The 70,176-nt window shown below is 54.7% G+C and overlaps 3 protein-coding genes across 3 annotated transcripts in view; all 3 read right to left on the reverse strand.

The window, feature by feature from the left end:
• Positions 1-19,261: 19,261 nt before the first annotated feature.
• Positions 19,262-20,197, reverse strand: LOC135325832 (olfactory receptor 14J1-like). Its single transcript, XM_064503810.1, has one exon. The coding sequence runs from the start codon at positions 20,195-20,197 to the stop codon at positions 19,262-19,264; it is 936 nt and encodes a 311-aa protein (XP_064359880.1).
• A 4,771-nt stretch (positions 20,198-24,968) lies between these two features.
• Positions 24,969-51,070, reverse strand: LOC135325833 (olfactory receptor 14A16-like; the record flags this gene model as incomplete). The annotated part of the gene is made up of 2 exons (XM_064503811.1): positions 24,969-25,355; positions 50,609-51,070. Coding segments are annotated over 2 exons (849 nt in total), but the record flags the coding sequence as incomplete, so codon positions are not given.
• A 17,351-nt stretch (positions 51,071-68,421) lies between these two features.
• LOC112993762 (mucin-19-like) overlaps positions 68,422-70,176 on the reverse strand; it is an 11,657-nt gene continuing 9,902 nt past the window's right edge. Inside the window, exon 3 of the mRNA XM_064503787.1 lies at positions 68,422-70,176. This exon is cut by the window's right edge and continues 3,962 nt beyond it. The gene's annotated coding sequence lies outside the window, so the exon portion shown is untranslated.

The following is a 70,176-nucleotide window of genomic DNA, read 5'->3' on the forward strand; positions in this document are numbered from 1 at the left end:
GGGAGACTTCTGCTGGTGACCAGCTAATGCTCCAGAAAGGTTCCCGTAGCTCCTGGATCACACTCCCCAGCACTGCCTGCGAACACAGCATTTCCAGAACTTCAAATATTATTTGTCAATTCTTTTGAATTTTTCCTTTCCTTTTTATTGGAAGCACCATGTCCATGCACTACAGTAACTACTTCCTCTCTTTGAGTATATACATGCACATATACAGCTATTCGTCATGCCATATTTGCTACCAACACTCTCAATGGGGAAATTTTCTGCCGAGGAACAACTATAGTTAAACTGACATACTTCTGTCTTTCAGTTTGCAGATCTCAACAGTTTGCTACAGGTAGAACATGGACAACTGTGTCAAAGGCCTTGCCAAAATGAAGGCACACAAAGTCCCCTGCTTTCCCCTTGTGCCCACAGTCTTATGGTAGAAGGCAATCAGGTTGGTCAGGCACAGTTTCCATTCCCCTTTGGTCAGCCCATGCTGGCTCTGCCAATCCTTGCCCTCCAGATGCTTGGAGATGGTTTCCAGCAGCATTTGCTGCATCACCTTCCCAGGGACTCGCATGAAGCTGACCTGCATTATTCCTCTTGCCCTTCTCTGGAAATGGGTGTGATGTCTGCCTTTTCCCAGATAGCAGGAACCTTCCTGCTTGCACGGACATTTCAAAGACAATCAAGAGCAATGTCACACGGGCACTAAGAGCCTTGGGGACCAGGGGGGCCTGGGGGCAGGTCTTACCAGTAGCATGGAAGGTAGAAAAGACAAGGAGATATCCAGCTTTTTTGTCATTATGTCCCCTGCCCCCTGAGCAGTGAGAGCACTTTTTCCTTAGTTGCCTTCCTTGTGCTGCCAGCAGGCTTACAAAAGCCCTGCTGGTTGCCCTCCCCACCCCTTGCGAGCTCCAGCTCCAACTCCAGCTCCAGCTGAGCTTTGGCTTTCCTAGCTCCATCGCTGCACCCACAGGCAAGGTTTCTGTCTGCCTCCTGGGCAGCCTCTTCCCTCTTCCACCCTCCGGGAACTTCCTTCCTGTGGCTGAACTCCTAAGTCAGGGTGCCCCTGGTCATCCATGCGGTTCTCCTGCCAGGCCCTGCTTGACTCCCATCACATCACACTGGCTTGTTCCTGGGCTTTGAGGACGTTGTCCCTGAAGATCCACGAGGGATCCATGGCCTCTCTGCCCTCCAGGACAGTCTCCTGTGCCAATTAACCTGGTTCTGGCCTAACAGCAGCACCGGCACAGGTGACTTCCAGGAACCTACACCAACCAATCAGGTACTGAGGCAGAAGTGACCTCACAATCAGCACCGAAGCCCTTTGCCGGGTTCTGAGGTAGCAGTGACCTTACAGCCCCATATGTGAGCCCTGTGCCTGCTGCTGGCCTATCAGGTCCTGGGGCAGAAGTGACCTCACAAGCACAAACCCCAGCCATGTGCCTGCTCCTGGCCTGTCATGTTCTCTCACAGAAGTGACCCTCTCCTTGACTCCCAGCAAGGTGGGGAAGGTTGTTCTCTGGGGTTTGCTTGCTTCTGCAAGAGCTTCTCAGGAGCTAGGAGAGGGCCTCGGAGGTGGCAGTGCCCTGGCCACAGGCACACAGCAGCACCTTCACTCTGCCAGCCATGGGACCTCTCTTTCCTCCCCCCAGGTCTCTGCTCTCCAAGCTGCTCTCCAACAGGGTGACAAGTGCCTGAGGTCCCCTTGTCCACCCACAGGGCATGGTCCTGATGGATTTCCATGAGCACTGCCAGATGGTTGTCCCCAAGCACCTGACCCAGGAAGCGTTTGCAGGAGGGAGACAATCAGTTATCACAGCCACAGGCAATGCAGTGCCATGAGGATCCCTCCAGGCCTGTTCTTCCAGCACTTCCTTGAATGACATGCTCAGGAGCAGCAGGAAGGGCCAGGTCCCATCTGTGCCCATCCAGCCGGCTGCAGGGAGTCCCTGGGGTCCTGGTTTAGCTCAACAGAATGAAATTCTCAGTGTAGCCGCAGGACTGCCACTCACTGCTGCCTTCCACACTGGTCCCAGAGCTTTGAGGTCCCCGACTGAAACCTTTGTTTGAGTGCCCAGCAACTGCCCCTTGGCTGGAAGGGGTGTCTCCAACCCTGATGCCCTCTATGCCACAGGGGGTGTCAGCAAAGGCCCTTCTTCCCCCAGGTACTGCTGCCCATGGAAGAAACAGCTCTGCCAGAGAGGGGGTAAAATCCACCCGTATTTGGAGATGTTTACCCGTGGGACTGCTGCCTTCATTCCCCCTCTTTGGAGTTGTTTCTACTTTCTTCCTCCACCTCTCCCACAGAAACTTCTTGGACTCTGTGGTGGGTGTCCTGAGCTCCTGTCATGAGCAATCGGAGGAGGCTGTACCCAGCCCTGTGGCTCAGGGACTGGGATCCTTGGCACCTGGGGAGGGTCCCTGCTCCTTGGCTTGCCCAGGCCTTTGCTGTGAGCTCTCATGCACACACTTACTCTTGCAGTGGGCTCCCCACGATGCCCAGATTATCGGCATGGCGTGTCCCTGGACTCAGCTCTTTCTCCAGAGGGATGATCCATGATGCAGGGGAGAAAATAGAGTGCAGTATAGACTGAGGAGTGACGAAGACAATGAGACACTGAAGAGTATAGAAAGCATCAGGTAGTTTATAGTCACCTGCCTGACATTCAGTCCTAATCCTTTCTCTTTCAAACCAAATGTAGGCTTCATCCCACAGCCACTGAAGCCAATGGGAAGTGTTTTTTCCTTCTTCTTCTTTTTTTTTTTTTTTTTTGCTTGCCCTTCCCCCATTTGGTGTGAGTATGAGTCCTAATGCTTTAATTAAAAAGCTAGACTTGCAAAAAACATGTTCTCTCACTAGAACATTATAATCCTAGCCATGCGCTTGGTGGTTGAGTAAAGAAATCGTCTCTCTGGACCTCTCACCTTGAGCAAGCCTGGGTACCTCTGGCTCCAGCCACTTGGCAACTGGCAGAAAGGCCTTTCTTGTTTTGATTGCTTTAAAATGTTGGCAGTCCCTGGGCACTCTGTTGATCATACCGCTCTCCCCAGTATTGGTAGTCTGTCAGTTCTGCCCTTTATTTTGCTTCTTTTTGGTGGAGACTGCAGGGTATTTCATCTGTCCCACTGCACTTGCCCTGCACTTGTCTGTACTCTTGCTGATCCAACCCACGATAACGGGGGCTGTCTTTGCTACAAGAGAACCCTGTTGCCTTCTTGTCAACTTGTTGAACACCAGCACACCCAGCTCCTTTCCTGCAAAGCTGCTCTTCAACCAGTCCACCCCAGCTTACCCTGCTGCACAGGGTTATTTCCTCCCAGGGACAGGACATGGCTGAACTCCCTAGGCCCCTTTCAGCCCGCATCACCAGGCTGTCGCTGCCCCTCTGCTGAGCAGCCCTGCCCTCCAGCATGTCAACCACTCATCTCCAGTTGGGGATCGTTCATGAACTGGCTGAGAGTGCACTCCGTCCCACCATCAAAATCATTCCTAAAGACAGAAGGCATTGGCTCCAGTATTGACTCTGAAGAACGTCACTGGTAACCATTAGTCGCTTGGACTTTGTACCACTGTTCTCCACCCTTCGAGCCAGGCAGCCTCCAGCTAGTTTCCCCCACACTCCATTGCTTACTCCTCCGTCCTCACTCTCCCCAGTCTGGCTACAAAGGTGCTAGGGAAGACCATGTCAAAGGCCTTCCTAAATGCAAGGCATGCAACAGGCACTGCACTCCCCTGGTCTGCACAGCCAGTCATCCCATCACAGAATGCAAAGAGGTTGGTCAACAATTTGACTTGATGGCTTCATGCTGGCTGTTCCCAGTCCCTTCAGGTGACTGGAACTAGCTTCCAGGAAGATGTGTTGATCCCTGGTGTGATGCTGACCAGCCCATCATTCCCCAGATCCTCTTTCTTGTCCTTCTTGAAGATGGATGCAATGTTTCAGGGGGAGTTGGGGAGGGCAGGGGCCAGGCAGCAGCTGTGAGGCTGTTCCAGCTCCTGCTGCACTGCCGATCCCAGTGGTATGGGGAGAGGGGAGAGGAGATGGGGCAGTGAGGGGTGGGGCAAGTAAGCAGGGATGGGGGCAGGAGGGCAGTGGGGGCTGCAGTGAGGGGTGGTGGCCCGTGTTTCTGCAGCGCAGTGGCTGTTGTGTTCACCTTCCATGCAACAGTCCCACTCTGACCCCAGGCAGAAACAGGCCATTTCCCTGGTGCCCCTGCCACCCTCGCAGGATGGTGGGGACATAGGAGGAGGGTGCTCTGCCTGTCCTGGTGCTCAGGGCAGCTCCCCGAGGCTGGCACAGCTTTGCCTGAGGGCCCTCTTGGTCCTCGGCCTCTGCTCTGGCATGGCTGGAGCAGGGACAAGAGCTGGTGGAGCAGGGCTGGGAGAGCTCGGGGAGCTTCTCTTTTGCAGTGGAGCAGTGAGGAGCATCGTGGCTCCCATCTGTGCCCTGTCCCTGCGCCTGCACATGGCCCCACTTCTGCTGTGCAAGCAGCGCACAGGGCAGGGTGCCTTCAGGGGTGGGGAAACACCCCCCAGCACAATATCCACAACAGCCCTTGGTGCCCCGTCCCCCACAGCCCTCCTGCTTTGACAGCCTCCCTCAGCGCCTGGGCCCTGCACAGCTCTGGCCATGTCCCGCGTGGGGTTGAGCACACAGCCATCCATCGGGATCTGCTGGGGTCTGGGCTGGGAGAGAGGCCGGGCAGGGCTGGCTGTTCCCCTCGACACAGGCCCTGAGCCCAGCAGGACGGAGCTGGCCACCCAGGGAAATGCACCCATAAACCTGGGGTGTGCGGCCAGGGCTGGAAACAGCCCATGTGAGAGGCTGGTCTGGGACGAATGCCTGGGGGCACCTTCCCCATCAGTCCGTGCAACCACGGGCACAGAGCGGCCTCCTCTCTTCTGTGCTAACATGTCTCGGCTCCCCTGCATGAGACCTGGCTCTGCACCACAAACCCCCCAGTGTGTGTCCTCACCCTGCCCAGTCACACATCTCAGCTAACATTGGTGTTTGCCTCTCTTGGGCCCTTTCCAGCCCAGCTCAGCCCCTCCCTGGCTCTCCCCACCTCCCCTGCCCTCTCCCCAGCCCACCCAGCAGAGCAGACCAGGCTGGTGGTGGCTCCACAGCAGAGAGCTACAGAGCTCTGGGCACTCACACCACATCCCCTGCCTCCCGGCAGGCACAGCAGGTCTGGGGGGCAGGGATGTACATGTCAGCTGCCCCATCAGCCTCCAAGCTGGAACAGGCCCCCGTGGCACAAGGAGGCAGAGCACAGTGACACTCTGCATCTCCCTTGTTCTTGTGCACAGGAGATTCCCTAACCCCAGACTGCCTGCAGCCCCCCGTGCCAGCCCCTCTCTCCAGCACAGCACAAGGCTCCCTGCCCTGGGGCTCCTCAGGCAGCTCCTGCTGCCCCAGGGACACAGCAGCCTGCCCTTACTTGACCTCCACAGGAACAGATTTCTCCTTCTCGTTTATTCCTCCTTGCCAGCACACAATTGCTCCTTTGCTCTTCCAGGGATGTCCCTGCTCCCGGGAGAGTCTTTCCCCAGGGCAGTGCATGGGTTCTGCCCACCTGGCTGTTCCTGGACCCAACCCTGTGCTCCTCATGGGGCTCTGAGCTGGCAGTGCTGCTCAGCAGAGCAAGTGGGATGTGGTGGCCTGGGGCCACAGTGTGACTCTGCACCGGTGATTGCCTTGGGGGTGGGAAGCAGACCCAGCTGGATGGGCATCATTGCATCTGACAACCGCCTACCGAGACATCTGTTGCCCTGTGGCCATGGACGATGCTCTGAGCAATTACAGGGCATTTCAAATGGCTCAGGCTGTGTTCAGGCGTGTCGCTAGATCCAGCCCATGGCTTCTCATTGAAGGTGACATGGACCACTCTGCAGGATCCCTTCCCTGGGTGTCCTTGGACCCCACTGCCTCTCGTGGGATTGCAGAGCTCTCACTAGCCTGCACATTCACTGCTTTACCGCTTTCCCTCTGGATGACTCCACTGCATTTTGAGAAGCTCTATTCACTGCCCACCCCTAAGCACGTGGTGCCCTTGGGGATGCCCTGTGCTCTCCTGATGGATCCATATTCCCTTTGAGAAGGACGGGCATCGGTGTCCAGCCGTGTCCTATGGGAGATACCACTTGACCATTCACCATCTCCAGGAGCACTGGGCACCCACAAGCGAGAGCTGAATCCAGCCCTCATTCCCTAACACATCACCTCTAAGCTCATTGCCTTGAGCCCAGGGAGAGCCCCGGAAAAGCAACAGGCCCTTTCAGGGGGAAAGTCCCTGAGCACATTCTTGGCTCCAGCTCTTAAAGGAGAGCCCAACCTTCAAGCACTGCGCTGGGGAAATCCCCTTTTATTACAGAGAGGCCAACTCTGACGCAGTGAGAGACATTTACATAATACCTCTGGGTCAGGCAGACTGGGTTCATGGCTGTGAGGAAGTGGGATGAATTCCAACACTTCTGCACAAACATGATGATCACAGCAAGAATGCCCAAAGCACAAGACTTGTCTGAGGTACTTAGAAACCACTTGTGAAGAGGGATGGGCAGCTCATTGCTGCTGCACTAAAAGCAGGTGAATCAGTTTCTTCAGGGCATCCCTGAGCTCCCTGTTCCTCATGCTGTAGATGAGGGGGTTCACTGCTGGAGGCACCACCGAGTACAAAACAGCCACCACCAGATCCAGAGCTGGGGAGGAGAGGGAGGGGGGCTTCAGGTGGGCAAATATGATGGTGCTGACAAACAGGGAGACCACGGCCAGGTGAGGGAGGCACATGGAGAAGGCTTTGTGCTGTCCCTGCTCAGAGGGGATCCTCAGCACAGCAGTGAAGATCTGCACATAGGACACCACAATGAAGATGAAACACCCAAAGCCTAAACAGGCACTAAGCACAATAACCCCAAGTTCCCTGAGGTAGGAGTCTGAGCAGGAGAGCTTGAGGATCGGGGGAACTTGACAGAAGAACTGACCCAGGGCATTGCCATGGCAGAATGTTACTCCAAATGTGGTCCCAGTGTGCAGCACTGCACTGAGAAAGCCACTGGCCCAGGCAGCTGCTGCCATTTTGACACATGCTCTGATGCCCATGATGGTCCCATAGTGCAGGGGTTTACATATGGCAACATAGCGATCGTAGGCCATGACTGTGAGAAGAGAACACTCAGACAGAATGAAAGAGGCAAGAAAAAAGAGTTGGGCAGCACATCCCGAGTAGGAAATGGCCCTGGTGTCCCACAGGGAATTGGCCATGGATTTGGGGACAGTGGTGGAGATGGTGCCAAGGTCAAGGAGGGAGAGGTTGAGGAGGAAGAAGTACATGGGGGTGTGGAGGCGGTGGTCGCAGGCTACTGTTGTGATGATGAGGATGTTGCCCAGGAGGGCAGCCAGGTAGATGCCCAGGAAGAGGGAGAAGTGCAAGAGCTGCAACCCTCGGGTATCCGCAAATGCCAGGAGGAGGAACTCATCTGGGAAACTGCTGTTGGGCATTTGCTTCTTCTGAGCTTTCAGAACTGTCCAAGGAGGAAAGGCATTGATAAGTTAAATAGTTTTCTCTGAGCCCAAACCAGAATAGTCTTATTAGAACCCTCCACATTCCCTTTCTTCTCTCGCTTTGTTCAGATCCCCTTTCTCATCTCTGGTTTATGCTGGCTGAGTGTGCCATGCACAGCAGGGGCCTCTGGGTGTGGGCTCCAGGGGAGTCAGTCTTGCTCTGCTGGGGCTGTAAATGGAGGTGTCAAACTGCCCCCAGGATTTCGGGGGGGATTCCTGGAGATGGGTGCCATGAGCTGAGTGCAGAGGATTCAGTCCAGTGACCTAGTGCAAATATCCTCTTTTAATCCTTGTGAGAGATGAATACAGCACTCATGGCAGCTGTCTCTGAAAGAGAAGACCCTTGCGAGGGATTCCTCTCCCCCAGCCTTGCCCTCCTGAACACAGGTGTCTGTGTCACAATCAGCCCCACCAGCTCCCACTCCAGCAAGCCACAGAAACACTGGAGTGAAGGCAGGGGCTGACCCGACCCCTTCTAGACATCTCTGTTCGAGTGGGATGGACCCTCTCCTCACATCAGTTTACCCTCTGCACTCTTTCCCCAGGCACTGCAATGGGAGTGGGACGTGACTAGCTCTGATGTACACACTCTGCAGCAGATTACAGCCACCCATTTTGTGGAAAGCTCCTTCAACAGTTTATTCAGAAAATGGGCTGCAGTGGAGGGATCTGATTCTATGTTTCCTGAGTTTTTAGATGCCTCCGTCACACCGTGGGAGCATTCTTTGATGCAGTAGAAATCTTTGGCATTTCAGTTTCTCTCAGCATTAGAACTTAAGTGTCCCAGCAGGAAAAGGGCTCACGGTGTCTATATACTACAGACAGAGTCAGGGGATCTGGACTGTGCAGGAGTCTTGCTGCCCGCTGCCCTGTGCTAGCCCCTCTCCCAGCTAAATGAAATGCATTGCCTAGAAGGTTAGAAGGGCCTTGGGCACATCACTGCCATGAGGACAGCTCCACGCAGGACCCACAGGGTCAGTGCCTTAACTGCAGCTGAACCCCTCTCCTTCACCCCAGAGAGCAGGACAGCAAGAAGCAGAGCAGCACAGAGAGGAGAGGAAACAAGCAGCAGTACCATGACCCTGCCAGCAAAGGGAAAGCCAGGAGGGAGAGCCAGACGGGCAGTTAGGAAAGCCTTCCCCTCGCCCAGCTCTGCACACCACCTCCCAGGCAGCGGCATCGCAGCACAGTCACTCTCAGCCCCTTTGCCGTGCAGTGGGAAATGGGCACGTCACAGCAGAGATGCCCCTCTGCTCTGCTGCAGCTCAGGCTGCTGAGGAGGGGGCTCCTGCCCTGCAGCCCATGGCCTTGAGGGCAGAGGCTGTGCTGGGTGGGAGAGGAGACACGGGGGGCTTGCTGAGAGGAAGATGTCTGCATTGCAGGGACTGACTGGGAGTTTTCCAAATTCCCCCTCCCACAGCATTTATGGCTTTACTTTCCCCCCACTCGCTGATCCTGTCTCCACTGCCTGTAGCTTTTCCTCCTGGCAGCTGTTTCTCTGCCCCATCTCTTTTCCCTGCCAGCGCTCACAGACCCCATCCCACCCTCTGGGCACTCAGTCCTGCCCTGCAGAAACCTCCCAGCAGCAGGGCACTGCCCAGGGGCATCTCTGGCTTTGCAGGTGCTAAGGAGCAGGTGAGACAAACGCAGGTGAGGCCAGGCAAGGTGATGGTGGTGCTTTCTGTAGGCAGAGCACTGGGTGAAAGGATGCAATGAGGTCCCTCACTGAACTACTGATCTCTCACTGCAATGGTCTGGGAGCATCAGCCTCTTGTCCAAACCTCACAGCTCCTGTCCTCTCCTCTTGCCCACCCCCACCTCTCAGCTCCTGCAAACAGTGGGAAACTGGAAACAGAGACTCAGGAAAGGTCCTTATCTTTCAGGGAACCCCGGCCATGGCTGTCTGCTTGAAAAGGTCCCCTGCAAATATCCTGGGGGTGAGCGAGAGCTGAGAGCAGCCCTGACCCCCGCAGCACCCTCTCAACAGGAGGATGAACCCACCCTTCTCGGGGTCGCTCCTTCCACCCAGAGCTTCTCCCTGCAGCGCCCTGGGCAGCTCCCTGGGCAGGCTGAGTGCTGACCCTCGCAGGCGGCAGAGTCCCTGCCCCGGGCACACAGCACCCTGGGTCGCAGGGACACTGCTCTCAATTACAGCCCGCGCACACCTGGGGGCACTCCCTGGCTTCACACCCCAGCACCGTCCCTGGCAGAAGGTAGCCGTGATGGCCTGTCCCTCTGACGGTGTGGCTGGGAAGCCCTGCTCTAAAGCACCACCTGCTCCAAACAGGAGGAGCTGGCAGAGCCGCCCTGACAGACCCTCTCAGCTGTGGAAGGTGCCAGCTTCAGAGGAACCCTCCGGCAGCCACAGCAGCAATGGTGCCCTGCAGCCAGACTTACTGTGTTAGGGGCTGGGAAGATTTCTCCCGGCAGGCAGCTCTCAGCCATCCTCTGATTCCCCACTCTCTTCAACTTTGGAGATGTCCATCTCGTTCTGGCCCCTGCAGGCCGTGTCCTGAGTCCTGCTTCTCCAGGAAAAGGAGCTGCACTTGGACAGAGCTGGCTCTCTGCAGCACCTGCCAGGTTGCTATGGGCTCCGGCAGCCCCAGGAGCCAAGCCCAGCTCAGGAGCAGAGGCCCAGCTGATGACGTGACTTTCTCTGTCCCCTGGGCACCCTCGGGACCTTCCTGGGCTTCCAGGGCTGACAGTTCCTGGAAGGCAGCAGGGTCACCCCTGGGAAATAGCCACTGAAGTAGATGAAAATAATCACCAAGGGTCCCTCTCGAAACAGTGGAGAGACTGACTCTAGCACTGCAGTTGGTCTCACCAGAGCATGGCTGTCTAAGAGAGGTGGAAACGTCCCACTCTGGAAAGCCCTGCTCCCATCTCATAAGAGCACAGGCACAAGAAGGGAGTTGGTTTGCTCCTGCTTCAGGGATGATTTAGAGGAGTTAATCAATACATCTAGTACTCATTGAGAAGCCTCGGGGTGGAACAGGATAGAGTTCCCTCCCGTGCTCTCCACAAACTCACAGGAGGTGGGATTCCCCTTGCCCAAGTTTAGCATGCACAAAATGCCTGTCTGCATGGCAGCTCCTTGTTTAAGCTCCCACTGGAATCAAGGGAGATGGAGGGAGGCACTCAGCTGTACACGCACACACACACACCCCCTTGGACATCTGAAGGGCCAGAGGTGATCCAAGACACGTACCACTTTCTCCTTGCTCTGATGGAACAATTATGAGACCCATATCCTTCCAGGACTTCAGCTGGTGCAGAATCTCCTTGGCCATCTGAAATGACACTTGATGCCTACTACTGCAAGAGGTCCGCTCACTATGAATCTGAGACATATGTGGATCCCGACATTGCAAGCAGTTCATGCAGTTCAGGGCATACACTTGATTTAGTATCATGACAAGAGGCCTGCAGGGCCATGTCAGATGCATGGGGTGTCCAGCACAACCACCAGGTTTCTAGCAGGTACAGCACAGGACCTCCAGGAAAAGTCCTTGCCCTTTTGGAGTGGTTGCTGGGCAAACACCCCAGGGCATCTCGCATTTCCTGCCTGTTCCCAAACAAGGGATTCCCACCACTGCCTTTAGGAAAAGACCATCCCATCTACACCCGAGCATGCTGCAAAGATGGAAGGCACATCACACCAAGGTCTCCACACACAGACCTACACTTTCAAACCCCACTAGTTCTTTTCTCCCTAAACCTTCTCTCAGCCCTCATGCTATGAACAGGGACGGTGCTAATGATGCAGCCACAGTGTGCCTGGCTTGCAGGCTGTTCAGGCCCAGGGACTTTCTCAGTGGCACCTTGTCTTTCCCGGAGATCTGGCCACCTCCATCATGCGTGCCAAGGTGCTGCAGAGTCATCTCAGGGACCAAGCACCTCTCCTGCCACAGCTGCATGGCCAGCTCTCTTTTTTTCTGGCTTGGCAACAGGTATCATCATGACAAGTCTGTGCTCTGCCCTGGTGCCACAGCTGAGGTTCTGCAGCCCAGATGTACACAAATGCACAAAGCCTGGGGCACAAAGAAGAGGAAGTGGAGATGCACAAGCTGTTGCAGAACTGCAAAGGCTTAGAGCAGCCTGAGGAAGTCTGTAGATCACAGACCCCGGTTCTTATGGGGGGACTTGAATCTCCCAGACATTCAGTGGGAGGGCAATGCAGCAGGCTGCAAAGAGTCCCGGAGGATTCTGGAAGGTGTGGAGGACAGCTTCTTAGCACTGCTAAGCCGGATAGATCACCAAGGGTGACACTTTCCTGGACCTGGAACCTGCCAACAAGGAACTGATGAGGGCTGTGATAACCAGTATCAGCCTTGCCTGCAGTGGCCATGAGACAGTGGAGTTCCAGATCCTGAGCGACATGAGGAGGAAGAGTAGCAGAGTCGACACTCTGGATGTCAGAGGAACAGACTTGGACCTACTGGTAGAGGGATCCCATGGTAGGCAGCTCTGAAGGGCAGAGGAACTCAAGAAAGGTGGCAGGTCTTTCAGGACAGCATCCTCTAAGCTCAAGAATGGCCCATACTGATGTGCAGGAGAGCAAGCAGAGATCTCAGGAGACAGAGCGGCTGAAGAGGGAACTCACAACTGAACAACAGTACAAAAAGGCAGCACACAGGAACAGAAAGCAGGGAGAGGCCGCAAAGGAGGAATTGAGAAATGTTGCCAGGGAAGTAGGGAAGGTGTTAGGAAAGCCAAAGCTCCTTTAGGATTGATGCTTGCAAGGGATGTCAAGGGCAAAAAAGATGATCTGCTATTGCTTCAGTAAGAGTAAAAGCATGAACAAGGAAAATGTGGGCCCATGGCTGAGGACTGGGGCAGGCAATCTGGTAACAGCAGAGGTAGATAGGTCTGGGGAACTCAGTCCCTTGGCTTCAGCCCCCACCAGCAAGGTGTCCTGTGTCTGTCTGATTCACGGACTCCGATGTGCTGGATCAGAATCAACTTTATTCAAGCAAGCAAGCCCTTTATATATGCTCTATATGCTCGGGTCGGTACTTCCCACAGTGATCTATGGTACTTTCCACTCCCCTTGTAAGCACCACGTTGTACTTTCCTGAAGGTCATGTTCCCATCATCACTCCTTCTCATTCCCTGCAGCTACTTCCTTATCCACATACTGCTATTTATTCCTCCCAAGCCTTTCGGCTCCTTAACTCTATCTTGTCCAATCCCTCGCTGTCTGCCCATACATCTTTTTCATTTTTTAAACCAAATATTGCCAGTGTCGTGTGTATTTGCACAGCAAGTACTTGATGCAAAGTCCTTCGAGTCATTCTCTGCATAAGGCTTATTAAGCAGCGGAGATAGATGGCAAGGGCTAGAAATCTTAGCAAGATTACCAATCCACACACCAGTACCTTCCTGAACCCACATCCAGTCCTATCCCTCAAAAGGGTTCCACTCTGATTCTATCTACAACTTATTTGTAAGGTCGTGTAGTCGCCATAAGCTTTTATGAATCAATATTGACCCTGCACGAGGCAGGCAGATATTGCCAGAAAATGTCCCGACATGGGCTCATCTTAACTGGCTCTCAGTCCTCGTTTGGTGTTTCGGGGGATGCGTCAACAAGTCGAATCAGCCGTGCAGGCATCCAACGAGGCCCGTTACCTGTGGAGACACAAGCATAACCTTTCCCCCATATTTTTAAGTCTGCTGGTTCACTCCATTGACCCATTTCCAGGTTCCTGTGGTGAACCCAAGGCTGTTCTCACCACGTAGGGCATGAGAAATGCTTATTAACTGCACTTTGGTCCGTATAACGGTTTAAGAGGTTGAGAGCATATAAGCCTAGAGTGTCCAGCATACCACACGTTTCTAGCAGGTACCACATGGGACCTACAGGAAAAACAGGCCCTTTTGCAGTGGTTGCTGGGCAAGTGTTGCGGGGCACCTCAGATTTCCTGCCTGTGACCAAACACCTGAATCCCACTGCTGCCTGCAGGCCAAGGCCATCCTGTCCACATTCAAGCAAGCTGCATTAATGGAGGCCCATCATACCAAGGTCTCCGCTCATGTCCCTGCACTCTTGCAAACTTGTAACTCTCCTTGCTCTGAATCTTTTCTTGCCCCCAGATGATATCAACGAGGACTGTGCTAATGATGTCCACAGGGTGGCTGGATGCCAGGCCGTCCAGCCCGAGGGACTTTTTCAGTGGCACCTTGTCCCTCCTGGAGATCAGGTCACCTCTGTCACAGGCCCCACCGTGCTGCAGAGGTAGCTTGGACAACAAACCCCTCTCCCACCATTCGTGTACTGTCCAGCTCTGTTTCCCCCTCACCTTGGGCACTGCAGGGTTTGCTCTCTCAGTGGGAACCTCTTTCACCATTGCCTGGCCACCTGCTCTCTATGACAGCACGTCCCTGCTCTGAAGTGGGGCCACTGCATACACGGTGTCCTTGGCTCTTGGTATCAGGCATCACCATTATAAATGTGCACTCTGTGCCATAGCTGAGGCTCTGCAGCCCAAATATATGTGAATGTCTTCAGCCTGGGGCACAGACAGGAGCAGATGGAGATGCACAAGCTTTCACAGTGCTGCCACATGGCTGCAATCACTGAAATGAGGCAGAATCACCCACACGACTGGAGGGCTGTGATGGCAGGGTACAAGCTCTTCAGGAGAGATTGTTGGGGAAGATGAGGAGGGAGGATGCCCTTTGTGTGAAGGGGCAGCTCAGATGTATGGAGCTCTTTTCTCTGGGATGGACAAGGGCCTGCGTGAGAGCTTGTGGGTGCGCATGAGTTTCAGACCACCTGATGAGGGAGAGGAGGTGGCTGCATCTCCTTTAATCAACCTGAGGAAGCCTGTGGATCACAGGGCCTGGTTCTTGTGCAGGGAATTGCATCACCCTGTCACAGCAGAGTGCAAGCACTCCGGGAGGTTTCTGGAGGGTGTCAGGACTTTGAGAGGGCTGACCACTCTCACAACCAGGCTCATCTTGGAAAGGTTGTGGAGATCGGGGCAGGTCCCAATGGCCAGAAAAAGGAATATGTTGTGTCCATTTTCAACAAAGGCCACAAGAACAACCTGGGGAGCTGCAGGCCATTCCACCTCACTTGAGTGAGGAGTATGTCATGGAGCGATTCATCTTACATCACCTTTCTGGGCACATGAAGGAGAAGAAGGCGACTTGGAAGAGTCCGCATAGATTAACTGAAGGGGAATTGTTCCTGACCAATCTGATTGCCTTCTGTGAAAACAAGACCTGTACTGTGGAGGAGCAGAGAGTAGTGGAGGTCACTTTCCCTGACTTTAAGCAAGGTATTTGATGCTGTCTTCCACCACGTTCTTGTATACAAGAAAGACATTACAGTAGGCTGAGTAGACAACCAGATGGGTGGAAAGCTGGTTGGATGATGGAGCTCAGAGGATTTTTTTGAATGGGTCATTCTTTCCCTGGAAGTTGCTGACAAGTGGAGTGTGCAGAGGTCTATACTGCCACCTGACCTGTCTAACAGATTCATTTGCGGCCTGGAGGAGGCAATTCTCATCACATTTAAGATGACACCTAATGGGGCAGAATGGTCACATGCTTGAGGGCTGTCATTCAGAGGGACCTCAACAGGGAGAAGGAATGGGCTGTCAGGATCTTTGTGAAATTCAAGAAGGACAAATGCCCCTCGGATAGACCAACACCCTGCAGTGGTACAGAGTGAGGAGTCCCTGGCTGGGCAGAAGCTCTGAGGAGAAGGACCTGGGAGTCTCTGTGGGCAGCGAGCTGAACGTGAGCCAGCAGCATTCCTTGGCAGCAATGGAAGCCACAGCATCCTGGCCTGCATGAACCAGAACAAAGCCAGGAGAGCAAGGGAAAAGACTATCCCCCTCTACTGTACTACTAGCACATCCAGATCCTGCATCCAGCTGGGGCCCCGTGCAGAAGAATGCTGTTGCTCACTCTGATGATTTCAGGGACAGGCCCCCAAGGTGCTTGGAGACTGGAGCATTTGGCCTGGGAGGAGAGGCTGCAGTGACGTTTGTTCAGCCTGGAGAAGGGAAGGCTTTTGGGGTGACTCTTAGCAGCTTCCCAACTCAAGGTGGCCACCCATAGCGAACCAGGCTTTTACAGGGATTCATCACAGAAGAATGAGAGGAAATGGTTACAAACTAAGATGGGATAGCAGGGAGAAAAAAATCCATGAGGATAATGAAGCATCTGAAGAGCTTATGGACCACCTGTTCTTGGAGGACCCTGTTGGAAAAAGCCCAGAGGAACCTGATGTGACTTTAGTGCTGATCCTGATGGGAGCAGGAGGTTGGACTAGAGACCTCCCAAGGTCGCTTCCAACTGACATGGATGGGTGATTCTGGCATCTCTGGTGATAGCTACTGTGATTCTTGAACTCCTGAATTCCTTTTCTGCATGTGTTTTAGCACCACGCATGGCATCCCCAGAGCCAGGCCTCCCTCGTGGTGCGAGGTTACCTCTTTTTAATTGTGAATGACTGCTTGTCCTCCTCACCATCTACAGCACCTGCACACTACAACATGATGCCAAATGAGTGTGAGAAAGCCATATGCAGAAAGTCATGGCATGAGGGTGGTTGCACTCTAACAGCCCTAAGGTCCTCTGCAGATCCTGTAAAATCCAGAAGGATTGGAAGAACCATGAAACAACCTAGGCACACATTTGTAAACTTGACTTTGTCAGTGTGGGAGGCTGAGGGAGCTGTCTTTGTTCAGCCTGGAGAAGAGGAGGCTTTGGGCAGACCTAATAACAGCCTGCCCATACCTACCAGGAGGTCATCAGGAAGATGGAGCCAGCCTCTTCACCATTGTGCATCATGGGAGGAGGAGGCCCAGGATGAGGCATGAGCTGAAACAAGAGAGGTTCAGGCTGGGAATTAGGGCAAACATTTTACCCATCCAAACAGTGAAGCACTGGGGCAGGTTGCCCAGAGAAATTGTGCCATCTCCATCCTCAGAGGTTTTCAAGTCCTAAATGACTAAAGCCCTCAGCAACCTGCTTGGAGCTGACAGCTGAGCCTGCTGTGAGAAGCACGTTGGGCTAGAGACAACCGGAGGTCCCTTCCAGCCTGAATGATTTGGCATTTCCTTCCACCCTGGGTCTTCCCTTGTTGACCTTAGGGAAAACATTCAGCTTCCCCATGGCCATGGAAGTACATCAGACAAAAGTATGAGCACATCAACTGCATGTGTCTTGTCCTGCTCTGGTCAGAGCAGTTCACATTCAGAGCTCCTTGGCCAGTGTCCCCAGGTGGCCCTAATATTTCATTGGTTTCACCTTTTATTGCATTTTCCCCTCTTTTCACCTTACAAGCCCTTTTCTTTTACCACCCTAATCTCCTCCCATGCAACCAGCATACCTCTGTTTACCCCTTGACCCTGGTCTTGCTTGCTTTGTACCTTCCTTTGGCTTCTCTGAGATGGCTGCCATGCTCATTTCAACTGTTTCTGGCAGTTCCTTTAGAACAGCATGGCCTTTATTATCTATGGTGTCCTGCAGTTGGTCATGCTGTTATCCTGTCAGAGGCATGGCGAGATAGGATGAGGCACCTGCACGCACACATTCACAGCTGACACAAAGGAGCTTGAGCTGAGAGGGACCTTGAGAAGGTTGGAGATTAGGCCAAGAGAAACCTCCTGAAGATGTGCAAGGAGAAGCGGCAGGTTGGGCCTTGGTGGGGTGACCCTGAGGAGAAGGGCCTGGACATCATGAGGGATGCCATATGAGCCCGTGGTGCATGCTCACTGCAGATCAGACCAGCTGCATGTTGGGCTGCATTAGGAAGCGTGTGTCCCCCCAGACAAGGACAGTTATTATCGCCCTCCACTCAGCACAAGAGTGGCCACATCTGGAATCGTGCGTCCACGTGTGGTATACCCAGTGCTGGAGGAATGGGGAGGACCTGGAGAGTGTGCAGAGGAGGTCTGCCAAGATGGGGCTTGTTGCCTGCAGCACATGAGCTGTACAGGGAGGACGAGGGACCTGGGCTCCATTATCCTCATGAAGCAGAGGGTAAGGGCAGTAGAGTAGTAGCTTGTGAATGCTTGAAGCGTGCTTTCAGAGATGGTGGCCCTATTCTTGGTGGTGGGAAACAGCATGAGAAGGGGAAACAGCCATAATCTTCAGCTTGAGAGGTTCAGAATGGATGTTAGAGAAAGAAATTTCCCTTGACGGGTAGTGCTGTGGTACAAGAGGTCAGGCAGAGGGAGTCTGTGCCCCCAGCTTTGTGTTTCAAGGAAAAACAAGGGAGGGTAGAGACACATCAGTAAAGGTGGGCAGATCCCTGGGCGAGAGCAAGGTGGGGAAGCAGGCTGGGTGTCTACAGGCTGCAGTGTAACTGGCTCAAGCATGGGACAGTGTAGGACAGGCTCTGGTGGAGAAGGCCAGGGCACTGCCAAGGCTGAAAGCTTCTGACAGCTTCTGTTTGTGCTCTTGTGTATGGCTCCTGTATCTGCCATCGAGGCCTGCCAGAAGACACCATTTCTTTGCAGCACTGGGGCCTTGTTTCCTCTTCCTGCTGGGGGGGCCTGGGACGTGCCATCTCATTGCACCTAACTCAGCGTGGCACACCCCCACCCTCACACTGCCCCCACAAAGAGCCCTGAGCAAAGCGTCAGAGAAAGCATCACCCTACTCAGGGGCTGGGTGTCAGTGCTTGGCCATGTGGTACGATAAAACTTATCCAAGCTTTCTAGGCATCAGAGCTACCTGCACATTTTCTTTACCTACCTGTAACAACTGCCTCTGCTCTAATCAGCCCTTGGAGAGGCTTTGTGAGTAATGGCCCTCAGGGGGACTCATTAACACTCCAAGAAAATTTGTGATTTCCTGCTGAATTCAACTTCTTGAGTGGTTGCTTCACTCTCCTCTCAGAATCTGACATTCATAGACTCAGCACCAAGTACCCCGAGGGGTCATTACAGTGCAAAAAGCCCTAACGAGTTCTCCTTAGAGAACCAGCTGCAAATACACACAGAAGGGTTTTTCTTAATTGGCGTCAAACAAAAATTAAACATGATGGAGTTTATTGAAAAGGAAAATTAACTCCTGAACTGTGTTTCAAGTCCAGGCTGCCTCCAGTGAGGTCCACTTTCCACAAGGGATAGCCTTAGTAGAAATGTTTCAGACAGATTGATAGGATAGAGAGAAAACACAACTAAGATGTTGGCTAAAGAGGCAATTAGACTCCTGAAAGATGAGGCAATTTTTGCACTTCCTGAAGCTCAGAGCAGCACCAAGAGAGAGGAGAGATATCTGAATGAATGAAGAGAAAGGAGAGAAGAAAAAGTGGAAAACAAGGGAAAGTGCCTATGCCCAGATAGTCTGCTGCAAAGATGACTTTAGAAATGATCGATTTAATGAGGACATGGGGAAATATGTGAAAGACTGCTGAGATGATATCCATAGCATAACAGACAAAGCAGTGGTACACCAGCTTAAGGGGTAGATGAATATTTCTTCAGGGATTCACAACCTTCCTGAAAATTTTCCATTATTGCATCATGGGAAAACAGGGACATTTGTATTAAAACGAGGCAGTCTCCAAATCCAATCCTCATTGACTAATCAATTTGACAGACAGGGTTTGTGCCTCTGGAGAAGTGGGATGAATTCAAATGTTTGTGTGCAAATGACTGTCACAGACAGAATGCACAAAGCGCAAGAGTTGCCTGAGATAAACTGGAAATCACTTGCGTGGAGAGATGGGCAGCTTATTGCTGCTGAAGTAGCAGCAGTTGAATCAGCTTCTTCAGGGCATCCTTGAGCTCCCTGTTCCTCATGCTGTAGATGAGAGGGTTCACTGCTGGAGACACTACTGAGTACAGAAAAGACACCACCAGATCCAGAAGTGGGGAGGAGATGGAGGGGGGCTTCAGGTGGGCAAATATGACAGTGCTGACAAAGAGGGAGACCACGGCCAGGTGAGGGAGGCACATGGAAAAGGCTTTGTGCTGTCCCTGCTCAGAGGGGATCCTCAGCACAGCAGTGAAGATCTGCACGTAGGACAGCACAATGAAGACGAAACACCCGAAGCCTGAACAAAGAGTAACCACAAGAGCCCCAGTTTCCCTGAGGTAGGAGTCTGAGCAGGAGAGCTTGAGGATCTGGGGAATTTCACAGAAGAACTGCTCCAGGACATTGCCATGGCAGAGTGGTATTGAAAATGTGTTGGCAGTGTGCAGGAGAGCATTGAGAAACCCACTGGCCCAGGCAGCTGCTGCCATTTTGACACACGCTCTGCTGCCCATGATGGTCCCATAGTGCAGGGGCTTGCAGATGGCAACATAGCGATCATAGGCCATGACAGTGAGAACAGAATACTCAGTCGACAAGAGAAAAGTAAAATGAAAGACCTGGGCAGCACATCCTGAGTAGGAAATGGCCCTGGTGTCCCACAGGGAATTGGCCATGGATTTGGGGACAGTGGTGGAGATGGTGCCAAGGTCGAGGAGGGAGAGGTTGAGGAGGAAGAAGTACATGGGGGTGTGGAGGCGGTGGTCGCAGGCTATGGCTGTGATGATGAGGATGTTGCCCAGGAGGGCAGCCAGGTAGATGCCCAGGAAGAGGGAGAAGTGCAAGAGCTGCAGCTGCCGTGTGTCCGCAAATGCCAGGAGGAGGAACTCAGTGAAGGAGCTGCCGTTGGACATTTGCTGACCCTGGGCATGGGGATCTATCCAAGGAGGAAAAGACAGTGACAAATTAGAGCAGTCTTCTGTGAGCCAAATCTTTTGCCTTTCTCATAGAACCTCCCACTTTTCCTCTCTTCTTCACCTTCATTCAGCTCCCTGTCTGGAGCTCTGGTTTGAGCTGGCTGAGTGTGCCGTGCAGACCAGGGGCCTCTGCTAATCATTTCCAGAGGAGTCAGTCCTGCTTTGCTGGGGGGTGTAAATGGAGGACGGTGACAAACATTTCCAGTTATTTGGTGGGGATAGGAGGGGGTTGGGTGCCATGAGCTGAGCTAAGGTGACTCAGTCTAGTGGCCTGGTGAGAACATTCTCTGTTTACCATGATGAGAGATGAATATAGCACTTTGACCAACCAATATACCCCTGCCATGGAAGAAGGCTCCGGGGAGATGGGCAAGGGTGATGTGCCCATGAAGCTCAGGGCATGAGGTAGGGTGTGACTGACCACAGCGGTTGCACAGAAAGCCAGCTTTATCTCACGGCAAAGGGGACCAGGACTGGAGAGTAAGCTTTGTTTTAGAGAAACAGCTATGTCAGTTGAGCAGATCAGCTGACTACACCCCAGCTGAGTGGATCAGCTGGTGTAAATGTTTCCCCCTGAATTCATCAAAAGAGTGTGAATGTCTCCCTGAGTTAGCCAGACCAGCATGGGAGGGGGAGTGTATACATGGCTCAGCCCAACACAAAGTATAAAAACTGAACAACTAGCAAAAGAACTTGGAAAAGAGCAACGTGATTGAGCTGGTTTCAGCCCACGTATTCCTTCCCCGCGATCGGGGATGCTCAGCGTTGTGATGGTGAGCATATAGAGACCAGTAACGGGGATCACACTGGTATTGTGATTGAACTGTATACTGCAGTTGCTGTATTTCGCTAAGTGTAACTGACACTTGTATTGTGATTTCAGTATATTGCTGTATCACTCTGCTGAATCAAAACTCCCATGTAACGTCAAATATCTGCAAAGAAGTAAATTTTGATATTAAACATTACACCCTCCATGTGTGGAATATCTAAAAGAACCTGGTCAGAGAGTATAGGACGCTGGCAAGCTCTCATGTCAGCTGTCTCGGAAAGGGAAAATCCTTGTGAGGGATGAACAGAGGCGTTTGTATCTGAAGCAGCCACACCAGCTCCTTCTAGCAAGGGAGGGAAACTCTCACGTGAAGGCAGGGGGTACCTGACCCTTTCTGGATGTCTCCACTCCAACGAGATAGACCCTCTGCTCACGCCAATTTACCATCTGCTCTCTTTCTCTGCAGTGGGAGTGGGAAGTGGCTAGCTCTGATGTGCACATCCTGCAGCAGATTATATCTACCCCTTACGTGGAAAGGCTGCTCAACATTTCAACACCATTTTCTCTGAAATAGAGTCTTCAGTGGGAAAGTCTGATCAGATAATGATTTAGCTTTTAGATACCTCCCTCTCACCATGGGAGCATTCTTTGACAGGGTAGAAATCTGCGGCAGTTCAGTTGCTCTGAGGATGAGCATTTGTGCATCCCAAGAGGAAAAAAAGGGCTCACCATGACTTTGTGCAAAGTCACGGGATCTGGTCTGTCAATGAGTCTTGCCCCTCTTGGCCTTGCGCTAGCACCTCTCAGCTAAAGGACACTCACAGTCACAAGTTTCTCTCAGAAAGAAACTGGACTGAGCTGAGAGTGGGGGAATTCAGATTTTAAGGGAAGATTTCCAAATTCCTCTCTCTCAGGCCAGCTATGGAGAAAGTGATGAAGAGCATGACAAGGTCAGCTAATTTGCCCATCCCACAGATCGCATTTTCTGTTGCCCCAAAGGTTTCAGGGGGGCTGGGAACAGCTTACTCCTACGCAGACCCCTCTGTTGCACAACTTGCAGGGCAGGTGTCTGAACTGCAGCTGAAGCACCCCAACCCCAGAAAGCCCAAGAGAAGACCAGGAGCAGCAAGCACAGGAGGGGAAACAAGGAGCAATACAGTGATCCTGCTGCCAAGGGAGGCAGGGAGAGAGAGACAGATGGGCATTCGGGAAAGCTTTCATCTTACCCAGCTGGACATGCCATGTGGCAGACAGGGACCTCGCAGGGTGGTCGCTCTCAGCCCCTTTGTCAGGCAGCATGAAATGGGCCCATGGCAGGAGAGATGCCCCTCTCCTCTGCTGCAGGTCTGGCTGCAGAGGAGGCGGCTCATGCTCTGGACTCCATGGCTGTCAGGGCAGAGGCTCTGCTGGGTGGGAGCAGAGACACAGGAGAGTGGCTCAGAGGAAGGTGTCTGCATCAGAGGGACTGACCATGACTTGCCCAAATGCATCCTCCCGTGGTGATTCTGTTCGCAGTTCCCTCTCATTCCCTGCCCATCTCTGCTGCCTGCAGCTGTCCCTGCTGGCAGCTCTTTCTCTGTCCCACTGTCTTTTCCCTGCCAGTGCTCACAGACCCCATCCCATCCTCTGCGTGCTCAGCTCTGCCCTGCAGAGACTGCCTGGGACAGGGCACTGGGCAGAGGCATTGCTGTGCTCAAAGGTGCTGTAGGGCAGGTCAGGAAAACCCTGACAAGGCCATAAAGGTGGTGCTGGTGCTGTCTGTAGGCTGAGGTGGGGCTGAAGGTGTTTGCTTAGCTTTCTGACAGACCTATTGCTCTCAGAGAGTGAAGGTTTAGGAGTCTCAGATTTTTCCCAAACCAGAAAACTCCTTTTTTTACCCCTGGCAAAATTAGGGAATTGAAAGCACACACCCTAGAAGGAAAACACCTTCCTTTCCCTCTCCTTCCACCCTGAGCTTCTCCCCGCAGTGCTGTGGGGAGTTCCCTGGGCAGGCTGAGTGCTGACCCTCGCAGGCAGCAGAGTCCCTGCCCCGGGCACGCAGCACCCTGGAGTGCTCTGAATTACAGCTCTGGGCAGAGCTGTGGCACACTCCGGCATCACACCCCTGCAGCTGTCCCTGGGAGAAGGTAGCAGGACACCCTGTCCCTGTGATGGTGCGTCAGGGAATGCCCTCCTCCACTTTGGAGAAGCCAGGAGAGCAATCCTTAAGAAAACTATCAGTCATGGGCTGGGTTTAGAAGACCCCTCCAGGAACCTCAGTAGTTTTGCCCTGCAGCCAGAGGCTTACCACGCAAACGGCTGCCAAGATTTCTCCCACAATGAGCTCTCCTCTGTCCTCCCACTCCACACTCCCTTTCACTTCTCTTTGCCTTGTCTGATGTGTGTCAGCAATAGGAAGCGGTGCCCAGAGCCCTGCTGACCTTTGCAGAGCAGCTGCTCCTGCACAGAGCTGTCTCTCAGCAGTGCTGTCAGGTTGCCATGCGTTCCCTCAGTCCCAGGAGCCTGGTACTGCTGAGCAGCAGTGGTCCAGCTCAAGGCCTGATTTTCTCTGTCCCTTGTGCTTCCTCCCCCTGGGAGATGTTCACTAAAGTAGACTAAAATAATCACCTATGGTCCTTTACTAAGGAGTGGCGAGAGACCCATTGCAGCATTGCAATTTGTCTCATCAGAGGATGGCCATCTATGACAGATGGAATCGTCCCACTCTGGAAGACCCGATTCCCATCTCTTTATTAGGCAGGACACCTAGAAAAGGGGCAAGAAGGGATTTCAATTATCCATGGTTCACGTATTGATTGAGACAAGTCAATCAGGGCTTCTCACGCTGGTTTAGAAGCCCCTGGGATGGGGTGTGATTCAGATCCTTCCTGTGCACTCCACAAACACACAGGAGGTAGGATTCCCCTTGCCCACGCTGAAGCGTGCACAACAAAGATGCCCGCACGTGAGCTCCTTGCCTGAGCTCCCATTATACTCCCTGGAGATGGAGGGTGGGAGTTGGTTGCTCACACACAAACACGTGGTGACATTTGAAGAGACAGAGGTGGCCCAAGGCATATGTCAGTGTCTGCTGGCTCTGATGGAGAAACTGTGAGACCCGCATCCTTCTAAAGCATCAGGTAGTGGCCTGGTGAAGAATCTCCTTGGCCATCTGAAATGACACTAGCTGCCTAATACTGCTAGAACTCCACACATTGCTCCAGAAAGGTTCCCATAGGTCCAGGATCACATTCCCCAGCACAGCCTCGGAACACAGTGACCCCAGGGCACCTCCAGCAGCAACAGCCTCTCTAGGTGCCCCAATTAATAAAGGCCTGAATGTAAACTTTTAGTCAAAAATTCACCAATTCAAAGAATAACTCTATGCAATAACTGAGAAAAGCCAAGAATCATTTCCTCTATTTCAGTATATACATATATGCTTACAGCTATTCGTCATGCCGTATTTGCTACCAGCACTCTGAATGGGAAAATTTTCTGCTGAGGAACAACTCTATTTAAATTGACGTACTTCCTCTCTCTTCTGCCTCTCTGCCCTGTCTGCTTCGTCTGCCTAGTCTGTCTTTACAGAGCTCTCCCTAGAAACGTGAACTGTGACTGAATCACTGCACTTAGGGTGGACGAGACCTCTGGAGGTCATGTAGTCGAACCTGCCTCCTCAGTGCAGAGGGAACAAAATGAGCTTGCTCCTGGCCTTGCTCCAATTGCACATAGTTCACAAAGGCTCTGAAAGTGCACTTCACCCCATGTCCCAGACCATTAATGAAGAAGTTCCACAGTGTTGCCCCCTGTGTTGATCACGGAGGGATGCCACCAGTAACCAGCCACCAGTTTGGCCTCCTCGTACTACTAATGACAGCCTTTCGGCCTGATGGACCAGCCAGTCTTCCACTTGCTTTATGGTTCATTTATCGAGTGCAGATATCAACAGTTTGGCTACAGGTAGAACAGGGATGACTGTGTGAAAGGCCTTGCCGATATGAGGGCACACCAAGTCCCCTGCTTTCCCCTTGTGCCCACAGTCTTCTGGTAGAAGGCAATCAGGTTGGTCAGGCAGAGTTTCCATTTCCCTTTGGTCAGCCCATGCTGGCTCTTCCACTCCCTGCCCTCCAGATGCTTGGAGATGGTTTCCAGGAGCATTTGCTCCATCACCTTCCCAGGGACTTGCATGAAGCTGACCAGCCTGACGTTCCCAGGATTCTTCCTCTTGTGCTTCTCTGAAAATGGGTGTGATGTCTGCCTTTTCCCAGATAGCAGGAACCTTCCTGCTTGCACGGACATTTCAAAGACAATCAAGAGCAATGTCATGTGGGCACTAACAGCCTTAGGGACCACGGGGGACTGGGGGCAGCTCTTAGCGGTAGTGTGTAAGTTAGAAAAGACAAGGAGAGACTCAGCTTTTTCCCGGTCCTTGTCACTATGTCCCCTGCCCCACTGAGCAGTGAGAGCACATTCTCCTTAGCTGCCTTCCTTGTGCTGCCAGCAGGCTTACAAAAGCCCTCCTGGTTGCCCTCCCCACCCCTTGTGAGCTCCAGCTCCAACTCCAGCTCCAGCTGAGCTTTGGCTTTCCTAACTCCATCGCTGCACCCACAGGCAAGGTTTCTGTCTGCCTCCTGGGCAGCCTCTTCCCTCTTCCACCCTCCGGGAACTTCCTTCCTGTGGCTGAACTCCTAAGTCAGGGTGCCCCTGGTCATCCATGCGGTTCTCCTGCCAGGCCCTGCTTGACTCCCATCACATCACACTGGCTTGTTCCTGGGCTTTGAGGACGTTGTCCCTGAAGATCCAGGAGGGATCCATGGCCTCTCTGCCCTCCAGGACAGTCTCCTGTGCCAATTAACCTGGTTCTGGCCTAACAGCAGCACCGGCACAGGTGACTTCCAGGAACCTACACCAACCAATCAGGTACTGAGGCAGAAGTGACCTCACAATCAGCCCTGAAGCCCTTTGCCGGGTTCTGAGGTAGCAGTGACCTTACAGCCCCATATGTGAGCCCTGTGCCTGCTGCTGGCCTATCAGGTCCTGGGGCAGAAGTGACCTCACAAGCACAAACCCCAGCCATGTGCCTGCTCCTGGCCTGTCATGTTCTCTCACAGAAGTGACCCTCTCCTTGACTCCCAGCAATGTGGGGAAGGTTGTTCTCCGGGGTTTGCTTGCTTCTGCAAGAGCTTCTCAGGAGCTAGGAGAGGGCCTCGGAGGTGGCAGTGCCCTGGCCCCAGGCACACAGCAGCACCTTCACTCTGCCAGCCATGGGACCTCTCTTTCCTCCCCCCAGGTCTCTGCTCTCCAAGCTGCTCTCCAACAGGGTGACAAGTGCCTGAGGTCCCCTTGCCCACCCACAGGGCATGGTCCTGATGGATTCCCATGAGCACTGCCAGATGGTTGTCCCCAAGCGCCTGACCCGGGAAGCGTTTGCAGGAGGGAGACAATCGGTTATCACAGCCACAGGCAATGCAGTGCCATGAGGATCCCTCCAGGCCTGTTCTTCCAGCACTTCCTTGAATGACATGCTTGGGGGGAACAGGAAGGGCCAGGTCCCATCTGTGCCCATCCAGCCGGCTGCAGGGAGTCCCTGGGGTCCTGGTTTAGTTCAACAGAATGAAATTCTCAGTGTAGCGGCAGGGCTGCCACTCACTGCTGCCTTCCACACTGGTCCCGGAGCTTTGAGGTCCCCGACTGAAACCTTTGTTTGAGTGCCCAGCAACTGCCCCTTGGCTGGAAGGGGTGTCTCCAACCCTGATGCCCTCTATGCCACAAGGGCTGTCAGCAAAAGACCCTCCTTCCCCCAGGTACTGCTGCCCATGGAAGAAACAGCTCTGCCAGAGAGGGGGTAAAATCCACTCGTATTTGGAGATGTTTACCCCTGGGACTGCTGCCTTCATTCCCCCTCTTTGGAGATGTTTCCACTTTCTTCCTCCACCTTTCCCACAGAAACTTCTTGGACTCTGTGGTGGGTGTCATGAGCTGCTGTCATGAGCAATCGGAGGAGGCTGTACCCAGCCCTGTGGCTCAGGGACTGGGATCCTTGGCACCTGGGGAGGGTCCCTGCTCCTTGGCTTGCCCAGGCCTTTGCTGTGAGCTCTCATGCACACACTTACTCTTGCAGTGGGCTCCCCACGATGCCCAGATTATCGGCATGGCATGTCCCTGGACTCAGCTCTTTCTCCAGAGGGATGATCCATTATGCAAGGGAGAAAATATAACGCAGTATAGACTGAGAAGTGACGAGAAGAAATATCACTGAAGAGTATAGAAAGCATCAGGTAGTTTATAGTCACCTGCCTGACAATCATTCCTAATGAGTCTCTTTTCATTCCTAAAGTCTCTTTCAAACTAAATGCAGGCTTCATCCCACAGCCACTGAAGCCAAACGGAAGCCTTACTCCCCCCCAACAGCCCGCTGCCCCCATTTGGTGTGAGTATGAGTCCTAATGCTTTAATTAAAAAGCTAGACTGGCAAAAACATGTTGTCTCAATAGAACATTATAATCCTGGCCATGCGCTTGGTGGTTGAGTAAAGAAATAGTCTCTCTGGACCTCTCACCCTTGAGCAAGCCTGGGTACCTCTGGCACCAGCCACTTGGCAACTGGCAGAAAGGCCTTTCTTGTTCTGATTGCTTTAAAATGTTGGCAGTCCCTGGGCACTCTGTTGATCATACCGCTCTCCCCAGCATTGGTAGTCTGTCAGTTCTGCCCTTTATTTTGCTTCTTTTTGGTGGAGACTGCAGGGTATTTCATCTGTCCCACTGCACTTGCCCTGCACTTGTCTGTACTCTTGCTGCTACAACCCACGATAACGGGGGCTGTCTTTGCTACAAGAGAAACCTGTTGCCTTCTTGTCAACTTGTTGAAGACCAGCACACCCAGCTCCTTTCCTGCAAAGCTGCTCTTCAACCAGTCCACCCCAGCTTGCCCTGCTGCACAGGGTTCTTTCCTCCCAGGGACAGGACATGGCTGAACTCCCCAGGCCTCTTTCAGCCCGCATCACCAGGCTGTCGCTGCCCCTCTGCTGAGCAGCCCTGCCCTCCAGCATGTCAACCACTCACCCCAGTTGGGGATCGTTCATGAACTGGCTGAGAGTGCACTCTGTCCCACCATCAAAATCATTCCTAAAGACAAAAGGCATTGGCTCCAGTACTGACTCTGAAGAACGTCACTGGTAACCATTAGTCTCTTGGACTTTGTACCACTGTTCTCCACCCTTCGAGCCAGGCAGCCTCCACCTAGTTTCCCCCACACTCCATTGCTTACTCCTCCATCCTCACTCTCCCCAGTCTGGCTACAAAGGTGCTAGGGAAGACCATGTCAAAGGCCTTCCTAAATGCAAGGTATGCAACAGGCACTGCACTCCCCTGGTCTGCACAGCCAGTCATCCCATCCCAGTAGGCAAAGAGGTTGGTCAACAATTTGACTTGATGGCTTCATGCTGGCTGTTCCCAGTCCCTTCATGTGACTGGAACTAGCTTCCAGGAAGATCTGCTGATCCCTGGTGTGATGCTGACCAGCCCGTCATTCCCCAGATCCTCTTCCTTGTCCTTCTTGAAGATGGATGGATGCAATGTTTCAGGGGGAGTTGGGGAGGGCAGGGGCCAGGCAGCAGCTGCGAGGCTGTTCCAGCTCCTGCTGCACTGCTGATCCCAGCGGTATGGGGAGAGGGGAGAGGAGATGGGGCAGGAGGGGTGGGGCAAGTAAGCAGGGATGGGGGCAGGAGGGCAGTGGGGGCTGCAGGGAGGGGTGGTGGCCTGTGTTTCTGCAGCGCGGTGGCTGTTGTGTTCACCTCCCATGCAACAGTCCCACTCTGACCCCAGGCAGAAACAGGCCATTTCCCTGGTGCCCCTGCCACCCTCGCAGCAGGGTGGGGACATAGGAGGAGGGTGCTCTGCCTGTCCTGGTGCTCAGGGCAGCTCCCCGAGGCTGGCACAGCTTTGCCTGAGGGACCGCTTGGTCCTCGGCCTCTGCTCTGGCATGGCTGGAGCAGGGACAAGAGCTGGTGGAGCAGGGCTGGGAGAGCTCGGGGAGCTTCTCTTTTGCAGTGGAGCAGTGAGGAGCATCGTGGCTCCCATCTGTGCCCTGTGCCTGCGCCTGCACATGGCCCCACTTCTGCTGTGCAAGCAGCGCACAGGGCAGGGTGCCTTCAGGGGTGGGGAAACACCCCCCAGCACAATATCCACAACAGCCCTTGGTGCCCCGTCCCCCACAGCCCTCCTGCTTTGACAGCCTCCCTCAGCGCCTGGGCCCTGCCCAGCTCCAGCCATGTCCCACGTGGGGTTGAGCACACAGCCATCCATCGGGGTCTGCTGGGGTCTGGGCTGGGAGAGAGGCCGGGCAGGGCTGGCTGTTTCCCTTGATACAGGCCCTGAGCCCAGCAGGACGGAGCTGGCCACCCAGGGAAATGCACCCATAAACCTGGGGTGTGCGGCCAGGGCTGGAAACAGCCCATGTGAGAGGCTGGTCTGGGACGAATGCCTGGGGGCACCTTCCCCATCAGTCCGTGCAACCACGGGCACAGAGCGGCCTCCTCTCTTCTGTGCTAACATGTCTCGGCTCCCCTGCATGAGACCTGGCTCTGCACCACAGACCCCCCAGTGTGTGTCCTCACCCTGCCCGATCACACAGCTGAGCTAACATTGGTGTTTCCCTCTCTTGGGCCCTTTCCAGCCCAGCTCAGCCCCTCCCCAGCTCTCCCCACCTCCCCTGCCCTCTCCCCAGCCCACCCAGCAGAGCAGACCAGGCTGGTGGTGGCTCCACAGCAGAGAGCTACAGAGCTCTGGGCACTCACACCACATCCCCTGACCCCCGGCAGGCACAGCAGCTCTGGGGGGCAGGGATGTGTGTGCCAGCTGCCCCATCAGCCTCCAAGCTGGAACAGGCCCCCGTGGCACAAGGAGGCAGAGCACAGTGACACTCTGCATCTCCCTTGTTCTTGTGCACAGGAGATTCCCTACCCCCAGACTGCCTGCAGCCCCCCGTGCCAGCCCCTCTCTCCAGCACAGCACAAGGCTCCCTGCCCTGGGGCTCCTCCGGCAGCTCCTGCTGCCCCAGGGACACAGCAGCCTGCCCTGTCTTGACCTCCACAGAAACAGATTTCTCCTTCTCGTTTATTCCTCCTTGCCAGCACACAATTGCTCCTTTGCTCTTCCAGGGATGTCCCTGCTCCCAGGAGAGTCTTTCCCCAGGGAAGTGCATCGGTGCTGCCTGCCCAGCCATTCCTGGACCCGACCCTGTGCTCCTCATGGGGCTCTGAGCTGGCAGTGCTGCTCAGCAGAGCAAGTGGGCTGTGGTGCCCTGGGGCCACAGGGTGACTCTGCAAGGGTGATTGCGTTGGGGGTGGGAAGCAGACCCAGCTGGATGGGCATCATTGCATCTGACAACGCCCTACCGAGACATCTGTTGCCCTGTGGCCATGGACGATGCTCTGAGCAATTACAGGGCATTTCAAATGGCTCAGGCTGTGTTCAGGCGTGTCGCTAGATCCAGCCCATGGCTTCTCATTGAAGGTGACATGGACCACTCTGCAGGATCCCTTCCCTGGGTGTCCTTGGACCCCACTGCCTCTCGTGGGATTGCAGAGCTCTCACTAGCCTGGACATTCACTGCTTTACCGCTTTCCCTCTGGATGACTCCACTGCATTTTGAGAAGCTCTATTCACTGCCCACCGCTAAGCACACGGTGCCCTTGGGGATGCCCTGTGCTCTCCTGATGGATCCATATTCCCTTTGAGAAGGACGGGCATCAGTGTCCAGCCGTGTCCTATGGGAGATACCACTTGACCATTCACCATCTCCAGCAGCACTGGGCACCCACAAGCGAGAGCTGAATCCAGCCCTCATTCCCTAACACAGCACCATAAGCTCCCTGCCTTGAGGCCAGGGAGAGCCCCGGAAAAGCAAGAGGTCCTTTCAGGGGGAAAGTCCCTGAGCACATTCTTGGCTCCAGCTCTTAAAGGAGAGCCCAACCTTCAAGCACTGCGCTGGGGAAATCCCCTTTTATTACAGAGAGGCCAACTCTGACACAGTGAGAGACACATTTACAGAAGACCTCTGGGTCAGAGAGACTAGGCTGTAAGGAAGTGGGATGAATTCCAACACTTCTGCACAAACATGATGATCACAGCAAGAATGCCCAAAGCACAAGACTTGTCTGAGGTACTTAGAAACCACCTGTGAAGAGGGATGGGCAGCTCATTGCTGCTGCACTAAAAGCAGGTGAATCAGTTTCTTCAGGGCATCCCTGAGCTCCCTGTTCCTCATGCTGTAGATGAGGGGGTTCACTGCTGGAGGCACCACCGAGTACAAAACAGCCACCACCAGATCCAGAGCTGGGGAGGAGAGGGAGGGGGGCTTCAGGTGGGCAAATATGATGGTGCTGACAAACAGGGAGACCACGGCCAGGTGAGGGAGGCACATGGAGAAGGCTTTGTGCTGGCCCTGCTCAGAGGGGATCCTCAGCACAGCAGTGAAGATCTGCACATAGGACACCACAATGAAGATGAAACACCCAAAGCCTAAACAGGCACTAAGCACAATAACCCCAAGTTCCCTGAGGTAGGAGTCTGAGCAGGAGAGCTTGAGGATCGGGGGAACTTGACAGAAGAACTGACCCAGGGCATTGCCATGGCAGAATGTTACTCCAAATGTGGTCCCAGTGTGCAGCACTGCACTGAGAAAGCCACTGGCCCAGGCAGCTGCTGCCATTTTGACACATGCTCTGATGCCCATGATGGTCCCATAGTGCAGGGGTTTACATATGGCAACATAGCGATCGTAGGCCATGACTGTGAGAAGAGAACACTCAGACAGAATGAAAGAGGCAAGAAAAAAGAGTTGGGCAGCACATCCCGAGTAGGAAATGGCCCTGGTGTCCCACAGGGAATTGGCCATGGATTTGGGGACAGTGGTGGAGATGGTGCCAAGGTCAAGGAGGGAGAGGTTGAGGAGGAAGAAGTACATGGGGGTGTGGAGGCGGTGGTCGCAGGCTACGGCTGTGATGATGAGGATGTTGCCCAGGAGGGCAGCCAGGTAGATGCCCAGGAAGAGGGAGAAGTGCAAGAGCTGCAACCCTCGGGTATCCGCAAATGCCAGGAGGAGGAACTCATCTGGGAAACTGCTGTTGGGCATTTGCTTCTTCTGAGCTTTCAGAACTGTCCAAGGAGGAAAGGCATTGATAAGTTAAATAGTTTTCTCTGAGCCCAAACCAGAATAGTCTTATTAGAACCCTCCACATTCCCTTTCTTCTCTCGCTTTGTTCAGATCCCCTTTCTCATCTCTGGTTTATGCTGGCTGAGTGTGCCATGCACAGCAGGGGCCTCTGGGTGTGGGCTCCAGGGGAGTCAGTCTTGCTCTGCTGGGGCTGTAAATGGAGGTGTCAAACTGCCCCCAGGATTTCGGGGGGGATTCCTGGAGATGGGTGCCATGAGCTGAGTGCAGAGGATTCAGTCCAGTGACCTAGTGCAAATATCCTCTTTTAATCCTTGTGAGAGATGAATACAGCACTCATGGCAGCTGTCTCTGAAAGAGAAGACCCTTGCGAGGGATTCCTCTCCCCCAGCCTTGCCCTCCTGAACACAGGTGTCTGTGTCACAATCAGCCCCACCAGCTCCCACTCCAGCAAGCCACAGAAACACTGGAGTGAAGGCAGGGGCTGACCCGACCCCTTCTAGACATCTCTGTTCGAGTGGGATGGACCCTCTCCTCACATCAGTTTACCCTCTGCACTCTTTCCCCAGGCACTGCAATGGGAGTGGGACGTGACTAGCTCTGATGTACACACTCTGCAGCAGATTACAGCCACCCATTTTGTGGAAAGCTCCTTCAACAGTTTATTCAGAAAATGGGCTGCAGTGGAGGGATCTGATTCTATGTTTCCTGAGTTTTTAGATGCCTCCGTCACACCGTGGGAGCATTCTTTGATGCAGTAGAAATCTTTGGCATTTCAGTTTCTCTCAGCATTAGAACTTAAGTGTCCCAGCAGGAAAAGGGCTCACGGTGTCTATATACTACAGACAGAGTCAGGGGATCTGGACTGTGCAGGAGTCTTGCTGCCCGCTGCCCTGTGCTAGCCCCTCTCCCAGCTAAAGGACAATCCCACTCCCAAGTTACTCTAAGAAAGGACCTGGGCTGAGGTGAGAGTGGAGGAATGTAGCTCCAGAGGGAAGATTTCCCCATTCTTCTCTCTCAGAGCAGACATGGGGAGTGTGCTCTGGAGAGCTCGTCAGAGCAGGTGAGGAGGTTTCTGACTTGCATGACCAGCACAAAGACTCTCTGCTATCACAGACATGCTATGGCAGAGCTGAGGTCTTGTGGAGGGCAGCTTGCAGCCTGGCAGGACACCCCAGAGAGACAGTCAAGAGATCTAAAGAAGGGTGAGGGGGGGCAGCCTTAAAGCAGAGTCAGATCATTCCCCAATCAGATGAAATGCATTGCCTAGAAGGTTAGAAGGGGCCTTGGGCACATCACTGCCATGAAGACAGCTCCATGCAGGACCCACAGGGTCAGTGCCTTAACTGCAGCTGAACCCCTCTCCTTCACCCCAGAGAGCAGGACAGCAAGAAGCAGAGCAGCACAGAGAGGAGAGGAAACAAGCAGCAGTACCATGACCCTGCCAGCAAAGGGAAAGCCAGGAGGGAGAGCCAGACGGGCAGTTAGGAAAGCCTTCCCCTCGCCCAGCTCTGCACACCACCTCCCAGGCAGCGGCATCGCAGCACAGTCACTCTCAGCCCCTTTGCCGTGCAGTGGGAAATGGGCACGTCACAGCAGAGATGCCCCTCTGCTCTGCTGCAGCTCAGGCTGCTGAGGAGGGGGCTCCTGCCCTGCAGCCCATGGCCTTGAGGGCAGAGGCTGTGCTGGGTGGGAGAGGAGACACGGGGGGCTTGCTGAGAGGAAGATGTCTGCATTGCAGGGACTGACTGGGAGTTTTCCTAATTCCCCCTCCCACAGCATCAATGTTTCTACTTTCACTCGCTGATCATATCTCCCCTGCCTGGAGCTTTTCCTCCTGGCAGCTGTTTCTCTGCCCCATCTCTTTTCCCTGCCAGTGCTCACAGACCCCATCCCACCCTCTGGGCACTCAGTCCCGCCCTGCAGAAACCTCCCAGCAGCAGGGCACTGCCCAGGGGCATCTCTGGCTTTGCAGGTGCTAAGGAGCAGCTCAGACAAACGCTGGTGAGGCCAGGCAAGGTGATGGTGGTGCTTTCTGTAGGCAGAGCACTGGGTGAAAGGATGCAATGAGGTCCCTCACAGAACTACTGATCTCTCACTGCAATGGTCTGGGAGCATCAGCCTCTTGTCCAAACCTCACAGCTCCTTTCCTACTCCCTTGCCCCGCCATCTCCCACCTCCTGCAAACAGTGGGAAACTGGAAGCAGAGACTCAGGAAAGGTCCTTATCTTTCAGGGAACCCCGGCCATGGCTGTCTGCTTGACAAGGTCCCCTGCAAATATCCTGGGGGTGAGCGAGAGCTGAGAGCAGCCCTGACCCCCGCAGCACCCTCTCAACAGGAGGATGAACCCACCCTTCTCGGGGTCGCTCCTTCCACCCAGAGCTTCTCCCTGCAGCGCCCTGGGCAGCTCCCTGGGCAGGCTGAGTGCTGACCCTCGCAGGCGGCAGAGTCCCTGCCCCGGGCACACAGCACCCTGGGTCGCAGGGACACTGCTCTCAATTACAGCCCGCGCACACCTGGGGGCACTCCCTGGCTTCACACCCCAGCACCGTCCCTGGCAGAAGGTAGCCGTGATGGCCTGTCCCTCTGACGGTGTGGCTGGGAAGCCCTGCTCTAAAGCACCACCTGCTCCAAACAGGAGGAGCTGGCAGAGCCGCCCTGACAGACCCTCTCAGCTGTGGAAGGTGCCAGCTTCAGAGGAAGCCTCCGGCAGCCACAGCAGCAATGTTGCCCTGCAGCCAGAGACTTACTGTGTTAGGGGCTGGGAAGATCTCTCGCTGCAGGGACCTCTCAGCCAACCTCTGATTCCCCACTATCTTCAACTTCGGAGACGTCCATCTCATTCTGGCCCCTGCAGGCAGTGCCCGGAGTCCTGCTTCTCCAGGAAAAGGAGCTGCACTTGGACAGAGCTGGCTCTCTGCAGCGCCTGCCAGCTTGCCATGGGCTCCGGCAGCCCCAGGAGCCAAGCCCAGCTCAGGAGCAGAGGCCCAGCTGATGACGTGACTTTCTCTGTCCCCTGGGCACCCTCGGGACCTTCCTGCAACTCCAGGGCTGACAGTTCCTGGAAGGCAGCAGGGTCCCCCCTGGGAAATAGCCATGGAAGTAGATGAAAATAATCAGCGAGGATCCCTCTCGAAACAGTGCAGAGACTGACTCTAGCATTGCAGTTGTTCTCACCAGAGCATGGCTGTCTAAGAGAGGTGGAAACGTCCCACTCTGGAAAGCCCTGCTCCCATCTCATAAGAGCACAGGCACAAGAAGGGAGTTCCTTTGCTCATGCTTCAGGGATGATTTAGAGGAGTTAATCAATACATCTAGTGCTCACTGAGAAGCCCCAGGGTGGAATAGGATACAGTTCCCTCCCGTGCTCTCCACAAACTCACAGGAGGTGGGATTCCCCTTGCCCAAGCTTAGTGTGCACAAAATGCCTGTCTGCATGGCAGCTCCTTGTTTAAGCTCCCACTGGAATCAAGGGAGATGGAGGGAGGCACTCAGCTGTCCACGCACACACACACACCCCCTTGGACATCTGAAGGGCCAGAGGTGGACCAAGACATGTACCACTTTCTCCTTGCTCTGATGGAACAATTATGAGACCCATATGCTTCCAGGACATCAGCTGGTTGCCAGGTGCAGAATCTCCTTGGCCATCTGAAATGACACTTGATGCCGACTACTGCAAGAGGTCCGCTCACTATGAATCTGAGACATATGCAGATCCCGAGATTGCAAACAGCTCATGCAGGGCCATGTCAGATGCACGGGGTGTCCAGCACAACCACCAGGTTTCTAGCAGGTGCAGCACAGGACCTACAGCAAAAGTCCTTGCCCTTTTGGAGTGGTGGCTGGGCAAACACCCCAGGGCATCTCGCATTTCCTAACTGTTCTCAAACAAGGGATTCCCACCACCGCCTTTAGGCAAAGTCCATCCCATCTACATCCGAGCATGCTGCAAAGATGCAAGGCACATCACACCAAGGTCTCCACGCATGCTGACCCTCTCAAACCCCACTAGTTCTTCTCTCCCTAAACCTTTTCTCAGCCCTCACGCTATGAAGGAGGACTGTGCTAATGCTGCAGCCACAGTGTGCCTGGCTTGCAGGCTGTTGAGGCCCAGGGACTTTCTCAGTGGCACCTTGTCTTTCCTGGAGATTTGGTCACCTCCATCACAGGTGCCAAAGTGCTGCAGAGTCATCTCAGGGACCAAGCACCTCTCCTGCCACAGCTGCATGGCCAGCTCTCTTTTTTTTCTGGCTTGTGAAAAGGTATCACCATGACAAGTCTGTGCTCTGCCCTGGTGCCCCAGCTGAGGTTCTGCAGCCCAGATGTACACAAATGCACAAAGCCTGGGGCACAAAGAAGAGGAAGTGGAGATGCACAAGCTGTCGCAGAACTGCAAAGGCTTAGAGCAGCCTGAGGAAGTCTGTGGATCACAGACGCCGGCTCTTATGGGGAGACTTGAATCTCCCAGACATTCAGTGGGAGGGCAATGCAGCAGGCTGCAAAGAGTCCAGGAGGATTCTGGAAGGTGTGGAGGAGAACTTCTTAGCACAGCGAAGCCTGATAGATCACCAAGGGTGACACTTTCCTGGACCTGGAACCTGCCAACAAGGAACAACTGATGAGGGCTGTGATAACCAGTATCAGCCTTGCCTGCAGTGGCCATGAGACAGAGGCGTTCCAGATCCTGAGCGACATGAGAAGGAAGAGTAGCAGAGTCGACACTCTGGATGTCAGAGGAACAGACTTGGACCTACTGGTAGAGGGATCCCGTGGTAGGCAGCTCTGAAGGGCAGAGGAACTCAAGAAAGGTGGCAGGTCTTTCAGGACAGCATCCTCTAAGCTCAAGAATGGCCCATACTGATGTGCAGGAGAGCAAGCAGAGATCTCAGGAGACAGAGCGGCTGAACAGGGAACTCACAACTGAACAACAGTACAAAAAGGCAGCACACAGGAACAGAAAGCAGGGAGAGGCGGCAAAGGAGGAATTGAGAAATATTGTCCGGGGAAGTAGGGAAGGTGTTAGGAAAGCCAAAGCGCCTTTAGGATTGGTGCTTGCAAGGGATGTCAAGGGCAAAAAAGATGATCTGCTATTGCTTCAGTAAGAGTAAAAGCATGAACAAGGGAAATGTGGGCCCATGGCTGAGGACTGGGGCAGGCAATCTGGTAACAGCAGAGGTAGATGGGTCTGGGGAACTCAGTCCCTTGGCTTCAGCCCCCACCAGCAAGGTGTCCTGTGTCTGTCTGATTCACGGACTCCGATGTGCTGGATCAGAATCAACTTTATTCAAGCAAGCAAGCCCTTTATATATGCTCTATATGCCCGGGTCGGTACTTCCCACAGTGATCTATGGTACTTTACCCTCCCCTTGTAAGCACCACGTTGTACTTTCCCGAAGGTCATGTTCCCATCATCACTCCTTCTCATTCTGTGCGGCTACTTCCTTATCCACATACTGCTATTTATTCCTCCCAAGGCTTTCGGCTCCTTAACTCTATCTTGTCCAATCCCTCGCTGTCTGCCCATACATCTTTTTCATTTTTTAAACCAAATATTGCCAGTGCAGTGTGTATTTGCACAGCAAGTACTTGATGCAAAGTCCTTCGAGTCATTCTCTGCATAAGGCTTATTAAGCAGCGGAGATAGATGGCAAGGGCTAGAAATCTTAGCAAGATTACCAATCCACACACCAGTACCTTCATGAACCCACATCCAGTCCTATCCCTCAAAAGGGTTCCACTCTGACTCTATCTACAACTTATTTGTAAGGTCGTGTAGTCGCCATAAGCTTTTATGAATCAATATTGACCCTGCACGAGGCAGGCAGATATTGCCAGAAAATGTCCCGACATGGGCTCATCTTAACTGGCTCTCAGTCCTCGTTTGGTGTTTCGGGGGATGCGTCAACAAGTCGAATCAGCCGTGCAGGCATCCAACGCGGCCCGTTACCTGTGGAGACGCAAGCATAACCTTTCCCCCATATTTTTAAGTCTGCTGGTTCACTCCATTGACCCATTTCCAGGTTCCTGTAGTGAACCCGAGGCTGTTCTCACCATGTAGGGCATGAGAAATGCTTATTAACTGCACTTTGGTCCGTATAACGGTTTAAGAGGTTGAGAGCATATAAGCCTAGAGTGTCCAGCACACCACACGTTTCTAGCAGGTACCACATGGGACCTACAGGAAAAACAGGCCCTTTTGCAATGGTTGCTGGGCAAGTGTTGCGGGACACCTCAGATTTCCTGCCTGTGACCAAACACCTGAATCCCACTGCTGCCTTCAGGCCAAGGCCATCCTGTCTACATTCAAGCAAGCTGCATTAATGACAGCACGTCCCTGCTCTGAAGTGGGGCCACTGCATACACGGTGTCCTTGGCTCTTGGTATCAGGCATTACCATTATAAATGTGGACTCTGTGCCATAGCTGAGGCTCTGCAGCCCAAATATATGTGAATGTCTTTAGCATGGGGCACAGACAGGAGCAGATGGAGATGCACAAGCTTTCACAGTGCTGCCACATGGCTGCAATCACTGAAATGAGGCGGAATCACCCACACGCCTGGAGGGCTGTGGTGGCAGGGTACAAGCCCTTCAGGAGAGATTGTTGGGGAAGATGAGGAGGGAGGATGCCCTTTGTGTGAAGGGGCAGCTCAGATGTATGGAGCTCTTTTCTCTGGGATGGACAAGGGCCTGCATGAGAGCTTGTGGGTGAGCATGAGTTTCAGACCACCCGATGAGGGAGAGGAGGTGGATGCATCTCCTTTAATTAACGTGAGGAAACCTGTGGATCACAGGGCCTGGTTGCTGTGCAGGGAACTGCATGGCCCTGTCACAGCAGAGTGCAAGCACTCCAGGAGGTTTGTGGAGGGTGTCAGGACTTTGAGAGGGCTGACCACTCTGACAACCAGGCTCATCTTGGAAAGGTTGTGGAGATCGGGGCAGGTCCCAATGGCCAGAAAAAGGAATATGTTGTGCCCATTTTCAACAAAGGCCACAAGAACAACCTGGTCAGCTGCAGGCCATTCCACCTCACTTGAGTGAGGAGTGTGTCATGGAGCGATTCATCTTAGATCACCTTTCTGGGCACATGAAGGAGAAGAAGGCGACTTGGAAGAGTCCACATAGATTAACTGAAGGGGAATTGTTCCTGACCAATCTGATTGCCTTCTGTGAAAAAAGACCTGTACTGTGGAGGAGAGGAGAGTAGTGGCGGTCACTTGACCTGACTTTAAGCAAGGTATTCGATGCTGTCTTCCACCACGTTCTTGTATACAAGAAAGACATTATAGTAGGCTGAGTAGACAACCAGATGGGTGGAAAGCTGGTTGGATGAGCGAGCTCAGAGGATTTTTGTGAATGGGTCATTCTTTCCCTGGAAGTTGCTGACAAGTGGAGGGGGCAGGCGGTCTATACTGCCACCTGACCTGTCTAACAGATTCATCTGTGGCCTGGAGGAGGCAATTCTCATCACATTTAAGATGACACCTAATGGGGCAGAACGGTCCCATGCTTGAGGGCTGCCATTCAGAGGGACCTCAGCCGGGAGGAGGAATGTGCTGTCAGGATCTTTGTGAAATTCAAGAAAGACAAATGCCCCTCGGATAGACCAACACCCTGCAGTGATACAGAGTGAGGAGTCCCTGGCTGGGCAGGAGCTCTGAGGAGAAGGACCTGGCAGTCTCTGTGGGCAGCAAGCTGAACGTGAGCCAGCAGCATTCCTTGGCAGCCATGGAGGCCACAGCATCCTGGCCTGCATGAACCAGAACAAAGCCAGGAGAGCAAAGGAAAAGACTATCCCCCTCTACTGTACTACTAGCACATCCAGATCCTGCATCCAGTTGGGGCCCCGTGCACAAGAATGCTGTTGATCATTCTGATGATTTCAGTGGCAGGCCCCCAAGGTGCTTGGAGACTGGAGCATTTGGCCTGGGAGGAGAGGCTGCGATGACAAGTTTGTTCAGCCTGGAGAAGGTAAGGCTTTTGGGGTGACTCTTAGCAGCTTCCCAACTCAAGGTGGCCACCCATAGTGAACCAGGCTTTTAAAGGGATTCATGGCAGAAGACTGAGAGGAAATGGTTAAAAACTAAGATGGGATAGCAGGGAGAAAAAAATCCATGAGGATAATGAAGCATCTGAAGAGCTTATGGACCACCTGTTCTTGGAGGACCCTGTTGGAAAAAGCCCGGAGGAACTTGATGTGACTTCAGTGCTGATCCTGATGTGAGCAGGAGGTTGGACTAGAGACCTCCCAAGATCCCTTCCAACTGACATGGATGGGTGATTCTGACATCTCTGGTGATAGCTACTGTGACTCCTGCACTCCTGAATTCCTTTTCTGCATGTGTTTTAGCACCACGCATGGCATCCCCAGAGCCTGCCCTTCCTCGTGCTGCGAGGTTACCTCTTTTTAAATATGAATGACTGCTTGCCTTACCATCTACAGCACCTGCGCACTACAACATGATGCCAAATGAGTGTGATGTATGCAGAAAGTCATGGCATGAGGGTGGTTGCACTCTAACAGCCCTAAGGTATTCTGCAGATCCTGTAAAATCCAGAAGGATTGGAAGAACCATGAAGCAACCTAGGCACACATTTGTAAGCTTGACTTTGTCACTGTGGGAGGCTGAGGGAGCTGGACTTGTTCAGCCTGGAGAAGAGGAGGCTTTGGGCAGACCTAATAACAGCCTGCCCATACCTACCAGGAGATCATCTAGAAGATGGAGCCAGCCTCTTCACCACTATGCATCATGGGAGGAGGAGGCCCAGGATGAGGCATGAGCTGAAACAAGAGAAGTTCAGGCTGGGAATTAGGGCAAACATTTTACCCATCCAATCAGTGAAGCACTGGGGCAGATTGCCCAGAGAGGTTGTGCCATCTCCATCCTCAGAGGTTTTCAAGTCCTAAATGACTAAAGCCCTCAGCAACCTGCTTGGAGCTGACAGCTGAGCCTGCTGTGAGAAGCACGCTGGGCTAGAGACAACGTGAGGTCCCTTCCAGCCTGAATGATTTGGCATTTCCTTCCACCCTGGGTCTTCCCTTGTTGACCTTAGGGAAAACATTCAGCTTCCCCATGGCCATGGAAGTACATCAGACAAAAGTATGAGTACATCAACTGCATGTGTCTTGTCCTGCTCTGGTCAGAGCAGTTCAGATTCAGGGCTGCTTGGCAGGTGCCCCCAGGTGGCCCTGATTTTTCATTGGCTTCACCTTTTCTTGCATTTTCCCCTCTTTTCCACCTTACAAGCTCTTCTCTTTTACCACCCTGATCTCCTCCCATGCAATCAGCCCTCCTCTGTTTACCCTGTCCCCATTGACCCTGGTCTTGCTTGCATTGTACCTTCCTTTGGCTTCTCTGAGATGGCTGCCATGCTCATTTCAACCATTTCCAGCAGTTCCTTTACAATAGCACTGCCTTTATTATCTGTAGTGTCCTGCAGTTGGTGATGCTGTTATCCTGTCAGAGGCATGGCAAGATAGGATGAGCCATCTGCACACACACATTCACAGCTGACACAAAGGAGCTTGAGCTGAGAGGGACCTTGAGAAGCTTGGAGATGAGGCCAACAGAAACCTCCTGCAGTTGTGCAAGGAGAAGCGACAGGTCCTGCCTTGGGGGAGTGACCCTGAGGAGAAGGGCCTGGACATCAGGAGGTTTGGGATGTCCAGAGCTGGAGGAATGGGGAGGACCTGGAGAGGAGGTCTGCCAAGGTGGGGGTTTGGGTCATGCAGCACATGACCTGTACAGGGCTGTACTGGGCTACATTATCGTGGTGAAGTGGAGGCTAAGGGCAATAGAGTAGTAGCCCATGAGTGCTTGAAGGGTGGTTTCAGAGATGGTGGCCCTTTTCTTGGTGGTGGGAAGCAGCATGAGAAGGGGAAAGAGCCACATTCTTCAGCTTGAGAGGTTCAGAATGGATGTTAGAAAAAGAAATGCCCCTTGAAGGGTAGTGCTGTGATGCAAGAGGTCAGGCAGAGGGAGCCTGTGGTGAGCCCCTGGCTTTGTGTTTGAAGGAAAAGCAAGGGAGGGTGGAGAGACCTCAGTAAAGGTGGGCAGATCCCTGGGTGAGAGCAAGGAGGGGAAGCAGGCTGGGTGTCTACAGGCTGCAGTGGAGCAGGCGCGGGTGTGGGACAGTGTAGGACAGCCTGGGGTGGAGATGGCCAGGGGCACTGCCAAGGCTGAAAGCTTCCGACAGGACTGAGGTCTCTGTCCTCTTGCCTATGGCTCCTGTACCTGCCACTGAGGCCTGCCAGAAGACACCATTTCCTTGTAGTCCGGGGCCTTGTTTCCTCCTCCTGCTGGGGGGGCGGGGGGCTGCGTGGTGCCATCTCATTGTCCCTCACTCAGTGTGGCACACCCCCACCCTCACACTGCCCCCACAAAGAGCCCTGAGCAAAGCGTGAGGGAAGGGATCACCCTACTCAGGGGCTGGGTGTCAGTGATGGCCATGTGGTATGATAAAACACATCCAGGTTTTCTAGGCATCAGAGCCACCTGCACATTTTCTTTACCTACCTGTAACAACTGCCTCTGCTCTATTCAGCCCCTGGAGAGGCTTTGTGAGGAATGGCCCTCAGGGGGACCCATTAATACTCCAAGAAACTTTGGGATTTGCTTCTGAATGCAACTTCTTGAGAGGTTGGTTCATTCTCCTCTCAGAATCTGAGGTTCATGGACTCAGCACCAAATACCCCTGCTGAGGGGTCACTGCAATGTAAAAAGCCCTAGGGAGCCACATCTATCTCCATAATTTCCCTCAGTTCTTCAGATCTGGAGTGGCTAATTGGAGAGGTTTCAGGAGTGTCTTTACAAGAGGAAGATATCAATGAGCACCTAAAAAAAGACAAAATATTCCGGCTTTCAAAGTTTTCTTTACTTTTCAACTTACAGAACAAGTGATATCTACATTCTCCAATTCATAGTGACTCAGAGGGTCTCCCAATGAATCCTGATGTGTGAGAAAAGCAGGATTTTTGACAGCAGACATGTACAAACAGCCTTCCTCCCACTTCCCCAGTCCTGCCATTTCTCTCTTCGGCCACTGGGGACCTACATCACCCTTGTAAAAATCAACCCTTTTTCCACTGGCGTCTGTAGCTGAGTGTTACAGCCTCTATGCACCAATTCCCACCTGCTTTCCTTTGAGAACTAGCTGCAAAGAGACATAGGAGGATAATTCTGAACTGTGATCAAAGCAACAAAACACGCTACATTTGAATGAAAAATAAAATACACTCCTTAACTGCATGCCAAGTCCAGGCTGCCTCCAGTGAGGTCCACTTTCCACAAGGAATAACCTTGCTAGAAAGATTTTTGACAGCTAGACAGGAAAGGAGAGAGAACACCACAATTCAGTTGTTGTCTAAAGAGACAAGGAGACTCCTGAAAGAGGAGGCAAGCTCAAGCTCAGAGCTGCAATGAGAGAGATGAGAGGTAGCTGAGTGAATAAAGAGGAAGAGGAGCAGGAGAAGTGGAAAACTGGAAAGTTCCTCTGTACAGATTTTGTACCTTGACAGAGCAGTGATAATGCAAGTTTGAGGGAGACTAATATTTCTTCTCCTGGGATTCATACCCTTCCCAAAAATTTCCAGGAGTTCCTCAAGGGAAAACATGGACAATTTATTAAAATTATTGAATTATTTCAGCTGAGGAAAAGGTGCTCATATTTTTAAAACAGTTTTAAACAGTCCCTCACCTTTTCATACAGAGCTCAGGTGTCTAATCACAAGCACCCAGTGGCACTTGGAGAGGCCCTGGTGTATGTGAGGTACTTGCCTGGGCCTGGCAGCTCTCAGAGTTGACCTGCGGGAGACGGGAGCCCCTCTGAGGTGCAGACGGAGGCTGGGCAGAGGGGACCAAGGCACCTACAAAGGCACCACATGTCCATGTCCCTGTCACTGCATCTCACCCCAGATCTGGAAATCACTTTCCTTTACAAAACACACACACACACGCACATGCAGAGTATCCCCCCCCCCCCCCCAACACCAGCAGGAGGATTATAAGAATACAGACTGTTAAAAGCTGAAAAGTGTAAAAAAGAATTCTTTGCTTTCATTTTCTTTAATGTCTTTCTCATGTCAGGTTTATTGTCACTTTCTAAACATTTCTGTTATAATCAGGCCTACAGCATGATAACAGACAACCCTGTTTCTCACACAGAGCCCAGTGCTCACCAGAACCATTCCTTGCCCAGGGCTGTCCATGCCACTCCTCACTCATTCCAAAGAGCAAGGCGCACTCTAAGGGCTCGAGCTCTCTTGACCAGCAGTGGAAAACAGGGTGACCGGCTTCAATGAAATGAGATATCTTTGGATGGCCAAATTGGCACCAATCTCAACACACCTGTGTTGCAGTGCTGTTTTAAAGGAGGCCCTAAGCACCTAGCCACACTCCCAGCACGGTCAATGAAGTGTAACTGATTTTAGGCAGCGACAGGGAGGAGGCTGATCTCACCCAGTGCCAGACCCCTTCCATGCAGATGTCTCTGCCTAATCCAGCTGCCTGCACTTCCCTTTCTAGGCAATAGAGAGAAATAAGGTGTCCTCCTGAGAGGTCTTGAGAGACTTCTCCTGGTGACCAGCTCAGAAAATGCTCCAGAAAGGTTCCTGTAGCTCCTGGATCACATTTCCCAGCACCACCTGGGAACACAGTGACCCCAGGGCATCCTGGGCAGCAATAGCCTCTGTAGGTGCCCCAACTAATAAAGGCCTGAATGTAAACTTTTAGTCAAAAGTTCACCTATTCAAAGAACTCTATGCCATAACAGTAAAGTCAGTAATTACTATCTCTGTTTGAGTATATACATATACACGTACAGTTTTTCGTCATGTCATATTTGCTACCAGCACTTTGAATGGGGAAATTTTCTGCTGAGGAACACCTCTATTTATATTGACATACTTCCTTTCTCTTCGGCCTCTCTTCCCTGTCTTCTTCCTGTGCCTACTCTGTCTTTACAGAGCTCTCCCAAGAAACACTCATTGTGATTGAATCACAGCGCTTAGGATGGATGAGACCTCTGGACGTCATATGCCCCAGTCCAACCTACCTCCTCAATGCAGAGGGAACTAAATGAGCTTGCTCAGGGGCTCACTCCAATTGCACATAGTCCACAAAATTGCGAAGAGTGCACGCCCACCCCATGGTCCAGGCCATTAATGAAGAAGTTCAACAGTGTTGCCCCCTGTGTTGATCACAGAGGGATGCCACCAGTAACCAGACACCAGTTTGGCCTCCTCATACCACTAATCACAGCCTTTGGGCCTGATGGACCAGCCAGTCTTCCACCTGCTTTATGGTTCATTTATCAAGTGCAGATCTCAACAGTTTGGCTACAGGTAGAACAGGGATGACTGTGTCAAAGGCCTTGCCAATATGAGGGCACACCAAGTCCCCTGCTTTCCCCTTGTGCCCGCAGTCTTATGGTAGACGGCAATCAGGTTGGTCAGGCAGAGTTTCCATTTCCCTTTGGTCAGCCCATGCTGGCTCTGCCATTCGATGCCCTCCATGTGCTTGGAGATGGTTTCCAGGAGCATTTGCTCCATCACCTTCCCAGGGACTCGCATGAAGCTGACCTGCATTCTTCCTCTTGCCCTTCTCTGGAAATGGGTGTGATGTCTGCCTTTTCCCAGATAGCAGGAACCTCCCTGCTTGCCCAGACATTTCAAAGACAATCAAGAGCAATGTCACACGGGCACTAAGAGCCTTGGGGACCAGGGGGGCCTGGGGGCAGATCTTACCAGTAGTATGGAAGGTAGAAAAGACAAGGAGATATCCAGCTTTTCCCTGTCCTTGTCACTATGTCCCCTGCCCCACTGAGCAGTGAGAGCACATTCTCCTTAGCTGCCTTCCTTGTGCTGCCAGCATGCTTACAAAAGCCCTCCTGGTTGCCCTCCCCACCCCTTGCGAGCTCCAGCTCCAGCTCCAGCTCCAGCTGAGCTTTGGCTTTCCTAACTCCATCGCTGCACCCACAGGCAAGGTTTCTGTCTGCCTCCTGTGCAGCCTCTTCCCCTTTCCACCCTATGGGAACTTCCTTCCTGTGGTTGAACTCCTAAGTCAGGGTGCCCCTGGTCATCCATGCGGTTCTCCTGCCAGGCCCTGCTTGACTCCCATCACATCACACTGGTTTGTTCCTGGGCTTAGAGGATGTTGTCCCTGAAGATCCAGGAGGGATCCATGGCCTCTCTGCCCTCCAGGACAGTCTCCTGTGCCAGTTAACCTGGTTCTGGCCTAACAGCAGCACCGGCACAGGTGACTTCCAGGAACCTACACCAACCAATCAGGTACTGAGGCAGAAGTGACCTCACAATCAGCCCTGAAGCCCTTTGCCGGGTTCTGAGGTAGCAGTGACCTTACAGCCCCATATGTGAGCCCTGTGCCTGCTGCTGGCCTATCAGGTCCTGGGGCAGAAGTGACCTCACAAGCACAAACCCCAGCCATGTGCCTGCTCCTGGCCTGTCATGTTCTCTCACAGAAGTGACCCTCTCCTTGACTCCCAGCAATGTGGGGAAGGTTGTTCTCCGGGGTTTGCTTGCTTCTGCAAGAGCTTCTCAGGAGCTAGGAGAGGGCCTCGGAGGTGGCAGTGCCCTGGCCCCAGGCACACAGCAGCACCTTCACTCTGCCAGCCATGGGACCTCTCTTTCCTCCCCCCAGGTCTCTGCTCTCCAAGCTGCTCTCCAACAGGGTGACAAGTGCCTGAGGTCCCCTTGCCCACCCAGAGGGCATGGTCCTGATGGATTCCCATGAGCACTGCCAGATGGTTGTCCCCAAGCACCTGACCCAGGAAGCGTTTGCAGGAGGGAGACAATCAGTTATCACAGCCACAGGCAATGCAGTGCCATGAGGATCCCTCCAGGCCTGTTCTTCCAGCACTTCCTTGAATGACATGCTCGGGAGCAACAGGAAGGGCCAGGTCCCATCTGTGCCCATCCAGCCGGCTGCAGGGAGTCCCTGGGGTCCTGGTTTAGCTCAACAGAATGAAATTCTCAGGGTAGCGGCAGGGCTGCCACTCACTGCTGCCTTCCACACTGGTCCCGGAGCTTTGAGGTCCCCGACTGAAACCTTTGTTTGAGTGCCCAGCAACTGCCCCTTGGCTGGAAGGGGTGTCTCCAACCCTGATGCCCTCTATGCCACAAGGGCTGTCAGCAAAAGACCCTCCTTCCCCCCAGGTACTGCTGCTCATGGAAGAAATGGCTCTGCCAGAGAGGGGGTAAAATCCACCCGTATTTGGAGATGTTTACCTCTGGGACTGCTGCCTTCATTCCCCCTCTTTGGAGTTGTTTCTACTTTCTTCCTCCACCTCTCCCACAGAAACTTCTTGGACTCTGTGGTGGGTGTCCTGAGCTCCTGTCATGAGCAATCGGAGGAGGCTGTACCCAGCCCTGTGGCTCAGGGACTGGGAGCCTTGGCACCTGGGGAGGGTCCCTGCTCCTTGGCTTGCCCAGGCCTTTGCTGTGAGCTCTCATGCACACACTTACTCTTGCAGTGGGCTCCCCACGATGCCCAGATTATCGGCATGGCGTGTCCCTGGACTCAGCTCTTTCTCCAGAGGGATGATCCATGATGCAGGGGAGAAAATAGAGTGCAGTATAGACGGAGGAGTGACGAAGACACTGAGACACTGAAGAGTATAGAAAGCATCAGGTAGTTTATAGTCACCTGCCTCACATTCAGTCCTAATCCTTTCTCTTTAAAACGAAATGAAGGCTTCATCTCACAGCCACTGAAGCCAATGGAAAGCAATTTTGGACTCCTCCTCCACCTCCCAGTTGGTGTGAGTATGAATCCTAATGCTTTAATTAAAAAGATGGACTGGCAAAAACATGTTCTATCACTAAAACAGCATAATCCTGGCCATGTGCTTGGAGGTCAAGTAAAGAAGAAGTCCCTCTGGAGCCCTCTCCCTTGAGGAAGCCTGGGTACCTCTGGCTCCAGCCACTTGGCAACTGGCAGAAAGGCCTTTCTTGTTTTGATTGCTTTAAAATGTTGGCAGTCCCTGGGCACTCTGTTGATCATACCGCTCTCCCCAACACTGGTAGTCTGCCAATTCTGCCCTTTATTTTGCTTTTTTAATTATTTTAATTATTTTTATTTATTTATTTTTTTAGTGGAGGCTGCAGAGTATTCCGTCTGTCCCACTGAACTCTTCCTGCACTTGTCTGTACTCTTGCTGATACAACCCACGATAACGGTGACTCTCTTTGCTACAAGGGCACCCTGTCGACTTCTTGTCAACTTGTTGAGCACCAGCACACCCAGCTCCTTTCCTGCAAAGCTGCTCTCCAGCCAGTCCGCCCCAGCTTGCCCTGCTGCACAGGGTTCTTTCCTCCCAGGGACAGGACATGGCTGAACTCCCCAGGCCCCTTTCAGCCCGCATCACCAGGCTGTCGCTGCCCCTCTGCTGAGCAGCCCTGCCCTCCAGCATGTCAACCACTCACCCCAGTTGGGGATCGTTCATGAACTGGCTGAGAGTGCACTCCATCCCACCATCAAAATCATTCCTAAAGACAAAAGGCATTGGCTCCAGTATTGACTCTGAAGAACGTCACTGGTAACCATTAGTCTCTTGGACTTTGTACCACTGTTCTCCACCATTCAAGCCAGGCAGCCTCCACCTAGTTTCCCACACAATCCATTGCATACTCCTCTCTTCTGTGTTGACAGGTCTTGGTTCCCATCCATGAAACCGGGCTCTGCACCACAAACCCCCCAGTGTGTGTCCTCACCCTTCCCAATCACGCAGCTGAGTTAACATTGGTGTTTCCCTCTCTTGGGCCCTTTCCAACCCAGCCCAGACCCTCCCCGGCTCTCCCCACCTCCCCTGCCCTCTCCCCAGCCCACCCAGCAGAGCAGCCCAGGTTAGAGATGGCCCCGCAGCAGTGCCCACAACAGGGTGCTGCAGAGCTCTGGGCACTCACACCACATCCCCTGACCCCCGGCAGGCACAGCAGCTCTGGGGGTAGGGATGTGTGTGCCAGCTGCCCCATCAGCCTCCAAGCTGGAACAGGCCCCCGTGGCACAAGGAGGCAGAGCACAGTGACACTCTGCATCTCCCTTGTTCTTGTGCACAGGCGATTCCCTACCCCCAGACTGCCTGCAGCCCCCCGTGCCAGCCCCTCTCTCCAGCACAGCACAAGGGTCCCTGCCCTGGGGCTCCTCAGGCAGCTCCTGCTGTCCCAGGGACACAGCAGCCTGCCCTGTCTTGACCTCCATAGAAACAGATTTCTCTTTCTCGTTTATTCCGCCTTGCCAGCACACAATTGCTCCTTTGCTCTTCCAGGGATGTCCCTGCTTCCGGGAGAGTCTTTCCCCAGGGAAGTGCATTGGTGCTGCCCACCTGGCTGTTCCTGGACCCAACCCTGTGCTCCTCATGGGGCCCCGAGCTGGCAGTGCTGCTCAGCAGAGCAAGTGGGCTGTGGTGCCCTGGGGCCACAGGGTGACTGCACCGGTCATCGCATTTGGGGTGGGAAGCAGACCCAGTTGGATCGGCAGCATTGCACCTGACAACCCCCTACCAAGGCATCTGTTGCCCTGTGGCCATGGACGATGCTCTGAGCAATTACAGGGCATTTCAAATGGCTCAGGCTGTGTTCAGGCGTGTCGCCAGATCCAGCCCATGGCTCCTCATTGAAGGTGACATGGACCACTCTGCAGGATCCCTTCCCTAGGCCTCCGCGATCCCTGCTGCCTCTCGTGGGATTGCAGAGCCCTAACTAGCCTGCACATTCACTGGTTTAGCCCTTTCCCTCTTGGTGACTCCACTGGATTTTGAGAAGCTCCATTCACTGCCCACCCCTAAGCACATGGTGCCCTTGGGGATGCCCTGTGCTCTCCTGATGGATACATACTCCCTTCGAGAAGGACGGGCATCAGTGTCCAGCCCGGTCATATGGGAGATACCACTTGACCATTCACCATCTCCAGGAGCACTGGGCACCCACAAGTGAGAGCTGAATCCAGCCCTCATTCCCTAACACAGCACCTATAAGCTCATTGCCTTGAGCCCAGGGAGAGACCTGGAAAAGCACCAGGCCCTTTCAGGGGGAAAGTCCCTGAGCACATTCTTGGCTCCAGCTCTTAAAGGAGAGCCCAACCTTCAAGCACCGCACTGGGGAAATCTGCTTTTATTACAGAGAGGCCAGCTGTAACACAGTGAGAGACATTGACATAATACCTCTCGGTCAGGCAGACTGGGTTCATGGCTGTAAGGAAGTGGGATGAATTCCAGCACTTCTGCACAAACATGATGCTCACAGCAAGAATGCCCAAAGCACAAGATTTGGCTGAGGTACTTAGAAACCACTTGTGAAGAGGGATGGGCAGCTCACTGCTGCTGCACTAAAACCAGGTGAATCAGTTTCTTCAGGGCATCCCTGAGCTCCCTGTTCCTCATGCTGTAGATGAGGGGGTTCACTGCTGGAGGCACCACTGAGTACAAAACAGCCACCACCAGATCCAGAGCTGGGGAGGAGAGGGAGGGGGGCTTCAGGTGGGCAAATATGACAGTGCTGACAAAGAGGGAGAGCACGGCCAGGTGAGGGAGGCACATGGAAAGGGCTTTGTGCTGGCCCTGCTCAGAGGGGATCCTCAGCACAGCAGTGAAGATATGCATGTAGGACAGCACAATGAAAACGAAACACCCAAAGCGTAAACAGATACTAACCACAAGCACCCCAAGTTCCCTGAGGTAGGAGTTTGAGCAGGAGAGCTTGAGGATCTGTGGGATTTCACAGAAGAACTGGCCCAGGGAGTTGCCTTGGCAGAGCGGTATTGAAAATGTGTTCCCAGTGTGCAGCACCGCACTGAGAAACCCACTGGCCCAGGCAGCTGCTGCCATTTTGACACAAGCTCTGCTGCCCATGATGGTCCCATAGTGCAGGGGTTTACATATGGCAACATAGCGATCATAGGCCATGACTGTGAGAAGAGAATACTCAGCCAACAAGAAAAAGGCAAGAAAAAAGAATTGGGCAGCACATCCCCAGTAGGAAATGGCCCTGGTGTCCCACAGGGAATTGGCCATTGATTTGGGGACAGTGGTGGAGATGGCGCCAAGGTCGAGGAGGGAGAGGTTGAGGAGGAAGAAGTACATGGGGGTGTGGAGGCGGTGGTCGCAGGCTACGGCTGTGATGATGAGGCCATTGCTCAGGAGCGCAGCCAGGTAGATGCCCAGGAAGAGTGAGAAGTGCAAGAGCTGCAGCTGCCGCGTGTCCACAAATGCCAGGAGGAGGAACTCATCCAGGAAACTGCTGTTGGGCATTTGCTTCTTCTGAGCTTTGGGGACTGTCCAAGGAGGAAAAGGCATTGATAAGTTAATTAGTTTTCTCTGAGACAAAACCAAAGCATTCCAAATAGAACCTTCCACATTCCTTCTCTTCTCTCCCTTTGTTCGGATCCCTTTTCTCATCTCTGGTTTATGCTGTCTGAGTGTGCCATGCACAGCAGGGGCCTCTGGGTGTGGTGCTCTAGAGGAGTCAGTCCTTCTGTGCTGGGGTTGTAAATGGAGGTGTCAGACTGCCCCATGTACTTGGTGGGAATTCCTGGAGACAGCTGTCACAAGCTGAGTGAAAGGGATTCAGTCCAGTGACCCAGTGGGAATATCCTCTTTTAATCCTTGTGAGAGATGAATACAGCACTCATGCCAGCTGTCTCTGAAAGAGAAGACCCTTGCGAGGGATTCATCTCCCCCAGCCTTGCCCTCCTGAACACAGATGTCTGTGTCGGATTCAGCCCCACCAGCTCCCACTCCAGCAAGCCACAGAAACACTGGAGTGAAGGCAGGGGCTGACCCCACCCTTTCTAGACATCTCTGTTCCAGTGAGATGGACCCTGTCCTTACATCAATTTACCCTCTGCACTCTTTCCCCAGGCTCTGCAATGGGAGTGGGACATGACTAGCTCTGATGTACACAGCCTGCAGCAGATTACAGCCACCCATTTTGTGGAAAGCTCCTTCAACAGTTTATTCAGAAAGTGGGCTGCAGCGGAGGGATCTAATTCTATGTTTCTTGAGTTTTTAGATGCCTCCATCACACCGTGGGAGCATTCTTTGATGCAGTAGAAATCTTTGGCATTTCAGTTTCTCTCAGCATTAGAACTTAAGTGTCCCAGCAGGAAAAGGGCTCACGGTGTCTATATACTACAGACAGAGTCAGGGGATCTGGACTGTGCAGGAGTCTTGCTGCCCGCTGCCCTGTGCTAGCCCCTCTCCCAGCTAAAGGACAATCCACTCCCAAGTTACTCTAAGAAAGGACCTGGACTGAGGTGAGAGTGGAGGAATGTAGCTCCAGAGGGAAGATTTCCCCATTCTTCTCTCTCAGAGCAGACATGGGGAGTGTGCCCTGGAGAGCTCGTCAGAGCAGGTGAGGAGGTTTCTGACTTGCATGACCAGCACAAAGACTCTCCGCTATCACAGCTATGCTATGGCAGAGCTGAGGTCTTGTGGAGGGCAGCTTGCAGCCTGGCAGGACACCCCAGAGAGACAGTCAAGAGATCTGAAGAAGGGTGAGGGGGGCAGCCTTAAGGGAGAGTCAGATCACTCCCCAATCAGATGAAATGCATTGCCTAGAAGGTTAGAAGGGGCCTTGGGCACATCACTGCCATGAAGACAGCTCCACGCAGGACCCACAGGGTCAGTGCCTTAACTGCAGCTGAACCCCTCTCCTTCACCCCAGAGAGCAGGACAGCAAGAAGCAGAGCAGCACAGAGAGGAGAGGAAACAAGCAGCAGTACCATGACCCTGCCAGCAAAGGGAAAGCCAGGAGGGAGAGCCAGACGGGCAGTTAGGAAAGCCTTCCCCTCACCCAGCTCTGCACAGCACCTCCCAGGCAGTGGCATCGCAGCACAGTCACTCTCAGCCCCTTTGCCGTGCAGTGGGAAATGGGCACGTCACAGCAGAGATGCCCCTCTGCTCTGCTGCAGCTCAGGCTGCTGAGGAGGGGGCTCCTGCCCTGCAGCCCATGGCCTTGAGGGCAGAGGCTGTGCTGGGTGGGAGAGGAGACACGGGGGGCTTGCTGAGAGGAAGATGTCTGCATTGCAGGGACTGACCGGGAGTCTTCCTAATTCCCCCTCCCACAGCATTTATGTCTCTAATTTCCTCTCACTCGCTGATCATATCTCCACTGCCGGGAGCTTTTCCTCCTGGCAGCTGTTTCTCTGCCCCATCTCTTTTCCCTGCCAGCGCTCACAGACCCCATCCCACCCTCTGGGCCCTCAGTCCTGCCCTGCAGAAACCTCCCAGCAGCAGGGCACTGCCCAGGGGCATCTCTGGCTTTGCAGGTGCTAAGGAGCAGGTCAGACAAACGCTGGTGAGGCCAGGCAAGGTGATGGTGGTGCTTTCTGTAGGCAGAGCACTGGGTGAAAGGATGCAATGAGGTCCCTCACAGAACTACTGATCTCTCACTGCAATAGTCTGGGAGCACCAGCTTTTGTACAAACCTCACAGCTCCTGTCCTCTCCTCTTGCCCACCCCCACCTCTCAGCTCCTGCAAATAGTGGGAAACTGGAAGCAGAGCCTCAGGAAAGGTCCTTCTCTTTCAGGGAACCCCGGCCATGGCTGTCTGCTTGAAAAGGTCCCCTGGAAATATCCTGGGGGTGAGGGAGAGCTGAGAGCAGCCCTGACCCCCGCAGCACCCTCCCAACAGGAGGATGAACCCACCCTTCTCGGGGTCTCTCCTTCCACCCAGAGCTTCTCCCTGCAGCGCCCTGGGCAGCTCCCCGGGCAGGCTGAGTGCTGACCCTCGCAGGCGGCAGAGTCCCTGCCCCGGGCACACAGCACCCTGGGTCGCAGGGACACTGCTCTCAATTACAGCCCGCGCACACCTGGGGGCACTCCCTGGCTTCACACCCCAGCACCGTCCCTGGCAGAAGGTAGCCGTGATGGCCTGTCCCTCTGACGGTGTGGCTGGGAAGCCCTGCTCTAAAGCACCACCTGCTCCAAACAGGAGGAGCTGGCAGAGCCGCCCTGACAGACCCTCTCAGCTGTGGAAGGTGCCAGCTTCAGAGGAAGCCTCCGGCAGCCACAGCAGCAATGTTGCCCTGCAGCCAGACTTACTGTGTTAGGGGCTGGGAAGATTTCTCCCGGCAGGCAGCTCTCAGCCATCCTCTGATGCCCCACTATCTTCAACTTCCGAGATGTCCATCTCGTTCTGGCCCCTGCAGGCAGTGCCCGGAGTCCTGCTTCTCCAGGAAAAGGAGCTGCACTTGGACAGAGCTGGCTCTCTGCAGCGCCTGCCAGGTTGCCATGGGCTCCGGCAGCCCCAGGAGCCAAGCCCAGCTCAGGAGCAGAGGCCCAGCTGATGACGTGACTTTCTCTGTCCCCTGGGCACCCTCGGGACCTTCCTGGGGCTCCAGGGCTGACAGTTCCTGGAAGGCAGCAGGGTCACCCCTGGGAAATAGCCACGGAAGTAGATGAAAATAATCAGTGAGGGTCCTGCACTAAACAGTGCAGAGACTGACTCTAGCATTGCAGTTGGTCTCACCAGAGCATGGCTGTCTAAGAGAGGTGGAAACGTCCCACTCTGGAAAGCCCTGGTCCCATCTCATAAGAGCACAGGCACAAGAAGGGAGTTGGTTTGCTCATGCTTCAGGGATGATTTAGAGGAGTTAATCAATACATCTAGTGCTCACTGAGAAGCCCTGGGGTGGAATAGGATACAGTTCCCTCCCGTGCTCTCCACAAACTCACAGGAGGTGGGATTGCCCTTGCCCAAGTCTAGCATGCACAAAATGCCTGTCTGCATGGCAGCTCCTTGTTTAAGCTCCCACTGGAATCAAGGGAGATGGAGGGAGGCACTCAGCTGTCCATGCACACACACACACCCCCTTGGACATCTGAAGGGCCAGAGGTGGACCAAGACATGTACCACTTTCTCCTTCCTCTGTTGGAACAATTATGAGACCCATATCCTTCCAGGACTTCAGCTGGTGCAGAATCTCCTTGGCCATCTGAAATGACACTTGATGCCGACTACTGCAAGAGGTCCGCTCACTATGAATCTGAGACATATGTGGATCCCGACATTGCAAGCAGTTCATGCAGTTCAGGGCATGCACTTGATTTAGTATCATGACAAGAGGCCTGCAGTGCCATGTCAGATGCATGGGGTGTCCAGCACAAGCACCAGGTTTCTAGCAGGTACAGCACAGGACCTCCAGGAAAAGTCCTTGCCCTTTTGGAGTGGTGGCTGGGCAAACACCCCAGGGCATCTCGCATTTCCTAACTGTTCTCAAACAAGGGATTCCCACCACCGCCTTTAGGCAAAGTCCATCCCGTCTACATCCGAGCATGCTGCAAAGATGGAAGGCACATCACACCAAGGTCTCCACACACAGACCTACACTTTCAAACCCCACTAGTTCTTCTCTCCCTAAACCTTTTCTCAGCCCTCATGCTATGAACAGGGACGGTGCTAATGCTGCAGCCACAGTGTGCCTGGCTTGCAGGCTGTTGAGGCCCAGGGACTTTCTCAGTGGCACCTTGTCTTTCCCGGAGATCTGGCCACCTCCATCACGTGTGCCAAGGTGCTGCAGAGTCATCTCAGGGACCAAGCACCTCTCCTGCCACAGCTGCATGGCCAGCTCTCTTTTTTTCTGGCTTGGCAACAGGTATCATCATGACAAGTCTGTGCTCTGCCCTGGTGCCACAGCTGAGGTTCTGCAGCCCAGATGTACACAAATGCACAAAGCCTGGGGCACAAAGAAGAGGAAGTGGAGATGCACAAGCTGTTGCAGAACTGCAAAGGCTTAGAGCAGCCTGAGGAAGTCTGTTGATCACAGACCCCGGTTCTTATGGGGGGACTTGAATCTCCCAGACATTCAGTGGGAGGGCAACGCAGCAGGCTGCAAAGAGTCCCGGAGGATTCTGGAAGGTGTGGAGGACAACTTCTTAGCACAGCGAAGCCTGATAGGTCAACAAGGGTGACACTTTCCTGGACCTGGAACCTGCCAACAAGGAACAACTGATGAGGGCTGTGATAACCAGTATCAGCCTTGCCTGCAGTGGCCATGAGACAGAGGCGTTCCAGATCCTGAGCAACATGAGTAGGAAAAGTAGCAGAGCCCACATTCTGGATGTCAGAGGAGCAGACTTGGACCTACTGGTAGAGGGATCCCGTGGTAGGCAGCTCTGAAGGGCAGAGGAACTCAAGAAAGGTGGCAGGTCTTTCAGGACAGCATCCTCTAAGCTCAAGAATGGCCCATACTGATGTGCAGGACAGCAAGCAGAGATCTCAGGAGACAGAGCGGCTGAACAGGGAACTCACAACTGAACAACAGTACAAAAAGGCAGCACACAGGAACAGAAAGCAGGGAGAGGCCGCAAAGGAGGAATTGAGAAATGTTGTCCAGGGAAGTAGGGAAGGTGTTAGGAAAGCCAAAGCGCCTTTAGGATTGATGCTTGCAAGGGATGTCAAGGGCAAAAAAGATGATCTGCTATTGCTTCAGTAAGAGTAAAAGCATGAACAAGGGAAATGTGGGCCCATGGCTGAGGACTGGGGCAGGCAATCTGGTAACAACAGAGGTAGATGGGTCTGGGGAACTCAATCCCTTGGCTTCAGCCCCCACCAGCAAGGTGTCCTGTGGCGGTCTGATTCACGGACTCCGATGTGCTGGATCAGAATCAACTTTATTCAAGCAAGCAAGCCCTTTATATATGCTCTATATGCCCGGGTCGGTACTTCCCACAGTGATCTATGGTACTTTACCCTCCCCTTGTAAGCACCACGTTGTACTTTCCCGAAGGTCATGTTCCCATCATCACTCCTCCTCATTCCCTGCGGCTACTTCCTTATCCACATACTGCTATTTATTCCTCTCAAGGCTTTCGGCTCCTTAACTCTGTCTTGTCCAATCCCTCGCTGTCTGCCCATACATCTTTTTCATTTTTTAAACCAAATATTGCCAGTGCAGTGTGTATTTGCACAGCAAGTACTTGATGCAAAGTCCTTCGAGTCATTCTCTGCATAAGGCTTATTAAGCAGCAGAGATAGATGGCAAGGGCTAGAAATCTTAGCAAGATTACCAGTCCACACACCAGTACCTTCCTGAACCCACATCCAGTCCTATCCCTCAAAAGGGTTCCACTCTGACTCTATCTACAACTTATTCATAAGGTCGTGTAGTCGCCATAAGCTTTTATGAATCAATATTGACCCTGCACGAGGCAGGCAGATATTGCCAGAAAATGTCCCGACATGGGCTCATCTTAACTGGCTCTCAGTCCTCGTTTGGTGCTTCGGGGGATGCGTCAACAAGTCGAATCAGCTGTGCAGGCATCCAACGAGGCCCGTTACCTGTGGAGACACAAGCATAACCTTTCCCCCATATTTTTAAGTCTGCTGGTTCACTCCATTGACCCATTTCCAGGTTCCTGTAGTGAACCCGAGGCTGTTCTCACCACGTAGGGCATGAGAAATGCTTATTAACTGCACTTTGGTCCGTATAACGGTTTAAGAGGTTGAGAGCATATAAGCCTAGAGTGTCCAGCACACCACACGTTTCTAGCAGGTACCACATGGGACCTACAGGAAAAACAGGCCCTTTTGCAGTGGTTGCTGGGCAAGTGTTGCGGGCCACCTCAGATTTCCTGCCTGTGACCAAACACCTGAATCCCACTGCTGCCTGCAGGCCAAGGCCATCCTGTCCACATTCAAGCAAGCTGCATTAATGGAGGCCCATCATACCAAGGTCTCCGCTCATGTCCCTGCACTCTTGTAAACTTGTAACTCTCCTTGCTCTGAATCTTTTCTTGCCCCTAGATGATATCAACGAGGACTGTGCTAATGATGTCCACAGGGTGGCTGGATGCCAGGCTGTCCAGGCCCAGGGACTTTCTCAGTGGCACCTTGTCCCTCCTGGAGATCAGCTCACCTCTGTCACAGGCCCCTGCAGTGCTGCAGAGACAGCTTGGACAACAAACCCCTCTCCCGCCATTCGTGTACTGTCCAGCTCTGTTTCCCCCTCACCTTGGGCACTGCAGGGTTTGCTCTCTCAGTGGGAACCTCTTTCAACATTGCCTGGCCACCTGCTCTCTGTGACAGCACACCTTTGCTCTGAAGTGGGGCCACTGCATACACGGTGTCCTTGGCTCTTGGTATCAGGCATCACCATTATAAATGTGCGCTCTGTGCCATAGCTGAGGTTCTGCAGCCCAAATATATGTGAATGTCTTCAGCCTGGGGCACAGACAGGAGCAGATGGAGATGCACAAGCTTTCACAGTGCTGCCACATGGCTGGAATCACTGAAATGAGGCGGAATCTCTGGCACGACTGGAGGGCTGTGGTGGCAGGGTACAAGCTCTTCAGGAGAGATTGTTGGGGAAGATGAGGAGGGAGGATGCCCTTTGTGTGAAGGGGCAGCTCAGATGTATGGAGCTCTTTTCTCCGGGATGGACAAAGGGCTGGGTGAGAGCTTGTGGGTGAGCATGAGTTTCAGACCAGCCGATGAGGGTGAGGAGGTAGATGCATCTCCTTTAATGAATGTGAGGAAACCTGTGGATCACAGGGCCTGGTTCTTGTGCAGGGAATTGCATCACCCTGTCACAGCAGAGTGCAAGCAGTCCAGGAGGTTTGTGGAGGGTGTCAGGACTTTGAGAGGGCTGACCACTCTCACAACAAGGCTTATAACCATATGTTATATCCATAGGTATAACATAGGCCACAAGGACAACCCAGCGAGGTGCAGGCCATTCCACCTCACTTGAGTGCAGAGTGTGTCATGGAGCGATTCATCTTAGATCACCTTTCTGGGTATGTGAAGGAGAAGAAGTTGACTCAAAAAGTCCACATAGATTACCTGAAGGGAAATAATTCCTGACCAACCTGATTGCCTGCTCTATTAAAAGAGCTGAACTGCAGAGGAGCGAAGAGTAGTGGAGGTCACTTATCATGATTTTAAGCAAGGTATTTGATGCTGTCTCCCACAATATTCTCTTACATGAGAAAGGCATTATGATAGGCTGGGTAGACAACCAGGTGGTTACCAAGCTGGTTGGGTGGTCGAGTTCAGAGGATTTTTGTGAATGGGTCAGGCTTTACCTGGAAGTTGCTGACAAGTGGAGGGTGCAGAGGTCTATACTGCCACCTGAGCTGTCAGCTTCATCTGTGGCCTGAAGGAAGCAATTGTCATCACATTTGAGATGACACCTAATGGGCAGAACAGTCACATGCTTGAGGGCTGCCATTCAGAGGGACCTCAGCCAGGAGGAGGAATGGGCTGTCAGGAACCTTGTTAAATTCAAGAAAGACAAATGCCCCTCGGATAGACCAGCACCCTGGAGCGATACACACTGGGGAGTCCCTGGCTGGGCAGGAGCTCTGAGGAGAAGGACCTGGGAGTCTTTGTGTGCAGGGAGCTGAATGTGCACCAGCAGCATTCCTTGGCAGACATGGAGGCCACAGCATCCTGGCCTGCCTGAACCAGAACAAAGCCAGGAGAGTGAGGGAACTGACTATCCCCCTCTACTCAGGCTTCTTAGAGCACATCTTGATCCTGCATCCAGTTGGGGCCCTGTGCAGAAGAATGCTGTTGATTACTCTGAGTGATTTCAGTGGCCAGACCCCAATGTGTTTGGGGGCTGGAGCACTTGCCCTGGGAGGAGAGGTTTGTTCAGCCTGGAGAAGGGAAGGCTTTTTGCGGAGACTCGTAGCAGCTTCCCAAACTCAAGGTGGCCACCCACAGTGCACCAGTTTTTTTACAGGGATTCATGGCAGAAGAATGAGAGGAAATGGTTAAAAGCTAAAATTGCAGAGCAGGGAGAAAAATCAGTGAGGATAATGAAGCATTTGAAGAGTTTATGGCCTCTCTTCTTCGATGCTTTCAGGATGCTGTTGGACAAAGCACGGAGGAACTTGGTGTGCCTTCAGCGTTGATCCTAGAGACCTCCCAAGGTGCCTTCCAGCTGAAATGAATGGGTGATTCTGTCCTCTCTGGCAATAGCTACTGTGATTCTTGCACTCCTGAATTCATTTTCTGCCTGTGGGTTAGCACCACACATGGCGTCCCCAGAGCCAGCCCCTCCTAGCAGTTTGAGGCCATCAAACTACATGAGATAAAATTATGAGCAGATTAACTGCATGTGTCTTGTCCTGCTCTGGTCAGAGTAGTTCAGATTCAGGGCTGCTTGGCCTCCCCTCCCCACAGTCTTCTTGCTAATGGGTCAGTGCAGGAGAGGACTTTCCCCTCCCTTCCAGCCTGCTCAGCCCCTGCAGCAACCTCCTCTGTTGGGAGCTGCCTTTTCTGCAGAGGTGAAGAGCTTCTCTGCCAAGGAGTTTCTGGGTCCTGCCGTGCTGTAGCTACTGCTGTCGATGTCTTGCCCAAAGGAAAGAAGTGGGGAAGTTGTGTAATAGAGACTATTTTCTTCCCCTTTCTCATTCTGCTGGTATCTGGTAAGATGAGCTGAGCAAGTGCAAAAGGCTTTTTGTCTCCCCGCATTGCAAGGGATTCTCAGGATGGTGGTGATGATGCAGACAGAAGAGGCCAGGCTCAGTAGAAATGGGAAAAGAGCTTCTATAAAAGAGATCAAGGAACTCAGCAGCAGGATCACTGTAGGATCATCACAGGAGTGATTAATGATGGGCATGAGTTCACACAAGAAACTGTCTATCTCACTAGCACCAGAGAGACTTAGCTGTGACGTAAGGCACATGATTAGGGTACAAGCCACACATCCACCAATGTGGCTCACAGCTGCAAGGTCAAGATGGATTTCATATTTGCTACTGAGATTCCTGCAGAGATTTGCCCCTTGCTCAGTACCAGGGGTAGACCCGTCTTGCCAGAAGATAATGTTATGCACAGGCCAAGAAACCAAAACAATGAAGCTGTGCAATGCAGATCTACACAAAAACAGTGTACAAGGACACCAAGGCAATAGACATGACCCCTGATGTGATCATGCAGCTGACGTGCCCCGGATGAGCACAGTGTCCCTGTGGAGATGGTCCCCCTCACGCCGTCCCTTCAGAGGCATCCCCTCAGGCCCCTTTAGGACTCACACCTGGAAACAGAGAGGAGGTGATCCTGGCCTCTGCTCCTCCTGGCATCTCTGCTGCCCCACAGCCTCGCTCTTCAGTGCCGTCCGTAGCTCCCGCAGCAGTGTTTCCTCCAAACGCTCCCCTCTGGCCCCAGGCTCACCCAGCCCCTTGCGGCCATTTCTCTCTTCCTCCCATCACTAACTCCTCCCTCAGTCCCTCTCTCTCTGCACCTCTTTTTGCTGAAATCCCACCGACAGTTAATGGGGGTGGGGGGTGGGGGGATGACTAGGACAGGAGATAGCACACACTCTCACCCCCTCCGCTCTCTCTAGGCCTCCCGAGGGAAAAGTGGACCAGGAAAACCTCAGGCAAAGAAGGCCCTGAGGGCCTCTGCCTTTTCCGTGGGGTTCAGTGTATTGAATTATTAACAGATTTCGCCTTTCCACTTTTCATTTCTTTGCAGCAAAAAACAGTGTACTCAACTTTACACACTGCATTTATGAGACATCATCTCCTTTCTGAAGTCTGGTTTCAAAGCTGGAAGTTGTGGATGAATACCTTCCTTTTGGAAAAGCTCTGAAGCATGGAGTGTTTGAGGCGGATTAATGCATAGGACAAGAAGAGCTGGAAGTCACTGCACAAAACATCGCTGGTTCAGCCCACTTCCAGTTAACTCCAGCTCACATTTGGTTTCCCAGTAAGAGCAGAGCAGGGTGTTACAGTGTTTCCCGGCCAGCGTAAGTCTTTGCTAGAGGCAGCTCAATCCATCGCCAGACATGTTAAGATGGAATGGCAGCTTTTAAGCTACAGTTGAAAACAGGAGTTTGGACAAGCACAGCATCCCCCTGGCACCCCCTGTCAGTCCTACATCAGGCAGCTGAAATTCCATGACCAAGTCAGTCTCTTTCCAAGGAAAAATCACAGAGGGAGGAGTCAGGGTTCTCAGCTGTGCTTTTTATTGTTAAAGGCAGGGTGAGCTCGGTGGCAAGTATTTGGCAGGCAAACGTCCTCCACAGCGAGGTGGAGTCACAGCTGGCTGTGCAGTGTGCCTGCACATGCCATTCCAGATGTGTGCAGCGGTGCCCCAGGAGAAGGGTGGTGCTGCAGGGTTGGACATTTGCCGGTCTGCACGGCGCCCAGCGTCCCTGTCACTCTCCACCCCACGCAGTGCAAGGCCAGGGGTATCAGAAGGGTGGTGGCCACGCTGGGCAGCTCCCAAAGGTGGACGCCAGCCTGCAGGGCAGGTCCCGGCTGATGCTGTCCCTCGTGAGCAGGACCAGGCAGAGCAACACGAGCTGCAGGCAGGCGAGGAGCACAAACAGCTTCCTGCAGGCCAGGAGAGGGTTAAGACAGCGGAGGGGAGAAATCTGTCTCATCTGTTTCCAGACATCACCTGCAGATGCCACCAGGCCAGCAACTGGCACCCTGCATCATGCTGGGCACACCACCCCCCTGCCCCGTTCCTGGGCCTCAGCTTAAGGGCCCAAGCATCTCGGCTCTGCTCTTCATCTCCCTACTGAGCCCAGAAACAGCCACCACCTCCGCAACCCCGGGAGAAGGGATCCTGAGCTGTGTCCGTGTTGAGAAGGGAGAAGCTGATGGATGCCTTGGGACCGCCAGCCTGGGCATCCCACCCCCCGCACACCAGCCCTGGCACGCCGAGCCCCACGCGGCAACTCACTGCAGCCAAAAAGTGATGCCCTGCCTCTTTGCCACCAGCTGCTCCTCCTGCAGGTCAAGGCACAGCAGGACACGTGTCGGTGTGGGCAAGACTGCTGGGCCTTGGGGGCTCAGACCCCCACCCTCATCCCCACTGAGACCAGTGCCCCCAAAGCCAACGGGTGCCCTGCACACCCTTTCTTCCCCAAGGCCCCCGTCGGGCTTGTCCGTCCTACCAGCTTCACAGCCACCATCTCCCGCATAAGTGACGTGGACAGCCTGGCCGCCTGCTCCGTCTTCCCCCTGTTGTGGGCACCACAGGCAGTTGGGGCGTGAGGAGCGAGCTCGGCCGGCATTGGGACCACCAGATGGGCAACAGGGACCCGGGGTGCTGGACAGGCTCTGCTGGGGCTGAGGCAAGGCACCCCAGGCTCCCAGCATCAAAAACACCCTTCCCTCCACTCCCTTCCCACGTCAGGCTCGGAGGGCATTTAGGAGAGGCTTGGAGCTCTTCAGAGCTGTTCAGAGCTGCTTCAAAGAGCCAACCAGTGTGCAGGTTGTTTGTTTGTTTTTCTTTCCATCAGGTACTTTGGAAAAGGCACTGGGCCCTTCCGAGAAGGTTTGGAGGACTCGAAGGGAGGCTGAAAGCTGTTGCAGAGCCCCTTAGGGCTGCCCAGAGCTGTTCAGCACTCGGCAGAGGATTTTAGAGCTTGCGCGAGTGGTCGACCGCTGCTTAGGGAAGGTCTGAAGCCACGCAGAGGCTGTTGGGAGTGCTCCAGAGGCATTCTAGTGGGGTTGGGAGCAGCTTAGATGTCATCGGAGGAGGATGAGATCAGGGGCTCTGTTGTCCGGGATTGGCACAGCCCTTCCCAAGCTGGGACTGGGGACACAGAGACCTGGGAGCTGCACAGAGCCCCGCCCCACAGGTTGGGCGCGGGGGCCTGTCCCCACTCACCCCACTGTCTGCCCTTGGAGGCCCTCGCGTCTCTCCCGGAGGCACTCGCGTTCTTTCCTCAGCACCTGGACGAAGGAAGGGCCCTGCTCAGTAGTCCACGCCAAGCCCACCGTGAGGGGGCTTTCCCCACACAAAGACCTCGTCCCGCCTTGCTTCCTACGCCTAGTACCTTCTCGATCTCGGCCTGCTCCCGCAGGGCCTCTGCCAGCTTGGCTGCTGACTGCTTCTCCTGCAAAGCAACCGGGCCACGTTGCAAAGAGCCCAGGTGGGACTGGCGATGCCCAGTCAGTCTGCAGGGCGCTGCGAGGCCAGCCGGGGCCAGGGAGGCAGGGACACAGGCGTCCTTGGGGGCTGGCACCACACCCAGCAGCTCTGCCCACCTAAGCGGTGTTTTCACGGGGGTTACAGACCTGGTGGAGCTCCTTCCGGGCCGCGTCTCCCTCTGCCTTCACCTCCGTCAGCTCTGCCTGGGAGAGAAGAGGCAGTGGGAGCATCTCGGTGGGGGGAGCTGGAGGACCCCCAGGGACCAGTGTGGGCTCTAGGCCCAGGGCCCTGGCTGAGACTGGGCGTCCCCAAACCACGCAGTCCCCCCACCCCTCTGAGGGTCCCTGGGGGAGCCAGCTGGACAGCGGAGCATCTGCCTCACCTGGAGCTGCGGGAGGACTTCTTTGGTCCTCTCCAGCTGCTGGGAGCTCTGGGCTTGCTGCGCTGCCAAGGCGAAGTGCTGTGGAGATGAACCGGGGGTGAGGGCCAAGCGCGAGGGGGTCGTGGGGCAGCCAGAGGGGTGTCCGAGGGGGTGTTGGCACGGGGCTCTCGGTACCTCGGTGGTGAGCTCCTGCAGGGTGGTGCGGAGCTCCTCTTTCTCCTGCTCCTGCAGGGATGGGGACAGTGCTGGGGAGCAGGCCTTGGAGCCCCCCGTGCACACGCCCGGGCATCCCCAGCACCTACCAAGCCCCGGAGCTGCTCCTGCATTGCAGCTGTCTCCTGCTCGCTCTCCTTCAGGCAGCTCAAGAGGGTGCTGAGCTCTTCCCTCAGCCCCACGTCGGGCTCCTCAGCCCCCTCCCAGGAGCGCTGCAGCCTGCGGGGTTGAGGAGAGGGGAGGCTGCTGAGTGCAGACCCCCGGGGCAGAGATCAGGCACCCAGGCAGGCGGGTAGCACCCACAGCCCTCCGGGACGGGTGGCAGGGCCCGCCCCCCACCTCCACCCAGCCCCGCAGGGCCCCCATCGAGGGCCAAGGCGTGCAGGGGCTGCAGACAGCCTCCGGGACCCGAGTCTCAGCCCCGAGCCGGATGGAGCCATGCCCACCCATCCATCCCTTCTTCCAACGCGCTGCTAGCTGCTCGCAGGACGCCACAAGCCTGCTCCTGCTCCAGCAGCTTCTCCAGCAGGTCCCGGCGTTCATCCTGGTGCCGCCGCAAGCAGAGCTGCAAGTCCTCCAGCTCCATGGGCACAGGCATGCACTGCAGGCCGAGGGGCCGGCAGCTCCTCTGGGCCAAAGGCGCTTCACCCCCTCAGCCCGAGAGAGCCCTTCTCCCAGGGGCCGCAGGCAGCTCGGTGTCCCGAATGCCAAGGATGCTGCTCTGCCCCACTGTGAGGTCGCCCCAGCCCGCCCCGCCTTGCCCTGCCCCAGGCTGCTGTGACACGGCTGCTCTTCTCTGACCTCACTGCTCCTCTCTGGCAGCACCGCTGTGGGGCTGCTGGAGCCCGAGGGGGACCCGGGGGTTGCAGAGGCCTCAGCCCCGCCCAGAGCTTGTCCGTGCCACCAGCTCCAGAGCCACCACGTCCTGCAGAAGTGACGTGGACAGCCTGGCTGCCTGCTCCCTCCTCCAGCTGCTGCGGGCGCCGCGGAGGTTCGGCCGCAGGCAGGGCAGGGACACCGGCGTCCTCCGGGGCCGCGGCCACCGACGCGGTGGCTCCGCGTGCGTCACGGAGCTGCGGAGTTTAATCCGGCAAGGGACATCAAGGACAAGAAGGGCTTCGTTAGATCCGTCAGGAGCAAAAGGAAAAGGAGGGGAAACGTGGACCGGCTGCCGAAGGGGGAAGGTGCCATCGGGAGCGAGGACACGGAAAAGGCCGCGGTGCCGACTGCCGTCCTCGCTTGAGTCTTCGCCGGGAAGAGCAGCCCTGAGGAAGCCCAACCTCGGAGAGCGGAGATGGGAGGACGTTCTCTTGGTCGACGAGGATGGGGTTGGAGATCATTGGAGCTGTTCGCTTTATTGGTGTCACTCGTGCGCCGAGCTGCCCCGTGCTCAGCTGCAGGTCAGCTCCTTGGTGTCACTCGCGCGTGTCCGGAGCGCCGGCCAACGTCCTGGCGAAGCAGCCGTGAATCATCTCGAGAAGGTCGTGGTGGACAGCAGAGGTGCCCGGGCGCCGGCACCAACCAAACGTCCCTCCACTCTCCCAAAAGGGCCGGAAGGACCCGGGGAAGCGCAGGCCGCCCGCAAAGGCGGTGGAGCAGCTCCTCCTCGATGCCACCTCCACGCCCGTGAGGGACACGCAGGGGACGAGGAGCAGCCAGCATGGATGCACCCGGGGCAAAGCACCCGTCCGCGGCCGAGGGACCCACTGGGCGGGCGATGCCGAACGATGCCGGAGGTGGAAGCTCGGTCCGCTTCATCCCACGCCGTTTCCCTCTCTGTCTCCCGTTGGATTCGTTCTTTCCGCTTTGTGGCCTCCAGCGGGGACGGAAATCCCGATTAATTTGTGGCATTTTTGAGATTTCCTGCATTTTTTCGGCTAAAAATGAGGTTCCCCCGTCGCAGAAAAGCCTTCGGGTGCCCCAAAACTTGGTACGATTTGTTTTAATACCGGTTTTACTGCTGCCTTTGCTTTATTGGCACGGCAAAGCCTCAGGCCGGCCCAAAAAGGGGGCAGCAACGCGGGTCGGGTCCTCGGGGTCACCCGTGCGCTGAGCTGCCCCGTCCTCAGCTGCAACTCGGGTCCTCGGGGTCACCCGTGCGCTGAGCTGCCCCGTCCTCAGCTGCAGGTCGGGTCCTCGGGGTCACCCGTGCGCTGAGCTGCCCCGTCCTCAGCCCCAACTCGGGTCCTCGGTGTCACCCGTGCGCTGAGCTGCCCCGTCCTCAGCTGCAGGTCGGGTCCTCGGTGTCACCCGTGCGCTGAGCTGCCCCGTCCTCAGCTGCAACTCGGGTCCTCAGTGTCACCCGTGCGCTGAGCTGCCCCGTCCTCAGCCGCAACTCGGGTCCTCGGTGTCACCCGTGCGCTGAGCTGCCCCGTCCTCAGCTGCAACTCGGGTCCTCGGGGTCACCCGTGCGCTGAGCTGCCCCGTCCTCAGCTGCAACTCGGGTCCTCGGAGTCACCCGTGCGCTGAGCTGCCCCGTCCTCAGCCCCAACTCGGGTCCTCGGGGTCACCCGTGCGCTGAGCTGCCCCGTCCTCAGCCCCAACTCGGGTCCTCGGTGTCACCCGTGCGCTGAGCTGCCCCGTCCTCAGCTGCAGGTCGGGTCCTCGGGGTCACCCGTGCGCTGAGCTGCCCCGTCCTCAGCCCCAACTCGGGTCCTCGGTGTCACCCGTGCGCTGAGCTGCCCCGTCCTCAGCTGCAGGTCGGGTCCTCGGTGTCACCCGTGCGCTGAGCTGCCCCGTCCTCAGCTGCAACTCGGGTCCTCGGGGTCACCCGTGCGCTGAGCTGCCCCGTCCTCAGCCCCAACTCGGGTCCTCGGGGTCACCCGTGCGCTGAGCTGCCCCGTCCTCAGCCCCAACTCGGGTCCTCGGGGTCACCCGTGCGCTGAGCTGCCCCGTCCTCAGCCGCAACTCGGGTCCTCGGGGTCACCCGTGCGCTGAGCTGCCCCGTCCTCAGCCCCAACTCGGGTCCTCGGAGTCACCCGTGCGCTGAGCTGCCCCGTCCTCAGCCCCAACTCGGGTCCTCGGGGTCACCCGTGCGCTGAGCTGCCCCGTCCTCAGCCCCAACTCGGGTCCTCGGTGTCACCCGTGCGCTGAGCTGCCCCGTCCTCAGCCCCAACTCGGGTCCTCGGGGTCACCCGTGCGCTGAGCTGCCCCGTCCTCAGCCCCAACTCGGGTCCTCGGGGTCACCCGTGCGCTGAGCTGCCCCGTCCTCAGCCCCAACTCGGGTCCTCGGTGTCACCCGTGCGCTGAGCTGCCCCGTCCTCAGCCCCAACTCGGGTCCTCGGGGTCACCCGTGCGCTGAGCTGCCCCGTCCTCAGCCCCAACTCGGGTCCTCGGGGTCACCCGTGCGCTGAGCTGCCCCGTCCTCAGCCCCAACTCGGTTCCTCGGTGTCACCCGTGCGCCGAGCGGCTCCGTCCTCAGCTGCAGGCTGGTTTCTTGCACCTACATGTGCACTGAGCTGTCCCAGCCTCAGCCGCACCTCAGTCCATCAGTGTCACACGTGCACTGAGCTGCCCCGTCCTCAGCCGCAGCTTGGTTCACTGCACTCACCTGTGCGCCGAGCTGCCCCGTGCTCAGCTGCAGGTCAGTTCCTTGGTGTCACTCGTGCACCGAGCTGCCTCATCCTCAGCCCATCAGTTCCTCAGTGTCACACGTGGGCCAAGTGGCTCCGTCCTCAGCTCCAGCTCACTTTATTGGTGTCACCTGTGCACCGAGCGGCTCCGGCCTCAGCTGCAGCTTGCTTTATCGCATCCACACGTGCACCGAGCGGCTCTGGGCTCAGCTGCAGCTCGCTTTATTGGTGTCACCTGTGCACCGAGCTGCCCCATGCTCAGCTGCAGGTCAGTTCCTCGGTGTCACTCGTGCACCGAGCTGCTCCGTCCTCAGCCGCACCTCAGTCCATCAGTGTCACCCGTGCACCGAGCTGCCCCGTCCTCAGCCCCACATCGGTTCCTCAGTGTCACTCGTGCACCGAGCTGCCCCGTCCTCAGCTGCAGGTCAGTTCCTCGGTGTCACTCGTGCACCGAGCTGCTCCGTCCTCAGCCGCACCTCAGTCCATCAGTGTCACCCGTGCACCGAGCTGCCCCGTCCTCAGCCCCACATCGGTTCCTCAGTGTCACTCGTGCACCGAGCTGCCCCGTCCTCAGCTGCAGGTCAGTTCCTTGGTGTCACTCGTGCACCGAGCTGCTTCGTCCTCAGCCCATCAGTTCCTCAGTGTCACACGTGCACCGAGCGCCTCCGTCCTCAGCCCCACGTCAGTTCCTCAGTGTCACACGTGCACTGAGCGGCTCCGTCCTCAGCTGCAGCTCGTTTTATTGGTGTCACTCATGCACCGAGCTGCCCCGTGCTCAGCTGCAGGTCAGTTCCTTGGTGTCACTCGTGCACCGAGCGGCTCCGTCCTCAGCCGCACCTCAGTCCATCAGTGTCACTTGTGCACCGAGCGCCTCCGTCCTCAGCCCCACATCGGTTCCTCAGTGTCACCCGTGCGCCGAGCTGCCCCGTCCTCAGCCGCAGCTTGCTTTATCGCATCCACACGTGCACCGAGCTGCTCTGGGCTCAGCTGCAGCTTGCTTTATTGGTGTCACTCGTGCGCCGAGCTGTCCCATCCTCAGCTGCAGGTCACTTCCTTGGTGTCACTCGTGCACCGAGCTGCCCCGTCCTCAGCCCCAACTCGGTTCCTCAGTGTCACCCGTGCACCAAGCAGCTCCGTCCTCAGCTGCAGGCTGGTTTCGTGCACCTACATGTGCCCCGAGCTGCCCCGTGCTCAGCTGCAGCTTGCTTTATCGCACCCACACATGCACTGAGCTGCCCCGTGCTCAGCTGCAGCTCACTTTATCGCGTCCACACAGGCACCGAGTGGCTCCGTTCTCAGCTGCAGCTCGCTTTATTGGTGTCACCCGTGCGCCGAGCGGCCCCGTGCTCAGCTGCAGTTTGGGTTATCGGTGTCACCCGTGCACCGAGGTGCCCCGTGCTCAGCTGGAGCTCGATTCACTGGTGTCACTTGTGCGCCCAGCTGCCCTGCTCTCAGATGCAGGTCACTTCCTTGGTGTCACCTGTGCACTGAGTGGCCCCGTTCTCAGCTGCAGCTCACTTTATTGGTGTCACTTATGGGCCGAGCTGCTCCGTCCTCAGCTGCACCTCAGTCCATCAGTGTCACTCGTGCACCGAGCTGCCCCGTCCTCAGCCGCAGCTTGGTTCACTGCACTCACCTGTGCGCCGAGCGGCCCCGTCCTCAGCTGCAGGTCAGTTCCTTGGTGTCACTCGTGCACCGAGCGGCTCCGTCCTCAGCCCCACATCGGTTCCTCAGTGTCACTCGTGCACCGAGCGGCTCCGTCCTCAGCCCCACATCGGTTCCTCAGTGTCATTCGTGCACCGAGCGCCTCCGTCCTCAGCCCCACATCGGTTCTTCAGTGTCACCCGTGCGCCGAGCGGCTCCGGCCTCAGCCCCACATCGGTTCCTCAGTGTCACCCGTGCGCCAAGCGGCTCCGTCCTCAGCTGCAGCTTGCTTTATTGCATCCACATGTGCACCGAGCTGCCC

This window comes from Dromaius novaehollandiae, unplaced genomic scaffold (assembly GCF_036370855.1).
Source record: "Dromaius novaehollandiae isolate bDroNov1 unplaced genomic scaffold, bDroNov1.hap1 HAP1_SCAFFOLD_30, whole genome shotgun sequence".
Taxonomy (NCBI): domain Eukaryota; kingdom Metazoa; phylum Chordata; class Aves; order Casuariiformes; family Dromaiidae; genus Dromaius; species Dromaius novaehollandiae.

What these genes read in the sequence shown, in the direction of transcription:
- LOC135325832 (XM_064503810.1), bottom strand. Translation starts at nt 20,197, where the DNA reads ATGTCCAACGGCAGCTCCTTCACTGAGTTCCTCCTCCTGGCATTTGCG.